Here is a 70,678-nt window from a genome sequence, read left to right on the forward strand (position 1 = left end):
ATATATATAAGAAAGGCTTTTGTATGCAAAATGATTCTGTAAATCTATAACACGTACTGCATGCCAACGTAGAAGACAGTGTTAAGGATTACATATTTATATAGAACACATGTCATATTGCGTGTCAGCGTACTATATACAATGTAAAGGGATGTACACTATGAATGCGCGGATCGCGAAACCGAATACAAACATAATAATATATTCAAATCGAACTTAAATGTTTCTGATTATAGTGTATTTATTTGTCATCTTGCCTACATTTTGGGATTTCCTATCGATTCTCTGTACCATAGTAGTTGTTCAATGATCTGCTAGAAAACTGACATAATTTTTCTTTAGCAGGTCTTAAATTCCATTGTGCCAACTTATGACATCACTTGGTCGAAATGTCTACCATCCAAGTTATCAAAGCTGCGTGTTTATCTTAGTTATGATTTGCTTCAATGCGCTCGGCTACGTATTGACCTATCTGGCCTAAAAAAAAGACGGCCTTGGGCTTAATAGGCTGTGTTCATCTATAGAAGTAACTCATGTTCGCACGAAATCAACTTGTTATATTTTGATAGCACTACATTAATATCTTGGTGCTGACTCCAGGTAGAATTAGATTAGTTCAGACAAAATCAGTGTGGGGCATAACTGAGGGGATGGGGTAATAAGCAAAAAAAAATCGAACAAATGCCGCTGTGCTGAAGATTCTTCTAGGCCACCATGACGGGTCACCCAAGACTATGCGCAATTACAAATTGTCTCAAATCTACAAACCACGTCTATACTATTACGAATTTCCTCAGAGCCTTAGAACTATACATTAGGGCTCAGATTTCCGCTTTATTTTAATCATGTTTCTAGGAATATGTTTAATCTCGATGCTCGGATTATTTACTTCACGCTCATAAGCACAGGTCACGTAACCTAATAGACTTTATCATTATTTTAAATAAAAAAAAAGACAACTTCAGCCTATAAAACTATCATTTAACCAATACATGAATTAGACAATGATTCGTACAACAAAATCAATAATAACTGACTCAACCATTTTGGCAGTAAAGACTCGTTGTTTCAATACCGCAATAGCCTGTATCCATGATATTACTACTATTACTATATCAGCTTGGTGTGTTTATGATTATCCATGCCATGTCTTGCTTATTTTTAGTAAGATGTTTTTATTAGATTTGTAACGTTTTGATGTGCCTATAATCACTAACTGTCTCAATGGTTTTCGTTATTCATGCGAACGATAAATTACGGGTAAAAATGAGGTAGACTGATCATTACACATTTGTTTATCTTCGTTTGGAGTTAAGGGTAAGTTAACAAATTTTGTCGAGTAGAAATTGCTTTTCACTTTATAACTGATTTGCGTGTCGCAACGGGAATTGGTTAGCGGTTTTCGTCTTTTACATGGCTTCAAAATTCGAATACGACCCACAGTTCTGACAATGACTTGTAGTTAACTGGCTTTTTTCGTTGCAGTCCTGTGTGCGTCCTAGCTCCCTTTTTTGTTTGAGAATCACTATCTGTATAATATCGTTGCTCTTAGAAGTTACCATTAAGACAATGACGCTGTTGATTCGTACTGGATACCTTTACCTAGTGAAAATATATCAGACTACATTACCGATCTATCTTCAATATCCGATCTTCGTCACCAACGACGCAAACGATAAATTTCATATATAGTTTATCATTTATTTCTTTTGACATCTTCAACTGACTTCTTTATGTGAACAAGTTCTCAGGATCATCACCTTATATATGGCATTAGGGACTTGCCCCTACTAGGATTTTCTTCGAAGTGGGTTCTGGTGGATCTAGGGCTTTCCCAACAGAATTAAATGGAAACTTCATCTGGAGACTGCAACAGTGTGAAGTATTATTATTATTATTATTAATTATAACAATCATAAATGCAACTATATTTAAAATATATGTAAGAAATTTGCTTACAAAGCAAAACAGTTCGAGGCACATATGATATTCTGTTTGCCCGTGAGGATGTGTTCATGCGTTCGAATTATAGAATAAAAGTTACAATTTTTACTTTGTAATTCAACTTCCATTCAATATATATACACAATTCAATTGCTTATGGAGAGCATGTGTGGGCCCACATAGACCCTCGGACGCCCCACAGTGCTGAAAATGGGATAGTGAGGTATGCATATACCTGCATATCAATCATTGGTTTGCAAATACATGATTACTTGAACATGGTCTTCAGACTAAACGTCGTTTAATGCGAATAAATGTAACTTCCTCAAGAAAAACAGCCAAATAATAAATACAGCCAAAAGTTATTCTTTATTTACTCGACCACGCGTTGGAAGACTTGCCCTTCTTGCAATCAAACTTTTCAATTTCAAGTTACAATTTCCAAAATTATTGATAAACCTAAAGAACAAAAATACATAATCTGGTCCTGTTTTTTTTTTTGTTTTTCGATAGATGTGAATCTTTCTTTTAGTTATAGTAACGTACATTTCGTAGTAACGTAGCTAGAAATCACTGTGGTAATTAAGTTCGACAAATCTGCAAATGCAGAACCGCATAGATTCGCACGTGGCTGGTGGAAGTAGCCACATAGAACTGTGGTTCGTACGCCATTTTGGTCGTAAACAGGGATTCAACGACGATCTAGCTATTTGAGCTGTTGTTGTTAACATGTCCTTTAAGAATTGTTATTGTTATTATTGCTCCAGTTATCGTCTGATCTGATGAGTAAATCCGAGCACACGCTCATCATGTGGACGTCATAAGAAAATTCATGGTTATTGATGTACTGAATATGATGGACTACTATGATAAAAGCACTACTCACTTCTTAGATTGCTTTTGCCAAAGGGAATAAACATTTTGCAAGTTCGTGATTTGACAACGAATACCTTTGCGTTAATTATCACCGAGACAAATAGTAACCAAAATAGAATATCTTTCAATGAACGTAAATCCCTTCACTTAACCTGACCTAAATTTCCTATTTTTTACAAAATAGGTAGGGTAACAATATGCAAGCCTCCGTCTTACATGCTTCAGGCCTTATAAATATAGCAGTTTATTGATATGGTCCAAGATCAATATAGATCGTAAATACATTATGACTATATCTATTTCGACCCTTTAAATCGTTTGATAAGGTTAATCATTCTATACTTATGGGCGGACTTGAAGACACCAAAAAAAAAGCTGGCGATTATTAATGTGATAATACTGCCATTATCCTTAGAAATGCTTATCTTTTGTTCCAGTCCATAGCAATTTTAATAAAACCTGCCTTTTCGTGTCTGGGCTGGTGCGGGAATTATATTTGTCTCTCGTTTGATGTTTGTATTTCTATTCAAAACATAAAAGACCTTACTCGAAAAACAGTATCTCATAAGTTTTATGCCGACGATTTTAAACTACACGGTTCTTCTTGTTACCCTTCGGGTCACATAATAAGCCTATATTAATTGTATATTCATTCCTATACCTCTATCCCGTAGTGACATCATAGATAAAAACTGAACGAGCACTTTTACACTAAAATACTTCAACTTGTTAGACTAATTTATTACACACTGTTTTGCTGTAAAAAAAAATCAGATTCATGTAAACGAGGTTTATGAAACTAGTGCCTATTAGACGGCCGGTTCAACGTGACGCTGGTAACCTACTCCCCATGACCCGTCCGCATTTCTAGGTTTGGTGAACGAAAAATTTCCGACTGAATCTGTACCCCACTGACATACTATACTTACATTTATTTAAAATTTTGCTTCACCGAACCCTTCGTTCGGTAACTAACACTGTTTTGTTTTACGCTTAATAATTGATCAATCAATACGTTTTATCGTTTGTGAAAATTTCGATTTGACAGTTCGTTATCTCGTTTTGCAAATGGCGGGTTGCTGCCTAGCGTGGCTCTTTCCTCAGCCAGCCGTATCGTGCTAGTTGGCCATCATGACTTACCTATGCTACCGCCGACTAACTAATTGTTGGTCAACGGCGAACGACCAAACCAGGAGTAGCAGATAGGAGTCAGTGCGGTCAGACAAAGCACTATTACCTCTTTGTCTGTTCGCGCCCATTAGCGCAGAATATCAATACAACCTTCGAGAGAACCTTTGTTTATCGCCCTGCGTGAACAAGCTTCCGTATAGGCGCGATGGCGGCTTTTGTGCGCAGGCAGTTGAATCAGCTCAAATCGAAGGAGTTTCGAAATTATTTATGCAGGTCAGTGGCTGACAGTGGCAAGACGGATCGTTGCAAATGCAACTTTGCCTGTTCAAGCTTGAACAAGATCTGCGACGTGCTGTTTCATACAACGATCATTCGTTCCGATCGCCCGAGATTATTTTTGGAGACCTTGAACTGTGACGTTATTTTAGACAGAAACCATTATAGTGGTGAATTTAAAAAATTTCGATTGCTTGTAGAAAACAGAAGCGGAATAAAAATCCCGGGCTAAGGGTCAACAGAAGCTATCTGCATAATCAATTGACGTTTTTTGAAAAACGCCCAAACGAATGGTTTACCTCACAAACAAATTGTCCTTTTTACGGAAGGGCATTTCAAAGAGTGGTACAGAACGCAACGGTCGCAAATGACAGTACAAGACATAACGCAAGAGCTTAGAAGGGTCTTATAATGTATTATCATAATACAAAATCAATTATAGTTTAAGATAATAGATAGGTCAATAGAAAACCTAATACGTATGTCAAGTACGTAAATCTAATTACTCTACTAATTCATTAAGCCGAAGTTGTTAATTGTCTACTCGAAGATGTAACAATACTTTTGATAGAGAGAAATAGCGCGGATCAAATGAAGACGTCTGTGTCGTCAAAACATGAACCTACCGAGCAAGTTTTCGCCGTTTATTCGTAATATATATGCTTAGTTTTTTGTCGTTGCCTTTCATGCTTTCATCTGTGTGGGCGTTTCATCGCTTCAAATGGTGCATGATGATAGCACGGTAAGTGAATTACTGTGTGAGTTAACTGTCATTTATGGAGTGTTGTGCTATTAGCATTGACCCCCCTTCCCGCATCTCTTCTTGTCGGCATCGTTTCGTCGATCAACATTTCAGCCTAATCACGTCATTGAGGTGATATGGCAGACGGACTTAGGCCTGCCATTTCCCATCATTATTCCTCCCCTTTAATCCGAATTGTTAGTTAGCAAAACACGTCGTTATGTAAAATTGTAAAACTTAATGAAAGCACTGAAGCGCACAAATATCAGAGAAGAGCCATTATTGTAATGGGTCATCTTGTATGTATTTGGTCTCAAAAAACTTACGTTTTTATATGAGATTAGAAATATACATATATCTAATTACTATAATGTTGGGTTGATTAATAGGCTTTAAGAACTCTATTCACTAGGCTCTAGATCATCAACCTTTACTCTACAAAAACATTTAGTTAATTTCTTGATTTTTCTATTCATGTTCATTCTCATTTGCAGCATTTTTGGGGCCCCGTAGCCAACTGGGGTCTGCCATTAGCAGCTCTCGTCGATATCAAAAAAGACCCGGAGTTCATCAGCGGAAAAATGACCCTTGGTTTGTACCAGTGGTTAGCCACACGCTTAATCATTGTATCTATATTGTGTTGCTCATGGCATGTATCGATCGTTAAATATTTTAAATTTCACGTCTGCTATTGCCATTGCTTCAGACAACTGGCTTCTTCCAACTTTAAACGAATTGTGTCTACGCTTGGATTCGAACTTAAACTCTCTCATGACTTAATGTCATTCAGTTAAGAAAGCAAACGCCTTGCTACTACGTTGTCTTCACGAGGGCACCTATATACTGTTACCTATATACCTATATATTGTTACACAGTTCTCTCATAAAGCATTTTTTTCTGATATTCTTGGAAATAATTCAGGTTTGGCGAATTGTTAATCTACTCAAATCCGCTGCTCCCTTTAGTCCATCAACGTAATTAAACACCGTTTTAATATACAGCTCATTGACATTCGAAGCTCTCCGCTAGACCTATAGAGACAACTGAAATAAAACAAGTAGATTATATTCATGGCCTACTTGATAACAGTTCCGCCAAAAATTACAATGGAGCAAATTGTTTATCATAATCTGCAGTGGCTTGTGTTTCTGGCAGGTCGCTGACTCTCAAAATGGTGAACTTTGAAAAATTGAGAGTCTGACGATAGCGTATCAGGCTGTCATCCCGTAAGAGATGCAGTTACGTTACCCATCGAAACTTCAAGCCCTTCTACACCGTTAATTTCTTTGACAAGAAAGTCTTTGGTACCGCTCATGATGAATAGCGAATGAGCCAGTTAAGTGTTAAGTTAATAACGTTAAGCATTGAATAGGGTATAGAATTCAGACAATATTATTTTAATGACTTTTACGGTTCTTTCCGGCAGTATTATTTTGCTGCAGAACATTTTGCTGACGTTTTCAATTGTTCCACTTACAGCATTGGCCGTATACTCCGCAGTCTTTATGAGGTTCGCGATTAAGGTTGAGCCTAGAAATATGCTCCTATTTGCTTGCCACTTCACCAACGAAGGAGCCCAGCTTACGCAATTTGGCAGGTTTATTAAGTACCACTACTTAGGTGGTTCGGACAAATCGAGAGCCGCAGGTGAATCACCCCCGAAAGCTGCGTAGTAGTAAGCTATGGATAGTTTGCACAGCAAATAGCTAGCTAGGCCACGTGTAATAAAGTAAATGCAAGCGCTAGCTTCTTGCGGAAAATAGTATAGCACAGTTAAGAGGGGAGGTAAAATAGACTACGACGAGTGCACAATGTAAGCTGCCGTATTCTAGTTGAGATTTAATTAGTACATGGAAGAAAACAGACGAGCTTTAGAGATGCAAGGTGGGGCCTGAGCAAATGTCAAGCTCAGCAAAGAAGACGAGCGTATATTTCAGCGATCCTTGCTTTTTGTTATGAGTAACGTAATGAAGGCGCACCATTTCCAGAGAAAATTTCCCTATAAAATTTTAAAAAACAGACTAGCTTGTAACACCGTACAGCAGGAGCAGCAGCAGCATTTTGCCCTTCCGCAGAAGGGCTCATCACATAAACTGGGGCAGGAAAGGGCAACTAGGCCTATCGTTGTGGGATAAGAGAGTTTTCACATAAAATATGAAACCAATTCAAAAGATTATCGATGTTCAAAAAGTTGCAAGTGAAATTCTAGTACATAATATGATGGAATGTAATTTTGCCAATACCAAAGATCTGCTTAGATCTGCTAACACAGATGGCCAGTGCATTTCGTATGATTCCATTTAAAGATTCTATCGAGCACAATGTCAAGTTGTGCAGTTGTTCAATATTCTATCGTAATGTACCACATAAGCACCCGCTGTGTCTGCTGACAACAAAAAGCAAAGAGCTGATAGAATCAAAAAGCGAAGTCTGCCTCATTGAGTCTATGTTTGTTCTTTACTTAATATTAATAGTAATAATTAGCTATACCGTTGCGAATACTAACTAATTTTAATTACCATTCAGGACATTCCCCTAGAACATAATCTCCACACATTTATAGATACGAACATTGTCTTTTGCTATATCAGCAACCCAATTGATAGTGAACAAAATATCTATCCATTGATCGATGTCACATTATCACGAGACTATAGGACGAACTTTACATGTGCGGGTGTCACAATGCAACAATGACATTTCTCTATTGCAACGTACGCATATGTTGCGGATTATACCACACCAGCCTTTCCAATAGTGAACTGCTAACAACATTCGGTAGCATGAGCAACTTTATGATGATGACTTACTTAGAATTTGAAGAGGAGCTGAGATAAAAGGCTTCTGGCGCATCGATACCGCCGAGATTAAATTTTTGATGGTTAAGAATATAGAGATAAGGAAAAATGTTAATCTGTTTTAGGTACCTGATTTAAAATAATTTTTCTGGCTAAAAAGGAAAAGATCATTCTAACTTGGTTTTATGATGAATTATTGTGCAGACTTAATTTTTACAAACAGTTTAAGATATTTTCTGATTATTGTAAGATTAGAAATGCAACTATCACAGGTTCAATTTTCGAGGTATGTGTTGCTCGAATCGTTAACGTTTATCGGACATGTTTATATGACAATGCTTCATTGCCCGAATGCTTAGTTGTCAATTTATAGTTGAAATATATAAAGTGAAATAAATTTTATAGAAACTGAGCACATGGAGTTATAATTTAAGCACAGTTACACTTCGTATTAGGGAGACCATAGCTGGAATGTTTAATGGTTTATCTTCCAGAGAAACCCAATGAATCGAAAGACATCGTTGCTAAGGGATCAATGCATATTCATTCGCATATGCATCGGCATTTTTGCTACTCACAGAGTAACAAAAATGGATTCTTCTGACATTTACAGAATAATTCGAATCAAATTCAGGTACCAAGCAGCAAATTTTTCACAGTTATGTTGTCGTAGTCCATATTGGACACGCGCTATTCAGTGTAGCATCTTTTAACTTCCTAAATTTAGGTCACACGGATATATGCTCAAGTCATTTCTGAAAAGCTAACTACCTTGGTATTAGCCACCTCCAACATCAACGGTTTTTTTGACCAGTTTGCTGTACTCAGCACAGTGCGGAAGAATGGTAAGCACCCACGATACCGCTGTGCCATCTCTGACAATGCAGAATCTCGTTGTAATATAGAACCCGTAGTCCGTCAATTTTGATTTTACAAAATTCAAAATACATCAGTGCTACTGTTAGGTCTTTGCTTGAAGCCACTTTCATCTTGGTGAGGACGGTTAAAGTTACAGCGGCTGTGAGTGCCTGTCCTCAATTTATCATCTGTGATAAAGTCAAGATTCACGTGGCCTATGCACACTGGATATCATCATGTATTTTACATGTATAAAATCAAGAGGAGAGCTGCCGCCCTTTTTACGACCTTTAGAAAAAGGTCGTAACTATCGAGAAATCATAAAGTTCGTTTTTTCGATTGTAATTCTAATTTTAGTTATTACGTACTATATTACACGTTTAGTTAAGACATTTTTTTAAATTATATTAGCATGAAGAACATCTTTAGTGGAATAAAATTAAGTCTTTATTCTTGCAATAAGATTTATTTTCTTGATAAAGCGTTATTGATGTAATCTTTGAGTGTTACCTTGTAATTATATATGTTGTAGCTGACTAATTAAATAAACGGCATTTGGCGACTAAGTACAGCTGCGATTTTTCCACAAACTGCTCAATGATTATAGCTGACTTTTCTGTAACCTTCTCAATCCATCGGGCAACTAAAAATCGTTCATACATATGAAAAAGGTATATTACGCGCGTTTAAGGGGTCTATAACTTCGTTATAAAATGCTTGCGTTTAAGTGAACGGTACGAGAAAATAATAATTTGCTTTGAGAACTGAAATATAAAATTTGAATTTCCCGCAGTAATGCCTCTTTCTCTTTAGGGTGGCTCCCTCTATGTATCATTTGCAGCGCACGTGTGCTAGTCAAAAAATAGAGCGCGAGTAGTGTGGTGGTGTTCTATTGTGTAGAAGCAAATGGCGGACAGTTGCTCGTTCGAAAAGTTGATAGACGAATTGTAAGAGATCTGTTCGGTACGTTTACCAAACTGAAAGTCCCCCTCAAATGATCACAGTTGGTTCAACATGGCGGAAATTGCCCTGCGAAATGTAGAACAAAGTGTAGAAGAACTTGAACAGCTTGAACGCATAGGTCTATTTGATAAGCTGGAAATTAAGTGAGTTGGTCGCCTATGGGTGTTCGTTTGTCTAATCATGTTTTCACTATACTAAAGCTAATAATATACGTAAAATATAACGCTCTGAATTAATGTATCTTAAAACCTAGTACCAATACGTGCAAAAATGACCTAGCCTCGAAACAACTTGATTTAATAAAAATGTCGCATGGATTCCTACATTTATGAAAGCATAACTGAATAATATACAACTAAACTAATAGAACGACCCAGTATCCACAGATCGATAAAGCTAGGGGACACATTATACGGAGCAGCTTCTGCTAACCATTTTTTTATTGCACTTTTCATGGTCTATAATATATAGTAGAGGTTCGTTAACCATTCAGAAGTATTAATTAGTTCAATGTGTTTTTCATTTTATATGAAGTAACAGATTGGTGAAACCGTGATTTTTCGAATCATAGTCTCGAACAGAAGATATTGCCGAGATATCAGTCTCCATATAGGTTGTACATACACGTAGGTAGTTAACATAGTATATTTTTAATGTTGTATATATTTTTTTCGCAGGACAATTGTTAAGCGTCGCAAACACTTCGAGCATCGGCTGCGGCGTTTCGTCAAATCTCGTGCGGACTTCCTTCAATACATTAACTACGAACTGTCGCTTTATCGACTAATTCAAAAGCGCCGTGAACGGATGAAGATTTCCTACAAGAAAAGTGAAATTGACCATTCTATCAGTCGAAGAATCGATCTTCTTTTTCGGGTTTGTTGCAGTACCAAATGTAACTCCAAAAGAAGACATTGCATCGAATAATGACGATGTTCTGCAGCATCGATGGTTTATATGTTTTGATTTTTGTTCTGTAAATTCTATTCTTTTATTAATCCTTTATTTATTCGAACGTTGGGCTAATTTTCCTGGTGCATTTCCTGGAAACCTATAGCATGAACTGTGCCACAAGTAACTTAATAACAACTCGTTACTAAAGATTTTATAGCGGGGAACTGTGTTGAATTATGCTCAGTTCTTACATCGTACCTTAGCAGAATTTGATTTGGTTGAGTTCCAGCCAAGTTTTCGAGGTATAATTGGAGCATGGCTGCACTGCCTTTAAAATTAAATGGACGCAGTGCACCGATCTAGGAAACAAAAAATGCAGGATAGGAATTAATCTCGATAACGTGTTTACCTGGGTAGTTACAGCCTTACACGTTCAAAAATCCTACAGAAAAAACAGTGTCGTTCTAAGATTGAGATATGTCGTTCGCAGACGAATTAGTATTATATATTGGAGCGCATTATAGAGTTCTTCCGTTGTAACCCCTGAGATAATGAAATTGACGGATTGTCGATCAGATGTTATCTTCAAATTAGAAAGCGATCATCCATCATAAAATCCTATTGTACCGCATGAGTTTTGAGAGCCTTCTATTTTGCTAATGACATTGAATAAAAAAGTCATATAAAAAGTAACTTTTGCATCAATGGATTTGAACTACAACGATTAAATTGACATAATGTCCTAAAGGTCATCATTAAAAACACTCATTCATGCCTCAATATGCTCTAGTCTATGGTATCAGAAGATATTTTGGAAACATGCCATTTCTAATATAGTCTATACAATATTCTACAGAAGTTTTTATAATTTTGGTTAGGTTTGTTGTATTCGAATACGAGTATTATTCAATTATTTGATTCGAAACATAATTATGGATTGCGACATACATTACTTAACATTCACTTTTTGGGTGGACGTAAAACCAGCCACAAAACAAGCTCATTCTTAAAGATGAAATTTAAAAATGCCTGATACTTTACAATGTCACTTTAATGAAAATTATCTTGTAGAACTTTTTAAACTTAGAAACTGAAGACTAAGGTTCCCTATATTTTGTAAACCAGGATTTCTGTTTCTGCATTTATCATTACAAGTTTGATATATACACTATCTTGTTCCTCGTAAAACTTCAGATTTCCCATAGTAAACATAAACGTAGATGTAAAGTCCGATAACCATACCGAATACTTAGATGTTACCCCCGCAGTTCTAGTATTTTAGGCTCATGAGGTGATTACCGTGTTGTCTCTTGCCAATATGTTGTCGTAAACTGAAAGCGCGCATTGGTGAAAGTAATGGCAATAATTTGTTTCAGTAACGGAGTTGTATATACGAAAAATTGTATTTGCAAAATTTGAAATGGCTATGGAAGATAAGAGAAATGCAATTATTCTATTTATGATTTAACAGCTTATTTCTATTCGATTAGCAACACGATATTTATAAGGTTAAAGATTATTGAATTAAAGAGATAGTTCTTATTTATATCGATATTATTATATATATATATATACTAGAGGGAAACTCTGTCATTTCATTACGTCAACAAAGTTACGCAGCAACAAATCGTCTAATTTAGGTGCGTTCTTTGTGATTTCAGAAAGCTGAATATAAGTTTATTGGTGATATTTCGCTGTGGTTCTCGCACATCGAGTTCTGCAAGCTCGTGGTGAGTGGCATTTTCAGAGGAAAGCGGGACTACTTTTTGATTATGTATGGATATTGCTTTTATTAGCTTTCAATAACGGAACAGAGGAATAATATGGACGTTCCACAATGTGCCCTCATTGGTAACGGTTCTGGTCAGTTAGGCGAAGATTGTGTGAAAAAGGACCCGGATACCAAGGATTTGGTATCGGCGAACAGTAATCTCTTGACTGAACGTAATCGCGAACTACGGGACGAACAGGAACAGTCATTTATTACTGATAATGAGGTTCGTTCCTCGAGTGAGTGTTTGGCTCAAGGAGACAGTTCAGTAGAAACGATTGGTGAAAACATATGCATGCTAAAACTGTCTATCGAAGAAAAAATGGCCTACATGTACAGTAAGGTACATTTGGCTAAGGAACGTCTAATTAATATGAAAATAGAGTTGGAAAGAATTATTACGACTGTTCAAAATGTGAGGTATACTATTGAATCTCTGGGAAATGCAACTGAAGTCGAAAATGGGAATTCACATGTAGACGAGAAGGATTTGGAAGAGCCTTTAGGCTGATGCCTGAAGGCTAACTGTCGAGGATTTTCTATCAACTGTTTAATGAACGGAAAAGTGCATGCGTCTTTGATAGAATTCTGAAATAGCAATAAAGCTGTACAGTTTTTATTTATTACTGATGCTTGAATAGAGTTCGTATTCATCCGTGGCTATGGGACATTTGCAGATTAGTCGTGTGCAAAAAGTGTATGTGCAAGAAAATTTGCCGTTCGCGTTGCAGTCAGTAGGTACTTTTTTATTGTGGTCGGTTGTCCATATTATGAGGATACGTGCTTCTCAAAATACGCGTTGGAAGATAGTGCGGAATAATAAATTGACTACAATATTTAGCATCTTAGTACACGCTATTACTAAATAGCGTGTACTAAGATGCTAGCTTTAGGTAATACACCCCGGGATGTCTACGACAATCTGGTATCCTAGCTATCTATTTAAACACAAAACATTACAGCATAGCAATTTATCATAGTATTTCTTTTCGATTAACGAGCCATACAGCAGATGAGGAACATTGATCTCCGGTTGACTTTATGTTCTACGCCTTACAATGTCATGATTTTGGTGTCGTTTATGGTTTATTTAATTTCAGAGATGGAAGTCACACGCTGCACAATTATTCACACGTCTGCTGCAGCTCTATCCAAACCGGGTTGAGGCGTGGGTGGCTTGCGCAAAATTCGAATTTGAGGAGCGCGGAGAGGTAGACTCTGCCCGAAAGACGCTTCAACGGGGCCTACGGTTTCTAAAGGATAGTCGTATCCTTTGGGCGGAGTACTTTCGTATGGAGTTGGCTTATTGGGAGAAAATCAACAAGCGCCAAGAGGTTCTCGGTAAGAACCCCTATCATACCTTGCTTTATTTAGGTTAAGTGGGCCTCGGCTATTTCTATCCCAGCATTTTAAGATATCTAGTTTAATGTTGTTATTATGGGGCGAAGAATTAATTGAAAACGAAATGTGTAATAAATTAAATCGAAATAGTTCTTTAATACAGAATTTTTTTTTAATTTAAAAAGAGCTAGACAGTGAGGAAGCACGGGACGCTCTTTTCGATGGAGAGATTCTCTTGATCGTCTTTCGACACGCCATTGAACAAATACCACGAGCTGAATTCGCAATCGAACTTCTACGGATTCTCAAAAGCGTTAAGAATTCCGGTCGCATATACGAAAGAATCTTGCCAATGTGAGTTAAAGGATTCAAACGGCTCAGAATAGAATGACAGTGTCCAAATTCTCATGATGCAGTAATCGAAATGTATTCTAATGTAACACACCTTAAATGTACTTTCTATGTCCATTCTAATGAACGTCTAATTTTATTGTAGTTGTAACTTCAGCGGTAGACATTAAAAATTTATTCGGCTGTCTGTTGGAGATTATGCTGAGCAGCAATATTTATTATATGTACTACGAATTGCAGAATCGAGGAACAATTTTTGAATTCGTCTGTTCTATGGACCTTTAAAGCAACTTCAAGTAAAACTGTCGGTGAAGCGTTTGCAGTTTTCGAGCAAGGTTTAGTCGAATGTGAAGAAAACATTGACCTGTGGACAGAGTATATCCAGTTCGTGCTACAGCGAGCTACCGTCACTAAGCAGCCGAAGTACGTTCAGAAAGCACTGCAGCTCATGGCTCGTGCTGGTAACAATTTGCCTAAAGAGCTTACTTTGGAACGAGTTCGCCTCACGCGTGATGTTGAGCTTTCAAGAATGGCCACAGAGCGATTCTATGACGATCTCGAAGCGTGGACCATTCGATTGCTCCTGGAGTGCATCACACTGGCCCAAAATCAAAATGGTGATACTGCTGCAAACGGTTAGTTGTATAAGTTCGAATATGGCACATACATATTTTGCTCAATGGTCTACATTTAAACTGGGTCTATTCTCATCTCCTTAAGGTTGAACTCATACAACGAAATAAACTACATAGAATGATAAGGTTGTTTGTGAGTGATATAATTGTCATTGTAAGGAATTGAGTTGAATACTTTCGCTTTGTCCTTTGTATGTCTTGTTGATGCATTCCTTAAGTTTCGGGCTCTGATTCAGCTATGCTTATGTAACTGACTTATTAATAATCCTATTATAATTTACATTAATGCTTCAGAGAGGGAGGATGAAATATGGTCAGTGTTCGAAATGGCCGAGCGAGCTTGTCTTTCGCATAAGGATGTCACGAGTTTATGGAAAGTTATTCTCACATTCTACAAGGAAAAAGGACAGTTCACTAGGCTAAAATCCGCACTAGAGGTAAACTAGCAACTGAAAGTACCAAAACGATGTACGCATGTGACGAACATTGAGAATAAAGCAAGACGTATAGCGGAGCTATAATGAAATTGGTAGGCTGACTGCTTCTAAGGAAGTGGAAAGTGTATATAAGCCATGTAATTGATTACAGCGCGGCATCCTCAAGCCAGGAATAACGGGAATTTTCCTAAAGGAGTTTCTAGTTGACGTTACGTTGTCCAACGCAGATTCAACAGCGACACTGAAATTATTCAATCGTCTTATGGCATTAAAGCCACTCAGCATGACAATCTATGATAGGTTTCTGGATACATTTGTTGAAGATGCTACCATGGTTCGCAATGTATTCGAAGAGGCGGTCCGGGAATTCGGAAAAAATAATGAAGGTAAGACAAACCCTTTTACACTTGTTTATCTTTCCTGATTCCTACAAGTATTATATTACAAAATAACAATTATGTTATTATGACTCTTTCGAATGCATAGTTTTCTGGAATCATCTTTCGCTTGAATTTCCAGATTTGTGGTTGAGCTATATCACGTGGGAGCAACAAAACGGATTTGCTGATAATTCGGGCATATTATATCAAAGGGCACTCAACTCGCTGGAAGGCGCCCATGTTAAGGAGTTTGTCTTATTATATGCGCTGCAAACGCAGCTAACTTGATCTCTGATATTAAAATAAAAAAGATTTTCAGTTTCTATGGGCTCTTCCATTGGCGTCGTAAAAAATAGTAAAGACCAGATATAATTCTAGATACACAATGCATCAACTGGTACATTCACCGCTCATCAAACTAGTGTCCAGTCAGCGGCAGCTTTTTGGATTTAGTCATTCGATCTACAAGCTATGAATGCGCTTAGTGGAAAAACAAGCAAGTTTACATCTAATTAATTTAATTTTGCTTGGTTAATACTATCTCATGAGCGTAATACGTCATATAATTATTACAAGAAAATTGTTGTTGCCAACTGATCATTTGTAAGCGATTCGTAGATACTGAATTCAAGATGAAACGGCTGACAGCGTATAACCTGACTGCGGGTTTACACTGATCTAAGAGGAAAAACAACGGATTTGATATATCTGACTGAAACAGATGAATACAGTTGTTCACTGCAGTAATCACTCAATGGTTCAATGGATAATTCAGCAATCTGTAAGATCACACAGGCGATGTGGAAGTATATAGGCAAAAACTTACTAATCATAAAAACAAGCGAAACGAGCAGAGTTCGAAACCGGATGCAGAAAAAACACATCTTTTGTATAGGAAATCAGCCGTATACGGTAATGCTTAGAACAAGGACCGATCATGTAACCAGGTGTTTGCCGAATAACCCGCTATTATTTCTTTCTACGACGTTTAAACATATCGTAATACATGCCGATGTGTATATTCGTCTAACGTGAACCTTTACTAAAATACTGTTTCGATAAAGAAACGTTCGAAATCTTATCTACCATGGAAAAGATTATGTCAATATATTGACAACATTATTATGCCACGCATAACTAAACGGTGGGGCTTACTTGCTAATTACGGATGAACCAGGCCGTACCAGTGAAAATGATGGTTATGATATTTGCCGTTGCCTACTCGTATTAATTAATCTTTTTTTCTATAACTTTGTGATAAGGAATTTTCTCCATAAGCTACGGACAATACATGGCGCAATAGGAAGCAATGATCGTTATGATAGTGCAGAAACAGCATTTTTAGGCCTCACTAAAGCAATACCTAACGGCTTGAGTACCGGGCGCAAAAGCTAAAAAATAACAAATTCAAGTCTTAGTTCAACATTCTCAGGTGTGTATGCAATTTGGTAGAATTGTACAATTATTCTGTAATTATAGATGTCAGTAATTAATAAAAACTGGTTTAAAAACCCAAAAGATAATATTACTGATCTTCAGTGCCGTACTTTATACACCGTACATATATATATGTCTTTTAATATTCCGCTATCGCCACACTGCAGAAACCGATATACGAATGTCTTGCTAGATAACCTATGTTAGAGGAAATTCGTTTGAGAAAGTCCTAGTTAGTGTACTTATTTCATAGCGGTAGGTACCAATGAACCCAATACTTAATTGATTTGTCAAAATATATTCCCATTTACAAACTACAAAATGTGTCAGTGATAGAGGAGTGATTGTTCGAAAAGCGGCTTCCGTTAGCGTACACTGTTTTATTAATGTAGGATTTTTTCGTCGTGCGAAATTGACCATGTGTTTTCTCGTCATTAGGCCTTAGTCAATGCTTATTAGTAGCCAGAAATTAACCTTTCATTTGGCATCTAGCTCGTTGAAAGAGACACAAATATGAAGCAATAGGTCTCGGTTCAGGTGGCGGTGGGTGTTGGTTTTGCTCTGGAAAAGTGGAACATTGCCCCCGGTTTACTAATGCCCCATGGATAATAGCAGCCGTTGTGACACAGAGCATAAAACTCGATGTACCCTTTAAGGTAAAAATGTACTTCACAACTCGCTTGTGTTAGTTAGGTTTACTACGCGGCACGACTTACGACGAATGTAATCGTAATTAAATTTGCCCTTGCTCCACGAAGATTTGCTTGGTCTTAGGTAGCTCTAAGAGCGTTGATAATATGTGGCCATCTCGTCTGTTTTGGCTTTTGACCTAAAGATAATCGTTGTCTTTTTGTCAGCTTGCTTTGTCCGTGTACCTTTCATCATCAGCGGAATTTTTAATCTACAGTTAACCTAACAATCAGTAAATATTTCATTATGTAAACTTGGCTACAGAATAATTAGTAGCAAAAGCTAATGTTTAAAGACCTAACTACTAATTATGTGTCGTCGCTTATAGTTTATGGCCAACAACACTTAGAGCCGGACAATATAACATTATGAAGTGGTTATTTGTGTTGATTGCTTGATAAAAGTTAGGTTAGATGCCTGTTTTGCTTGAATACAAGACAATATTTTTTTCGCTGATTTTTACATCTATTATACTGTTAGCTACATCTATTAATCAACTGTAACTGCATTGTGCCAAGCAACTAAATGGCAGCTTGCTGAAAGGTAAAAAGGGTAGAAAAAGTGATTGCGAGCCCTGTGTGTTTAACATTCGCTATGAATAATGCAATTCAAGATAGACTGCCAAAATTTATTCAGCAAATTACCTAGTTGTCCCATGATATAGGTTTCAATATAATAATAATAATCAATAGTCAATTTACAGTAAGAATTTATACACGTGCTACGAACAGATTATGTAAGTTGTTCCAATACAAAAAAAAAACTATTCAACGTCATCGTAAACACTGACTGCTATGGATGATTCAAGAAAGACATGAGTAAACCGCTTCGTATTTTGTTTCCGTGCTACGCGCCAGCAAGCAATAGCGTAATAGAAACCTGATGGACCATAGCCAGGACGGGAGGGTAAGTTTTTCAATTAGGTATGTATTTGTGCATACGTTATAACGTTACTTTATATATATATGTCACAATATAACGTCATGTTATATCTAATTCAACAATTCGTCGTTTTCAATGTCAAATTTCGTAGGGCTCAGTGCTTGCGGCGTGTTAGGGTTAGTGTTTTCGGATGGCGATGTCGACTAATGTAATAATGGTAATATTAACTGTCGTTAATAACGAATTCAACGGAGCAAATGTTGAGGAAGTTTATTAGAAATAGGGATTTTCTGTCCCTGTGTTAGAGAATAGTGTTATCTATAGGCCTAAAGCCTGAGCCTGATAAAATCTCTAGCGGTAATACCAGACGTAAGACTCGAAACAGAGGCTTAAAACCAATATTATATATATGTCGAATTAATTTGGCCACTGACAGCCCTATGGCTCACTGTGTTTCAATTCAGAACAGCTAACATTGCGATTTTTCCTTCATATTCAAAAGTAAGCTATAAGAACTGGCTGCTTCTTATAGATCTCAATAATCAATCTCATTCATCAACTGACACCGTTATCAGTATATAGCTGTTTGTCCAGTTGCTATCTTGTCTACCAGGCCGCGTTGCTAACGTTCAAATCGAATGCGATTTTTCGTTCGAGATAAATAGCAGATAAATCTGTGGGCTAACTTCGACAGTAGATTACACGAACCTGTAGTTAGCTATTTGAGAAAGATTACGGAATAGGAATAAACGATCAGCGTTGTTACAAGAATAAATTTCAGCTTTTGTGAAGTTCTTCAAGTTTGGATTAGAGTTAGAAAGTATGATGTTGCTGGATCTGTTTACGGTCGTATTCGCTGTGATGCTAATGATGAATGAAAATAATGCGAAGCAGCTCGACTCGTACGTTAATTGCGGTCAGTAAACAGTATTTTTGCAAAACTAGCCGTTTGCGAACAAAGACTAAGTTTAGGATACGCTGTCGCATGTTAGATCTATTCTGAGAACAACCTAATACGAATTGTCTTGCGGAACTCCCTCGTTAGTTACTACATAAGCATCTGTATTGGCGAAAGTTAGTAGTTGACAGTGTATAAAGGAAAGCCCATTGATTCGTTCATTCGCGCCTATCACGAAATCATAGCTATAAATAAAAATTAGTTTTTGTACGGATGTAGAAATAACGTGAGCCTTCATGATAACTGTCCCGTTTTTATGTATCAATTAACTAGAGACAATGTGTTCATAGACGAAGAACCATTGAAAACTAACGTGGTATTTCTCTATGGGCACATGCCATGTGATGAAGTCAATGCCCGACCAAATTAAGAAATGTACTAGCTACTTCTATGTGTGTATTTGAGACATAATCATTCCTAGCAGTGTTTCACCTTCCAGGAGGAACGGGACATATCGAGAATATCACGGTCGTGCCGTGTGAGTCGGAACCCTGCGAATTTGCCAAAGGCAGCAAAGTCAATGTTCATTTCATCGGATCCTTTAGTTAGTATCTTACAAAAAAAATTTTCACCATATACATTTTTTAAAACTATTTTTCAGAAATGGCCAAGTAATACGAGACACTCTTTAATAAAACGTTTTTTTCGGAAAAACTGATCGAAGCTAGGAATCTACATGGTCTCTAGGCTCTTGGTCTCTGCTGATTCTCCACATAGGCATAGACTGACAAACTCGACCATCGTTACCCTTTTTTATGTCAAGGCCACGATGCCAATAGCGTTCGCGTACAACCTTCTGTTATTGTGGATAAAATGAACGTGACGCTGACTGGCGTTGATCAGGAGCTCTGCGGGAAACATGTGCAGTGTCCGATTAAGGCCAATGAACTTCGTGATGCCGAGATAGAGATTCCTATTTTCAACGTATACCCAAACGTATGTTTACTAGGACGACTTTCACTATTTATGACATAATAATTGGATATACAGATCAACGCACTGGTCCTTACTTAGTTAAGCAAATACATCCTAAGCGAATATACAATAACAGGTTTAAGGTGGTATAAAGCGTTTTTTAAATATCTTTTCAGCAAGAGCAAAAATGGGTTCTACGTAAATGACCACCTGATGTAAATTTTGTGCCATTCAATCAGTCAACGATGCGATTTGTTTGGAAAGCAGTTCGTGTTATTATTAATTTGTAACACAGAAGTAATTTATTCGACAATTTCAGATAAAAACGGAAGTGGTTTTTATGATATTTTCCGAGAACGTACTACAATTCTGTGTGAGGACAAAAATCATTATTAGTGATAAAAAGTGATCTACTTCGGACTGCATCCTGGCTGAATCACAAGTGTATTAAACGCAAATATATTGCATAAGTTGATATTGTGTATCGTTCATTTAGCACGCTTAGTATACGCGAATAATAGTGTTCATATAATATAAATATGTTGAAAGAGACGCGGAACGTACATTCTGCTACAATAAATTGTTTTTTACTTTCAGTTCCGAGCAGCTGTAGGTTACCAGCAGTTTTTTTGCGACATTTTTAGTAGCAGTTTGGTGGGGTCGCGGAGGGTGAAACTTAGAGAGTTTGCAGCAAGCCAGATAGGCAAACTGTTTTGATTTGAGCGGTATCCGAGCGATTAGTTGGCTGGAAGGAATAGCGCGTCCAGTGAACCAGCAGTAATCCCGATGCCAAGTTGAGCGCGACAGTTATTACGTAGCCCCGCTTTGGCGTAGTATGGCTTAGAAGTCGTGCTTTAGGCGGTCAGTTGGGATGTTTTCAGGTAAAAACTTCCTCGGAAAAGAACATCATGCGTTATTACTTATGAGCACGCGGGCATTTCGAAGTAACATACCCACGCACGCAACCGTCGGGCGCGACGCCTCACTAGATCGATCCTCCAGCTATCCGATTTACCGGAACTCATGTTCCGTCGAAATTTGAGATGAACATTGAGTTGGAAGGTGTTAGATTAGTGCGCATCTCGTTGGGTACGGGTACTGAGATATGTATGGTGTTTTTATGGCATAGCGACGTGTGGTCTGAAGTTGAAGCTGCAAGTAACCAGTTGAAATCGTTGATGCTCAGCAGCAGCTTCTAACCGTGTTTGAGATAGCTGAAAGTAAAAATATTTGCTGTCGTGTATATTGCTGGTTTTTGTTTTGTCCAATGGAAAAATTGTAAATCGCGTGAAGGGTTTGGGCATCTAATCAAGAAACCGAAGAAGTTTTAGGACACATCTCGTCATTTTTATGATCCCTGTAGACAATCAGCCCTTTTTTTGGTAGACACACATTCAGTGGGTCTGGCCGACGCAACCTGCATCGCGAAGGTAGTACAACAAACGCTGAACGATGGCATAATTAAACATTTTCCTGGCTCTTGGACTTCACCTGTTGTTGAGCCATTATTGTAAATAAGGACGACTTCATTCGGTTTTGTGTAAACTGTTAGAGACTTCCAGTGAATACGATAAGGAATGTCTTCTCTTTGCTGCGAATCGACATTAGGGAAGCCCATATATTGTCTGTTTTTTGGATTTGACAAGCGATTACTGGCAGATCTCCATGGTGCCCGAAGACAGGGTGGGTAGCGTTTTGCACCCCGAACTGCTTGAGTCGATTCAACTGAATACCCCTTGAGCGGGCTAACGCTCTGGCAACATTCTGATTAATGAACCGTGTTCTCGGTAGATTGCGACACCAAATAGCTTTGGTTTACGCAGGTACTGGTACAATATTTCCAAAGGAAATTGAGAATTATCTGCATGACATCCGGCAGATGCTTTCTGTTCTCCGCGTGGCAGTTTAAGACTCTATCTAGGACTGACATGAGGCTATAAACGTGGTTGTCACCGATAAAGCGAGTCGCTTCGTGAACCTGCACGTAGAGCAGTATTTGGTGCGCTCCGAATTTTTGCCATATGAAGACTTTCCTCGCCCACCCATCAAATGAACATCAGGCTGACGAAGGGAGCGATTCGTGCAGTTAAGGGGCGGCTATTTGCGCGTTTGATGCAAGCGCCGAGCTTTTCTGTTCCCACAGCGCTTCCAGAGATCGCACTCTCGGTAGACACTATGGTAAGCAAAACCTTAAATGCAACTACGTTTGAATTGCTTTATGAGTTTATTGCCCGATGAATCTTGAGAGTCGCGGTCAGTCCACGGCCGCCGTGTCTCTTCGTTGAAAAGCGGCCGATGTTTGGCTTCTACGCTAATAACAGGTACCTAAAACAACACATCCCTCACGCCAGTTGCTTGGGACTAAAAGCCCGTTCTTCTACGCCGCTGTTACCGCGGCACATCTCTAAATCTGCTGCCCCAATTCCATTCTGGATATGGCCCCGAGAAATCAAGTCGCGCTATACACCAATTAGTTATAACGGTCACGGCAACAGCGTGCAATTATCAGTCTACCAGATATCAGGAAAGACTGGTCGCGGGATGAAGGCATCCCGGCCTGTAACGTGGAAGAGTGATACGGATCTATAAAATACGTATAACTACAATAAATGTAGCTTTCGTTCCGGTTGGCAGTGGATATGTAATGCCTTCCAGTTAATCGGCAGTAACCAGCGACTGAACCTCACTGATGCAAAATGAATCTGTTACTCATAATATACCATCACGCTAAAGCTAACAATTCCAGGATAGATTAGTTAAACACGAGAACAAGAATATGTCGAAGCGAGTTGATATTGTCCTAGAAAACTAAAAAAGTAATGCTTCAGTTTATAAAAAGTTATGCGCAATCGGTACGTTTTGTCGTCCGACATTTGGCGTCATCTCTTCACTCGAAATGACGGTGACCGGTTTGATAATACTCTCATTGACTGATGTGTATTAGTAGCAAGGTGGTGTATATCTGAATAACATTAAAAGATTTAGGACTAATTTAAATTCATCATAGGATAAATACGCACGCTTCTTTGCTAGAAAACATTAAAAAGATGGGACTCAGAATTGAGTTTCGAAAATAATAGAGAGCCAGGTGCTTATTTTGCGCAAGTAAAATCAAGTTGGTTCCTCCTTTCGTATTGTTCACGTAGCCCCTTTGGAACACTCCAAAAAATGTTACTGTACACTTTGGTATGGTAATTAATAATTAATAATAAGAAAAGATTGAACATTTATAGTGACGAAATGTTTGACCTCAAGCTAGTAGAAAGTCATATGGGCATTAAGTCTGCAACTGAAACTGCGCTGTCGCCGATAAACTTAGATCACTCAAAAATTAGCCCCGACGATAGTGAGCTAAAAGCTCCCAATGGCACATCAGGATGAAGTATGGCAGAAGGATACGATTTTACGCACGTACATGTGCCTCTGCCTATTTAAAAAGGAGTAGAGAGTGAGTGTGCGCCTTTATTGCATAATCTCAAATATCTTGCAACCCCGAGTTCCATAAATAGTATCCCGGGAAACTATCTTTCCGCCAATCTACATCAAAGTCTGGAGCGATTTTTGTGATATGACCTTCGCACACAGTTTGTAGAACTTACGCTAGTAAATGATCAATTAATGTATGTTGTCTTTTATTGGGGATGTTGACTATTGAACCTCGTTTGGGTAACTTAACTAGATAGGGGCCTATATATCTTGCATATATGTGTTTTATAAAAAATGAATGTTTTCGCATTCACATTCTATTGTGACTATAGAAAAATGATTGCAGCATCCTGAACACGCCTTTGAAACAGATCTTTTGCGCCTGACACTCATCAGTTTGGAAACTCAAGGCCGTGTACAGAATTCTATTCCGTCGTGCTCGAATCCTGTTTTCAGCCAGCCGTTAAGGGGACCTCTCCGATTTACACTTGAGTACTCCCCTCGAGCTCATAGCTTTGTTGGGTAGACAGAAAATCGAGTATATATCGTATTCGTGTAGAAAAATGCTTAATTTGCATGTACGGTAACGTTAATGGGGTTTTACTAAATGTACAATGGTTTCATAATTGTCTTTCACAACCTTTTTTTATAACATGCTTATTTCTATACCTATACCGATAGGGTAAATCTAATGTTTATAGAAGACTTATATATTGAGGTAGACTGAAAAACCCACAATTCCAACTGGATTATCTTTCTAGTGTTAGCCGTGGTCAAAGTGACTTAAGATGCATTTCTGATCGCATAATTTTTTTGTGCAATTTTATCACTTTTTCTTCAGCGACGGAAACAAGGCAATTGTACAAACGAGGTATATGGAACTGGAAACGAAACGTGTACAATTGTAAAAATGTTTGGAACAGTTTTGGTAAAAAAAAAAATATAATTACAAGGTATATGGAACTGGAAACGAAACGTGTGCAATTGCAGAAGTATTTGGAACTGTTTTGGTAAAAAAATATATATATAATTTCTGTTTCTTCCATCAAGCGACTTTCTGTACAAATGATTAAGGAACAGGTCGACTTAAAAGTTTCTTGAACATCTTTTACCTTCTTACTTAAGTTTTGTTATAACAACCGCCTATCTTGGTAGATATGTGGACAGTTTAAGGCTATCAACCTAAATATCTAAAAATTAAAACTCAGGAATCTATTTTAAAAAGTCAGCTTTTAATGAACTCCTAGATCGCCTGTACCATTGACTCATAAATGAGATTGTACTCATGTATAAACCGATTATATTGAAGGTAAAGGTATATATTTGTATTAAGAGCAACAAATAGAGTAATCAATTAGCTGCTGTGGTAAAATGACCACTTCATCTAAGATTGCTAAAAAATATTCTTATTACAGAATTAGTTACACTCTTGGCGGGATTCAACGCAAGCATACGATTATCGCTAAATTTGCCTAACATTATTGTTATTGGTCACTCAATAATTTTTCTTGGAAGCTTAAGCTCCTTAGGAACCTCCCATGTGAATTCGCTTTGGCCGAAATGTCCGTAAGTTGACGTTTTTTGATAGATGGGTGTAGAAAGCTTGAGGTCGCGTATGAGAATGCCCGGACGAAGGTCGAAATTATCACGGACGATCTGAAGAAGCTCCTTTTGTGAATATCTAGAGGTGCCATACGGAAGAACTGTGATTGAAAGAGGTTCCGCGATTCCGATAGCGTAGGAGACCTGCACAAGGCAACGGCTAACGACTCCGGCTTTGACAAGTGACTTCGCTACCCATCGAGCAGCGTAAGCTGCCGACCGGTCTACTTTGGTTGGGTCTTTACCGGAAAACGCTCCACCGCCATGAGCTCCCCAACCTCCATAGGTGTCCACGATGATTTTACGGCCTGTCAGCCCAGCGTCACCCATTGGGCCTCCCTGCTCAAATCGTCCACAAGGGTTGATATGGACGATAGTGTTGTTGTCGATCATGTGCGGTGAAATAACAGCTTTAATAACCTTTTCATAAACCTGTTTCCGTAAATCTTCAAGCGAGATCGATGCGTTGTGTTGTGTCGAAACGACGACTGTGTGCACACGTTGAGGCACGGTGCGTCCAGCCTTAAAACGGTATTCGCAGGTCACTTGTGTCTTTGTATCCGGTCGAGCCCAAGGGAACGTTCCATTTCGACGAAGTTCCGAAAGCCGTTGATTAAGTCGATGAGCTAGTACAGCGGTGAGGGGCATGCACTCCTCCGTCTCATCGGTAGCGTAACTGGAAAAAAGCGAGCCAAATGAAAGCTCCGATAAACGTACTCAGTGATGTAGCAAATATGCCAAATTCTGCAGAGTTTGTTCAATATAACGAAAAAGTAAATAAGATTTTTTTAGGTTTCTATCTTCTTACGTACAGGGTATTCGAAAAGGACAGCTTTTTCGTCGACAGGTTTATGTAAACAAAAATGTAGACAGAAAAATGTTTTCCCTTGCGACGTTTTTGTTACTTTTTACTGTAACTACCGGCGTTACGAAAATCTAAATAGAGCTTTAGTTAATCTCAGTACGATTCACCACGCGATGTTTATTCATCGAGACAAGAATTATAGTGGAATATTCACTCTGCAAATGAGTACCAATATTTCCAACACGTGTCGGAAATATTGCAAATACTTACCCGAACATAAGGCCTTGGTCGCCGGCGCCAATATCTTCTATTCTTCTTTCTTTATGGACCCCTTGTGCAATTTCTGGGCTTTGTTCTTCAATGGCAACGAGAACATTGCACGTGGCATAATCGAATCCTTTTTCGGACGAGTCGTAGCCAATTTCCTTGACCGTGTTGCGCACGATTTTCTGATAGTCGATTTGAGCTTTGGATGAAATTTCGCCGAACACCATGATCATTCCTATAGTACAGAATGATAAGCCAGATCCTCCTCATATACGTGGTGCAGTATAGGTTTAAGCAGTAGAAATCTGACAATATTACAAAACCTGCCTTGGGTACTATGGTGGACAGAAAAGTGTACCGCCTACTGACCTGTTTTCGTGATTGTCTCGCAAGCCACTTTTGCGTAAGGATCTTGTTCAAGATGAGCATCGAGGATAGCATCAGAGATTTGGTCACACATCTTGTCAGGATGTCCTTCGCCCACTGATTCCGACGTGAACAGTACCGTGTCGTCTTCGGATGTGTGCAACACGTCAAATGAATTCATCTAAAATATATTAAAGCATTTAGTTTAACTGAAACTTTAGCAAAGATTCTTCGGTTTTTGAAGCTCCACCAAATTTTTGCGAGGCCAAAAGTGTGTAAAGCGCGTCATTTGAGGACTTCAAATGCAAGTACCTCGTTTGAGACCTTATGAACCCAGCAGTAGGCCTGCAAGCTGAAATGCGCATATTGCTGTAGTTCGCTAAATGAAAAACGCTAGAGTCTATGTCTAGGTTGAATAATATGAAAACTCTTACCGAAGGTTGTAGAAGGGACTGGTCAACCCGGAGTTGGGCCGTTTCGGAGGTGGGTGGCATCCTGGCGTCTGGGCTGTTCTTATTTATTATTACAAGCTTATTTGAATATAACTTTGGTCATATAGTTAGCTGATTTAAGCGATCAAATGTCGATTAGGGCTCCTTGGGCAACCTGCAGTGAGTAAAATTAATTAAAAAACCGTTAGCAGTATGTAGCCTCTAAGTTAACAATTTTAAATAAACTCTTATACCGTTAAGGGACAACTTAATGTGTATTTAGTATGACCATATCTGAAGGTCGGAGCTTTTGAAGTGCCTTTATAATAGTCAATGGATACGTGGACTTTGATGTTTTATGGTGCTGATTCCAAAGCTCATCGTATGACTGTTACCGAAACGGTATCAGTAATTTGAGCCTTACATTCAAAGCGATTGAACTTGATCCAAGAAGTCTTTGGCGTAAGATTTCAGTTATTTAAGAAAATCCAAGACCATAATGCAATTCAGCCTAAAATAGTTTGCGATAGTGCTTTGAAAACTGCTTCAATTGGGTTCAACTTCACGAACTTAAAAAATCCATAAGTAAATAAACATAATCAAAAATGAGCGGCCTCTATGTACATTACTCAAGTGGAACAATTTCAAACTGGAAAATAGTTGTAAGATTTTAATAAAGGTTCGTCCTGGGTATCAGTCAGACCCCGTTTACACGTGAATCGCAGTCTATAAATCGCAGCAGAGTTTTATGTACTTTGCACACCTGGCCTGTAATGCTTGCCTTACTATTTTTTATTTATTTTAGTTATCCAAATACAGAAAAGTAACCGTTTGATTTTTAAACACAGATCGTCGTATTGTCCGGGTAGCCCTATTATCTCAGATGGCTGTTCGAACTTATGTAATAACTGCTTACTTTCTGATTTCAACTTATGTTCAATCTCCCATAATAAATACGAGTTATTCTAAATAATTAGTTGTTTTCTTTAACGTTTGTGGGTGTTAATACAATATTTTAACGTCGTTATCTACCGTTGCCTGCATCAATAATAGGTAGAGCAGTGGACGACGAAAATTTTTTTTGGCAGGAATAAAGGGAATCCAGTTACCGCGGCTCATAGTGCACGACACCCATGAAGAATTTCCATTTTCTAAATGTATAATTCATGTTTATTAGATTAAAAATGATTATTCATCATTTGTCGCAAAAAGGTTTTTGAAAATCTCGAAGTCATAGTCCGCATTTTTCCAGTCATCAGAGGTCAGTCAGTCAAGCATTCTCTTTACAAAATTCTGTTGCAAATTAGAAAATCGTTCAAGAAAAATAGGCATACTGTGTGTGCTATCAAAAAAAAATGGCAACATTTTTTATGCTTTTTTGAGCCACTAACGTAGGTTCGGTGCATCTCTGCAGGTTGCTGTAGTCAATCTTGGTTCTAACATCATTCTATTGCTTATATGACCGTAAGTTGGTTTTGCTAGCACATTAGTAAATGGAAAGGTCGGATAAATGACATTTTCGAAATTACCAACCACAACATCTAACATTGAACTCTTCATGAATGTAACCGGAATTTACAAGAACGTCTAAGTTTTTGCACTCATTTAACTTTGTTAATCAGCTTATTAATATATAACGCAATAAAAAGATATGATGAATTCGGCTAAAATTGGTTGAAAGTAAGTTGAATGAGCACATTTCATATGAGAATGATTCAAGCCAATGCTGCAAAATGCACAGAACAATATTAATAGCATTGACTCATTAACCAAGAACGCTCACTAACGGCAACAGCAAACACGACATAATACAGTATAAATTGTAACCTCTATAATTTCCTGCACAACTTGTAAAATTTCAATTATAGAAAATTGAACTACTGTTTTGTGCAGAACACACTCTGTTTAGCACGGGCACGCAACGCATAAGACTAGACGCTAACCTAAAATTTATTGAATGACTGAAAATATATACTCAGCTGTCAGCTGTGTGGTTCGCGCCCTTTGACGGTATGCCGGTCCCATCATTACGGCTGTCACAATCTTCATAAATGTTACTCGACAGCTAAGATGTCCCTCATGTCTGCACCTTGAAAATTTACACCTGTTCTATTTGGAGCGTATGCTCAATTCTCCAGAAGACTGTTGCTTTTATTTTCTGTTTAATGAAGCGGCGGCTACAGAGACTCTTTAGAATTGTCGACGGACTAAAATGCTTAAATAAAGGCCTCTTTTTATAATCTCTCCATCTAAATGCTCGCCATCTAAATGCTAACATTGAACTGTGACCATTTTAAAAGTATAATTCCTACTGAAATTCGTCTCCGACGAAGATGTCTCATCTGCCGGTGAGCATCATGGCGGAGCTCAGCGATGAGCAACAGCAGCACGTGGTGCTAAAATGCGCACAGGCCGTTAGCGATCTTTGCTCAACACACGTTGTGCAGGTTCTTAAAAACTGCCCTCACCGCAATCTTTGCCCGCTCTATGCTAACTGTAGGTTGTTCACGTGGCGCTAAGGCAACTATACCAGCTGTCACAAACAATTCATCGATTGGACAGAACGACTATATCAACAAAATATATATGGTGAGCGTTCGAATCAGCAACATTGAAGCTAACTTACTGTACATGAATTGTAAATAAGACCACAATAGAATATAGAAACAATAATGGCCTTCGGCGGTACGTACCCTAGACAGCCTATTCCTCCTGATGGCTTTGAACTCCGATTGGCGCTGGTATCGGTTAAAGCGATGGCTTGACGACACGGTCCATGTGGTATTGCCCTTCCTATTGGGGCTGTCTCTCACGACTCTCGCCTAACGCATCTCGCCTACCGAGAGTAGAGCGAAACACGGACTCATTGCTGACGCGGACCAGCGCGGTTTCTAACAGCGCCCTCTTGTGTGAGCGCCCAAGAGCCACAGTGGGACTACTAAGAAATCAGCAGTGAGTCCCATCGACGCTAATAAGTCCGACGTACCGGCTTATCGTTTCAAAACTGCCCACATGAATACGAATCAGTTAAGCAGAACAACTATGCATACAGCGGAAAATCTGCGGATTTTCGAATCGAGAGACGGCTTTGTAGATAGTGCTTCTTTGATTGGATTTAAACTAGCAAGTCCTTTTGCGCATCTAGGTACATAATTCATGAAAACGCCGTTTTAATTTAGTGTATTTCTCAAACTTATCATAACCTTACGAGTACTTTCGCTCTGGAAGAGCCTATAGGAGAGAGAGAATGATGCACGGCCATTTGGAGCGCTACGAGATGGCTTCATGCCAACACCGTATGTTCATTAGTAAAAGCCACAGGTTAACCGCTTATGGCACCTGACAACAAAGTTTGATTTCCCAGTTTTGATTAATCTCACGGTCATTACTTTATTCATTGCCATTCATCTGCCTTATTCTGTGTTGACGTAACGCATTCATAGTATTTGCCATATTTCTCTTGTTTGTATTGGGTCTTGTTGTCGCTCAGCGCACGGTAGTGATTGGTCTAAACTGATACGCCCTGACCCATATGACCCACAGGATTGTCATTATGTCTCTAAAGAATATTCTACTATAAAAATAACGACAATTTGCTTCGTGAAGTTATTTTCATCTTGTTTCGTTGATAACGACCGAGAGCGGACTAGGTGAAATAATACATTTTCAATTCATGTTTTTGTGATTTCTATTTACGACTTCCTTTGTGAAATAAACATCAACATAAAATATATGCATTATATAATTAACAACGATATAATGAAGTATACAAAAACCACTTGCGAAGCACCGTGTAACGCGCCAAACATATGTTGTCCACAGGAGCATGACTATAAAGAACATGTATATACAGGGGACCTTCAAAAGGATATGAGTCATGTATGTTTCTGCACAAGCGAATTTTGCTTTTCGCATACTCGATTTTACCTTTTTATGTTTGCGTCTCAAGGCTCATGTTCGTGCCGTTAGGCGTCAGTTGTTATGAAGCCATCAACGTCGCAATGTCACACATAGGTTGTGCCTAGAAAAATTGGAGTGGTGACCTATTGAGCCAAGCCAAGGACAGCCAATAACCACACAAAAACCGCGACTTTGACAGACTGCTATATACAAGCGCAATGAAATATAGATCCAGATACCACTTCAATACAAGTCATTCGATATATCGTATGCACTTTACCTCTTGAACTAACTGTGAACATATCAAAAGTCATGGTAACATTCAATTGAATACATCCCAGAAATCGACAGCAGGTAACCACTGGGCTCCCAATATGCAACCCAGAAAAGCGTAGATCGAACGCGAAGCATGTTTTTCAAGCCATAATTCTAGTGTCTCCAAGTAGTGGTGGTAAACATATGAGAAGTTCTCAAAAATCAATTGAAATTGCTCTTAGTCCTCTGTTAAGCTATTACCGCTCTAATATTTAATTAAAAAAAAAAAAAGCATAGACCTCATACAAATTGTATTTATTCATATTACTGTCAAGCTATTGAATCTTACGGATTATACCTCCAAACATACAAGGGGATACATGTCAAAACATTTTAAGTATCGGGTTAAGCTGAAATCATGTTGGTCAACGTGGCTTTGTCATTCTAAAAGTTTCCGCCAACAAGCGGCTTACAGCCCTCGTAATATTTATATGATGATGAGGGGCTCACTTAGGAGACTTAGCTTACTTACTCAATGTATAGATTTACGTGTGATAAAAAGTAGTAACGTAGAAATACTATGAAACGCTGATTATATAATTCATTCGTCAGCTATAGAGTGTTTCTTGGCTACCTCATGTACATTGGGCACTCGGCATTTGTGATGGCCATGTCTTACGCCGTTGCGTTCCCACATTGTTCACTACTAGCTTGCAAGAAAATATTTAAGCATTTAACTAACATTCGTCTTCAACAATCTAAAGATAGTCATTTGTCCCAAGGCTGTTTCGGGGCCTTTATTTGGTTCCAATGCTCGAAACTGTTCACTGCGAAATCACTTCAGATAGAGCGGGCCCTACCGACGGCAGATGGCGCAATTTCGACACCGAAATGTCGCAAAGTGATGGAGAGATACAATCGGTGAGCATTAAGTGTTGAGAATGAACCTGTTATATGTTAAGAGGAACCTGGGCCGTTATACGAGATCAGTGCCCCAGCAACATATGATAAATCGATTACCATATCTTAGCAGAAACATAGCGGCCAACATAAAATGAGAGGCAGTCGTTCTTCGGTTTTTCCCAGAATGCCGAACTCCAACAGCTGCATTAATGTTTTTAATGTAGTAGTCTCTTTCCAATATAGTGATAAATAAATGTAAGTATTTTGATAGTATTATAAAAACTAATTTGCAACGGAACATTTTCTTCTTTTTGAGCATAACGTTCCATTGTGCAGAACTATCTTGCGCTTTGACCGCTTCAAAACTATGATTTCGAAGCGAATCACTATCTGTACACACAATATTAACTCTTAATGCAGAATACCCTAAACAGGCTTCTCCCGAGGATTGAACTGCCACCGATGATGTTTAACTAAGGCTTTCTTGACGCCCAGCTCAAAAAGGCCATAAACGTTTCTCAACATCTAATTTTTGCGATGTCCGTAGACAAACTGACGCAAAGTTATATCGAAAGGCACAGTAGCAACAGATTGTAATCGAAGGTAATAAAAACTGCTGTGTTTACGTATACTCGCAGTTTTGTCGGCTTGCAGGGGCCAAGTTTACAACGAGTGCATCTTGAATAATCCCAAAAAATTTCATGAAATCCCATTCACTAGAACGCGAAGTACGACACAGTAGCATCGGTATGCTGAAAGCGCTATACACAGCAATTTGGAGGAATTTTCGGGGGGAGAGGGGGAGGGGGGATATACCTTAGAAAACTCCGAACTCAACTACTCGATACATGCTCGCCATTGAGACACGCATTCTTAGCTCCTTGGATGCCACCGGTTACGATTATTCCAGCTGATCCCTGACAAACACACAGCTCCCAGCTATTATGTACTACTATATCAAATAAAACGTGCGTGGCTTGGTCGAGCATTTTAGAAAGAGGGATCTTTGCACAGTCTCGTTTATGAAGAGCTTCTTTCTATGAAGGTTTTAAGCATCTATAAGTTCCTGTGCCATCTGCATGCCGCTCCGAGATATATGCTTCCTTGCTCCACCTATCAGTCGCCTGACAGACCAGATGTCTTTCTTTCGCGTACACAGCTATTGTGTTCTCCTAGCTTGTTGAATTTTTGGCGCCCTTTCTACCGTTGGCTCCTGTAGAGACCAGCCGCATCGAGGCGCCGCCGCCGCCGCCACCACCACCGCCATCAGCGAGACTACGCGTGCCGAAGATTAGCTCTTACATTACGGTTAGTGGTAGTGGGGGCCGAACTTCGGCGCTAAACCCGAGACTGTCGCTAGCGTAACGGGGTACCAACGACGTTACCTAGGCAGGAGGTAAGTGAGTTTATTAGACTTTACACTGAATAGTCCGCTCCGTTGCTAAATGGGTTATCAGCTTGGGCTGAGGAGGCTCAGAGTTCTCTCTGGGTCTGACTGACTCATTCCGACCCTGATGAATTTTCGCTCACTCGGCCAGCCTCGGTCCCGCAGTGAGCCCCATCGTTCTTTTCCTACTGTGAGGCACACTGACGCACATACACAGATCAGTACGCAACTATAAAGTGAGAGAGAGAGAGTGAGTTACCAGCCTGAGCTGCGCTCTGTGGACTCCAAGCGGCAAGGCTGTTGAGGGCAACGTACAAACTAGTAGCCAATTACATGGCTCCGTGTCGAAAAATTGACGTGATGCTGTGAGTAATCACTTAATGGGTATCTCCGACGAAATCAAGTTTTACATCGAAGCTGGTTCAATTCATCTCCTCAAGTGGAGAAGACACGCGCTAACTGAATATGCTCTAGCGATGCCTGTGTCCGTCGGCGATAGATCAGCTGTTACTGCATAACTGCTGATTGACTGACAGTATGATGGTAGGGCAATCTAGTAGTTGGTTTTGCGTCTGAACAAGCGTCATTTGTATATATCTCGAAAAAAATCGTGTATATATATATACATATGTATCGTCACGACACTGCGGGTTCGTCGCTCTAGCTTACCCATTTGACAAAACCACATAAAGGTGGAGGAAAAATTGAGAAAAACGTCAAACAAGGACTGATTGGATGTGATGGAAACAGTGGCCGTTGGGTTTCGCGCGACCTAACTTGTACCCAATGGTCGCCGATCTGTTAGTGCCAAGCCTGACCTTTTAGCATTAATGATTCGATTCCGTAACATGGACTCTGTGTGCATTCTCACATTTCTGTAGATTCGTGTATACTACAACATTTGCAAATAACTTCTTGTCGGCTATGTCGATACACTCCTGCCAATTGATGAATCAAAATACTCTCTATGAACGTAATAATCGGCCTCGGAATCGTCTTACGTCGACCTGCCAGCTTCGCGAAGAACGCCAGCTGTGGATAGTAGAGCTATGTGTGAAGTTAAGTAGCGCAGTTTCGCTATTGCTTCCATTGTTTTTTTTTGGTGCATTGTGTCTTTGTAAGTGCCTGATTGTTTAAGTGTGGATGTATCTGTTCCGTCCAGTTTTTTTCGGACGATAACGAGTTCGAACGACGCTCGATCGGCCGGCTGCGCGTTTAGTACGTTGCCCTCTACTTTTTATAGATGCTCAGTTGTTGATGTTGTTCTACTAATGAATGTATTCGTTCATGTTCAATGTGCAGTTTAGCGAACGTATCCGCAATCGCGTCTGTGTACATACGGCGCATTCTCTACCGCAGTTGGTGTCACATTGTGCGCGAATTTCTCAGACTTGCCGGGCCCCTATATTACTGTCACTATTTCCGGAAAGTGCTGATGTCGTATGCGGTACGCCGTGCAAAAGGCAGGTCTCTGAGACGTTCTAGTTTGCCTACCAATGGCGCCACGATGCTCATCTAGTGATTCTAAGTGGCGAGTATTTGGGTTGTGTTGCTAGCACGTGGGATTGTCGTTTGCCGCTTGTGGCAAACCGTCGTCGCTGCTTGCCACTGCCACAGTGCAGTGTGACGAAAGATACTATTTAGCTGATACGTTTGCTTGCCTCAGTACGACGAACCGCTGGCGGCGGCGGCGGCCGCGCAGACTGGTCACGGCGGAGAGTGTGGCTGGAGCAGCCACTCGAGTCGTCGTTCGAACGTAAGGATAAAAGAAGCTGGCTAAATGAGATACTAACCGCAAGGTTTTAGCCAGGCTATAACAAGTGAAGGGGCTAGCAAACGAAGGCAGCAACACGAGTCGTTTTGCCGTTGTAACAGGTTCGCCACCGTCTGCCTGCCAAGCAACGAACTAACGAGCGAATGAACAACCGCCCGACTGACTCTTCTACTGTACGCCAGACCACATTGAGACGCGGCGCCGACAGCGGGACGGTAGCGGCATCGTTGCCGTACAAACACGGAACGCTACCGCAGAAGAGTGCAGACCGACCACGGAGAAGGCGAGGAGGCCGCACGAGTGCTGAGGTTGAGAGACAAGAAAAAGTTGATTAGCAGTATAGAATGGCCAATATTGGGGCAGCGATCGTCGATGAAACAGCCGCCATTGTCCTAGCATCGCGCAGAATAGCACAATCATAGGGGATGGTCTGTACAGTTTATAAAGCTAGTTGGAGATTGAACATAGAGAATCCGCCGATGATGACGTCGACGACGATGCAACGGTGAAACTGCGGTCGGTTCGCCAGGTTGTCGGCTTGTCAGGATGTCGGTGCGTCGGCGACGAATATTGGCGTCAGTCGCGCGAACTCAATCTGATCGCTGGGGCCAGCCTGGCTGTCGGCAACGATGACCATGATGAAAGCAGTGAATTAGACTATCGTCAAGTAGGAGTAACAAGACTGTAAAACAACCGAAAAAAATAACGAAACAGACGCGTGAAAAGTAATAGTAGTAATACTTAAAAAGCTTCGTATTGATACTGAAACCACAGACTAGTGATTCGTAATTATTTAACTCCTGTTTAAAAGTCGAAAGCTATTGTATCAGTACTGCGAATGTTCGGTCGCAATTGTGGTTGTGGCAGCCATCCCATGAGAACGTCGTTCGTCAAAATTTCAAAAAATCTATCAATTTAATCCGGGATGTTTCGATTCGCCTTTAATGGCATGACCTTGCTATGACGCTATTTCTGTGAGTTCTAGAGAGAGCTCAGAAGAGTTAGGAATAAATAAGCCAAGTACAGTTTCCCCGGCCAGGATTCTGCTAAGTGGATTTCTTCAAAATGGTTACATTGGTCTTTTGGCTATGGTAGTATAAGCCATTACGACTACTGATATACGGATTACTAGTTATAATTTTATAAAACTCATAATATGTACTAAAGTACTGGTCTATCATTAATTTGTATAATCCGGATAACAAAGGTCTAGGCAAGCTGACAAGAAGCTATGCACTAAAATTTGTCACGCGTGCTTCTGAAAGCCTATTTTGCCGATACTCTTTTCACAAATCAACTTGACCAAATCATCTGATTTTGAACCTTAATTTCGATTTCGTTCTATCTATGAATCTACTTGTCTTGTTCTATCCTGTGAGATGTCTCCGTGACGTCTCCGTGACAACGCACGTGTTCGCATGATAAACTTCAGGACAAGTGGTGATCTAGGTTTCGATTCCGGGCGTAGACATACTTTGTTTGGTGCTGAGCGCTAGCCGTCTGAAATTATGCTTAATGGTGTAAGTACAAAACGTAAACACGAAAAACATCATGTGAGGCTAATAAAAGGGTAGAACAAAAGTTACTTGACAGTTTGAGAGTCTTCCTTTCACATCTGTACAATACATAGTCATACAATATGTATATATATGTTTACAATGTATATATATGCCAGGATATGTTGCACTGGACCTCCGAATCGACTTTTTCCGTCAGTAAGTGTTCGTACAAAACCTTCGTTATATTCAACCTATTTTAACTGGTAGGTTATTTGTCTACATTTGTTCATGCCATTCAGTACCATCAATTGGCGAGTCCTTTTGGTAGCCACTAAGGCAACTTGTTCCGATCTTTCAAAATTTTTTTGGGATCGCCCTATTATTTCCAAGCCACTGTTCTTAAATATCGTATTAATCGCTTCACTTCAGAGCGCTGCCTGACGAGCATCTTCAAATGAGTGAATTTCGTCGGTTACCATCGCAGGTGTCTTCATTGAAATCCAGCCGGGCTATTCGATAGTACTGGTTACATTTATTATCTTATCAGATTGATAAAGATCATTTTCGCAACGACATAGAAAAAAAATGCACTATAAATGACTGCGAGTATTGTTTTTTCGCAGGTTTCAATTGTATATTTTGTTTGCGTACCGTTCGAGTAACTTCAGTTTTGTCTATCAATTAGTTAGGGCTCTATGACGAGCAAGTCTTTCGGGAGACCATTGTGGGAGAACCTTAAAGAACTTTTTTTTACACTTTTTATACTTTGACTTGTTTTAAATTTGCATTATCGATTAACTAATTAACTTAGTTTAGGTAACATACTACTATAATGATTGCATTAGCGCGCATTTTGACAAGGACGTTAAGGTCGGACGCTACACAACGTAATAATCCTCAGATCCGTTGAAAACCGCCCTTGAACAATATGGGACTTCGTATTTCTTCGATAGTACCATGTATTGTTGTGTTTCTTTTGGTAGCAAGTACTGGACTATTCGCTCATAGGTTTGGCTCTTATTCAGAACAGTGTTTTGCAGTTTTTTTTGGATATTTCCTGTCGCTATTTTAGGCTTTTCTGTACCCACTTATGTGCCTTAAGCATCCCCATCGAATGTTTAACACTTGATAAAGTGAGACAATTATTTAATCACACATGTAATGCGGTAGCTAGAACGACTGTAATACTCAGACTAACATCGTCGTTAGACTTCATCAAACCAAAGACAGTCTATTGCCTTTGTTATAGACCACGAGCAGAATTCTATTACCCTATTAGCCTTCTTTTTCGCTGTATTTGTTATTTCAAGCACGCATATTTGATTCCATACATGCTTCAAATCATAAAATTTAAGTTTGTTCACGCTGGTCGTTCTTATACTCAACCGACAATTTACTCGTTCTTAGAAACATTTGTCCATTTAACCTTCGTGAGACGTATCATCATTGTAATAAAGCAGCTTAATATTCTAGCTACATTATTGGCTCAACATAGTTGGCAGCTGAGCTTGCTTACATAGCGACCGTTACTTCCTACTAATTCGATTAAATCTCGTTCGTGCATTCGTAGGTATTTTCGAATTAGAATGTTTACCTTTTACCATCTTTCTGAACACATATGTACAGGATAAGGCATTTAAATTGGGGCGAACTTTGGCGGGCTGTTTGTCATAACGGACACGGGTTTATTCGCTACGCTTGCTACCAGAAGCAGTTTTCGCAATTTGAGCAAAGTTTAACTGTTGTCACATCTTTTTTTACTCATGTCAGAGTGTCAATGAGAATGAGAACTTTTTTGTACTCGAAATCGACAGTCGATGTTATTACCACTGCTCATGCGATTTCTCATGCGAAACCCGAGGAAGACTTTCATGAGGCAAATCGGAAAATCGGAAATAATTGTTTTAAAAAAAAATTTATCAAAAACACTTGAAAGGACATTTTTAATACACTTGGACAGTATAATATCAATTGCTCATTGAATTGTCGAGTTTAGCTTCAACGGTCAGTTTTGTAACACTTTTTGCATCTTTTTGCGCCTGCATTTGTGTGACCTTCGAATAGCTATCAAGAAAAATAACAATCACACTTTTTTTATATGACGTAGTTACTTCCACGAGTTTGCGCCTATTAATATCGTTTGACGCACGGATACCTTAACTATTTGCGATTGACGGAGCAATATTTTGAAAATGAGTAGTCTGAGACACGACTAGAAGGCCTAACGGCAGTGAATGGTGCTTATATTGAATAAATATGGTTGCTTAATGGCACTTACAGAATATAAAAAAAAAATCGTTGAATTTCTGTTCGTAAACAGATTCTTAAGAGAATACCAAGAAGGTGTCCGGATTTAGATGCCCCATCCTCTTAATGATTCCTAGATTGATTAAATCAAGATGTTACTTGTACTATAACGAAATTAGGTATGTTAAGGTGCCTTGTGCTCGTTATGATAGCTTGGATCTGTATTTTCACTGTGGTGATCCTAATGTAGGTATTCGATGCGCCTTGTACATAAAAATCGATTTCTTTCGTTTTCGGTACTGTTGTAACATCAATTGTTGTCTGCTGTCGACAGCTATGTCTGCTTCGTATAAATCTGCTTCAATACCGGCGATTACAGGTCTAGCAGTACGGCAGCAACGACAAACCTTGAACTAAATCCAATCCTTAAATTTTTTAGAATATTTGACTTAGAAAAAGGACATCTAACTAAAATGTTGAATACGTTACTACGGTACAATTCATGCAGTTGTTGTTGTTAATGTTTATATACAATTACTGTAGTATACAACTTCTAAGCTTGCAGTTTATCAACACATCTACACTAACCTTCAAGCTCAGCCGCCGCCCGATTAAGCTTGTCTAAGATACCGCTTTTGTAAGTATGTTTCTGTAGAGCTCCTGCATATATAGTTGATAAGATGGCAAATCTATCCCGGTCAGCCGGTTGTCCTATCATAAGACGAAATAAGGCATCATCGAGTTCTTTTTGTGTGCAGATTTACTTTTGATCGCACCTAAAACCCTTTTCCAGCCGACGGCCGAATGACACGTGGACGTGTCATTAGGTAGTCGATTATTTATAATATAAAGACATGTTCGATGCAACTATATATATGCAGATGATACGATGTGATTCAATTATAATCATTATACTGATGCTTAGCACAGGCTGTGGCATAATGCCACATTCTGTGCTTTACAGAATGATCTATTATTCTGCTTAAATCGAAAGCGAACAGCAAACAGCATTTTCTTTGGTTCAAACAGCACTAATGATCGCCAACTTGCATTCAAGAGATGACGCCGCTCATCCCTCCCTCTCCCCCGTTTTATTCGCCGGAAAAATCCATGACAAAATGGTTTCTTTGTCGTATAGTTTTTCGCCAACGCTAAAGTGACCAGCTGGTAAGTAACGATCGCCTGAGCAGTCGTTAGTTACCGCAGGTTTGCATGAAAAAACTATATTCTCATTACTTGTTTTCATCTCTTGGGTTGCATTCTCTCTCTAACTACATCATTTACCTGTAATTATTTAGGACCCTTAACATTGCCGTCTATATTCCCGGAAATAATTTGAATCGCCAGCGTTAGAGAAATCCTCACAGCTGAATCAACCGCCTTTTCATAGTTGAAATTTTAGTTAAAAAATCTAATTGACATGAGCTCAAATGTAGGCTTCTGATATGGCTTTTGGCAAATGTAGGATACAGACTGCAAAAACCCAATGAGGGCTCAAATTAACAGCATGTAATGGTTTAGGCTCGACACCAGGCGTAAACATTTCATTTCGTGCTGATCACCAGCCCACAGGCGCAATGCTTATATACATAAAACTGAAAATCTTTCATATCTAGTCTGTAGCGGCTTACTGATTTTGATGTCGAGGTCACGCTTTTTGGGTAAATAGCCGCGTCCATCTAAGCTCAGAAATACTGGTATCCTTGAAACCTTGTCCGGCTGTTATAAAAGCTGGTCATGCTTTTCACGTTAAAGTCCCAAAGTGGCTTTCATGCCACGGGTTGAAGGCTGCAATTAAGGAAATCGTACGATAGGAAATTTTATTTTTTACTTCAGGGTGTACTCATTTCGACATAATTTGCCTTTCAACATTTAAAAGGAGGGCTTCTGCATAGCTACCGGCACGTAGCCTATATGACTTAACCAGAGTAAAAAAACAAAGAACTGGTTCAAGACTTGACTAACCTCGCATACTAACCGCGGCTAAATGTTGTTTCTTGGCTTCCACCCAGCTACGACGGCTGACATACAGCATCTATCCATACGATATCGAACCTGGAATTTAGTAGCATCGTCTTGCAACTGCCGTCCATGACTTATGTTAATGTGGAGTCTTCCGCTATAGTATATATCAGCGAACTTATTAGTGATCCCCGGAAGTGTCGAAGCGGAAAATAGTTTTTTGAGGAAAACCACAATTAGTGTTACTTGGTCTATTCACTATCAAGATAACAACGCCCCACTACAACGGTTGATCTAGCAGAACTTTTGCCATCTTATCCTAAGCCTGATTAAGGACGGAGAGTTTTAACTTGCACCTAGTCTTATAAATAGATTTAACTGCACGTGCTAAAGTCGACCCTCCTAAGCATGACGTATCTAATTATCGTACACCATGATTGAGATTACAATACAATTGGAGTATTCGGTTAGTTAATGAAGTCTACTGGGCTATATGTTGCATATGAGCATGTGTGCTCTTTTGTGGTCTAGGTAAACCTATTGATATTGCTACAGTTTCACTACGTTCCGCTACCATTTTGGTGTTACCTTTTCGACATAGCCAGCGGTCGCAAGCGCAACTCTCGTTGCGCAAAGCCTTTTTAAAAGTATTTCTTTATCAAGTTATGCTGTCCAAGTAATCAAGCGCACTTGTAGTTGGCCGTCTTCTCTTTGGCGTGTATAATGGTATGCAAAGTGTCACGTCTTCCTGGCGACGTGAGCGTATTTTTTCTACGTTAACGCGCGTCACCATACGAACACGAATGGGCAATGGCCGATGCTGTTGAAGTGGTCCTAGGTAAATGGGTAGCTTTACCTTATACAGGAGAGCCTTTGCATCCCTTTTTGTGGCTAACTTTGCCAAGTAATCTCGGTTTGACTGCATCCCCACCGGCGAGTGGCTCTTGTCCTTTTAAGTGTAAGAAACTTATTTTCACACAGATAGGCTATTGAGCTGTGCAACATGAGTGTAGTGACACGCAGATCGAATTCGAGGTGCATTGATAACCTCTAATGGATATCACCGCGTGTATCAAGCGCACAGGTCCAGCCTATGAATTGTATCAATCTAGATGACGAGGACGAACGTAGTTTCTCGAATGTAATACGAGGATTGGTTGAGCACTCGCCACTCTGAACAACAAAATGGACAACTGTCGCCTAACCATTGGTCAGCCAGTTACACGCAACTCATCCTGGCTTTGAGGTGGGTGCCGTATTCTCCCTTACGGTCTCTAATTGTCGTCGAAAATTTGAGTTTGCACGGTGTTAAATTACTGACATTTCATTCTGTGATCCCTGCCGTTTGTATCGCAGATTTTTCGGCGCTCTCAACTTAACACTGTGGTTTTCCTTATCGAAGGGCTTTTTGATTATAATGTGCCATAAGGTGGTATAATGAAAAAGTACGTAGTGCCTATTTTTCGGCATTTTGACCAACACTTTTACTGTTGGTTACGGCAAAATCGAACGCCTGTGCACCGTTGTTTCCATTTTTGCATCGTAGTCATGTGTTCGTTGTTTTAGTTGATCAATTAGTTTTCGATGACTTTTCTACTCCCTGTGGGTGATTGCGCCTATCTATCTAATCATTCATTCATTTTGTTGACGACTCGAAATACCATATAAACACTTTTCCGTACATGAATCACTCATTGCAATGCAGTTTCTTAAGCCTACCGTAGATCACATGAAGTTTTCTTCGACTGAACTGTATCTTGTATATCACAACGTCATTTTTATCTTCATGCCGTTTCGCTATCGTGTTATGCCGAGCCTGCATGACGTATAGTCTTTGCGGCTCATGGCTCGTAACGCAAGATCGGATCTGTCTTAGGATAAACCTCGGGAGTACCGTAATTTAGACAAACTTTAAGATTATATGAGTACGATACCCTGCGTGACGCAGGTGGACCAGTACGGGAAAAGGAGACCGTAGGATTGTTCTTTTTACGATTGAGACCTATGCTTCTATGGTTTAGATCATCAACCAGAGAAAGGATTCGAGGAACAAGAGCGTAATAATAAGTTAGAAAAGTAACTAGTGATAGCAACATGCAGTTTAAAGGAAGTTCCACGAATATCCAGGTAGTGTTTGATAAAAGAAAACGATCTTCCATTCAACGAGGTCCCTCCTCCTCCAGAACTTCGTTATCGGTTTCATTTAGTGAACGATCGGCCTCCTTCTTGTATCTTACCGTATTTCGAATTGCAACTATTTTATTTACTTGACTAAGTCAAAGGGTACTCCTTGCTAAGTATTACGCGTGTGGTGTTTTTAAATGACACATCAAATGTTTTATTATAAATGGAATATTCAAGTAACCTATGTAATTGGACGAGTGAGAAATTTGAATCGCGCGCGGCGTGTTGTCAGACCAAAGAGACGTCATCCGATCTCTTCAGTAAATGATAAATCCTCTTTAGTGCTAATTGACACGTTAATAGACTAACCTGAGCCAGTGTTTTTCTTGTATATCCGCCGATAGACGGACGAGGGCCTACTGGATTTGGCATGTCATAGAAGATCTCTGTGATAGCTGACCTTCGCGTTCAAGGAAAGGCCACCGGCTAAGACTGTACCAACAAAGGAAGCAAAAAAATCTCAGTAGGGTGCCGATCGGATTGGTTCGACAGCGGTACGACAAGATAAGCGCCATGAGTTCGCATTACGCCAACGGCAACAATGGGGTAAGAGGACAATGCAGTTTAGCGTAGGTACAAGATTGACGTAACATAGGTTCAGGCCGATTCATTGTTTTCAGTCTACGGTCGTGTCCTGCCAAGGAACGATTACTATAGTCACAAGTGAACTAACGATTGCCAAAACAGTAAAATTAGTGTCATTTAACGTCGCGCATTTATAAGGTGGAAGATCGTAGCTCTAAACAATCTTCTGGAGATTTAACTGCAGGAAGTTAATAATAAAAGCTACTTTTTATATTACTTAGTTTCTAAGTTTCTAATATAGCTGTTTATGTGCCAGAACGGTGTAGCAATTATCATTGTTTTTATAACATACGCTTCATTAAAGTTTTGTAGAAACTTGTAGGCCACACCCGAGCTTAAAATGTCACGAAATGTATGCTCCGGCAGACCTGACGTGTAATCCGACGCAATGCGTAACAGCGGTTTCCGAACACAAAAGTCAAAGCATTCAGACCATAGGTGTAAACTAAGCTTCTGTTACACCCGTTATTTAAGTTTTCTTAGGTCATTTTGCGTCCTCTCAAGGGCGCTCACGCGATCTCTAGTTTCGCCATATTATGTAGGTAGCCTTGCAGTCGTATGCGCAAAGTAATCTGATAGATTCTATTTACCTATGGGTCGATATAGGATTCTGCCAACGGCATCACAAACGGAGTTATGCCCCCATCATCACAACAGACTGTTCACCCAGTTTTTGATACGGAAGAAATGAACGATGATTCGGTGGAGACGTTCCTGTTCAGTTCGGAGTCAGTCGGTGAAGGACACCCCGACAAGATGTGTGACCAGATTTCTGATGCTATTCTTGACGCTCACCTCCAGCAGGACCCCCAAGCTAAGGTCGCCTGCGAGACTGCGACCAAGACAGGTGAGAAACGGTATAAATATATCCAGGACTAACGTGAATTGGGCCAGTCAAGTAATTGTTCTAAAAATAATGTATAAATTTTGTTTTTGCCGCTCTAACAACTCTTAAGCCAAGTAATGGAAGACCATTTACTAGTACTTAACAACGTACTTGATATTTTACCATGAGTCTTTAGAACATGATTAAATGACCCGAACGAAAGAAACTGTGTGGAAGGTAATTTTCTGGAACTGTTAGTGATCTTGCGTCAAACTTTAAGGGTTAATTATCTTCAACGCCGCAATCGTAAAGTGGATGTGTAGTATCAACGTTGCGGTACAATTCATATATAATAGTCATGCATGGAAATAATCTTGACCCCCCCCCTATACGAATGAATATAGTCATTTAGATTGTTGATTTTTCGAATCCAAACAAGTGTTTAAAATCAAGCAGACTGTTCTTAACCTATCATTTTGCACTGTCTCGTTGGGGTGTATTAAGATAATACCAAAACATATCTTATCCCTTTATAGGCATGATTATGATTTTCGGCGAGATTACTTCGAAGGCTATCGTTGACTACCAGAAAGTCGTTCGCGAAACCGTAAAGAAGATTGGTTATGATTCTTCAGAAAAGGGTTTCGACTACCGCACTTGTAACGTGCTAGTAGCTATTGAACAGCAAAGTCCCGAAATTGCAGCCGGAGTTCACGTCGAAAAAAGCGAGGAGGACATCGGTGCTGGGGATCAAGGTCTTATGTTTGGGTAAGAGTATAAAATTATATGATATTATAATTATTAATGAGAGTCATTCCAGGTCGAATACAAAATCGTTTAATTTTTATATTATTTACATTCTCAATCAATGTTCTGCTCTCATTTTAATTGTTTGGTAGATATGCTACCGATGAAACAGAGGAATGCATGCCCCTCACGGTAGTTTTGGCCCACAAGCTGAATTTCCGATTAGCCGAGCTGCGACGAGATGGAACCTTCCCTTGGGCAGGACCAGACACTAAGACGCAGGTCACGTGTGAGTACTACTTCGATCATGGACGCGCTATCCCTCAGCGAGTGCACACGGTTGTCGTGTCGACTCAACATTCAGACTCAATCTCGCTTGAGGAACTTCGATACAATGTACTCGAGAAGGTAGTTAGGCACTGTATCCCCAACAAGCTTATGGACCGTCGAACAGTCGTACACATCAATCCGTGCGGCAAGTTCGTACAGGGTGGCCCGATGGGTGACGCTGGCCTCACGGGTCGTAAAATTATCGTCGACACGTACGGTGGATGGGGAGCTCACGGTGGAGGAGCGTTTTCTGGTAAGGATCCCACCAAAGTGGATCGCTCAGCTGCTTATGCTGCTCGTTGGGTAGCAAAGTCACTTGTTAAAGCTGGCGTCGTTAAACGCTGCCTCGTCCAAGTCTCTTACGCGATCGGTATTGCCGAGCCCCTATCGATCACAGTTCTGCCATACGGAACATCTAAGTACTCGCAGAAAGAACTACTTCAGATCATCCGCGACAATTTCGACCTTCGTCCCGGTATCATCATGCGCGACCTGAAGCTGACGACGCCATTCTACCAAAAGACATCAGTATATGGCCATTTCGGACGCGACAACTTCCCGTGGGAAGTTCCAAAGCAGTTGGTCATCCGAAAGGAGTTCCAATAGCGGAACCAACAGCGGGGGAGTTCACTTCCCTGTTTAGCAGTTGATGGCAGTACAGCTGGCAACGGCAACGGTTTCGAGCAGGATGCCAAACAGCAAAGTGGCCGGAACAGCGCGTCAAACAGCCTGACGACAGGTTCGGCAAGCTCGAAACAACAACAACAACAACAACAACAAGCGACGATGAAGGATGTACTAATGAGGGGTCGACCGGACAGCTGATATTGAACTGCGGGACATTTATCGCTACTAGTAAAACACATACAAACAAACAAAGAACGAGTGGAAACTTCAGAAAAGGTTAACCGTGTCGTGGAATATACCTGGCTCGAGTGGACAATTATTTAGGTTTGCTTTGCTAGTAGACATCATCGAGGTGATGCTTCAAGGTAGCTTCAAGAAGCCAATTCTCTAATTGGGGTCAAGATATATGTCAGTGAAACATGTGAACGTCTGGATAACATTGTAAGTTGTACGGGTCGACCTTATACAGATACAGCAAGGAATAACAGCAGAACAGTATAAATGCGCTGATGCACGACAACAACGCGGGTGATGACGATGTTATGGTTTTATGATGATAATGGTTATGAATAACACAGACGAATGGAAAGCTCTTATATAACTAGCTGGGGTGAAAAGAAGGATGAACCAATTACACCTAGTTAGAAAATATCGAATCTTAGTATGAAAATAATTAAACAGATTGGAGAGCTAGAAGGAACACGACATTAACAAACGTACATATATATTAATAATGACTATCTCGCAATGCATATTTTGGTTCAATTTTGCCGCACATAGCAAATGTATCAGTGTAGACTATGATTTGTGCTGTTTGGCCTCTTGGAAGACGATGTATTTGCATGCGGATCTAATACAGACAGTCAAGCAGCCGGAACATCGACAGAATGCGAGAAAAGGAAAAATAACAAAGACCGAATGATGTGCCGGCATGCGTATAGCAGTACATGTTAGCGAGTTCGTTTAAATTCGAAAAATATAAGTTTATTATTATTTAATAGACAGGGACAGACGGAATGGAAGAGGGAGTTAGGCATGGAATAACGGAGTCGCCAGCTCTTGGCATTGGTTGTAGTTGAGTCGTCGGATTGTCTGCGTACTTACGTAGGTAAAAAAGCCCCTAGAGAACATGCGGCGTGACGCTGTTGAGAATAGAAGAAACGGAAGTCTAGAGGAACGTGAGAAGGGGGGGGGGGTAAATGTAAGAAAAACGGAGAAACGGAAGAAGAACATGGGGGCAACAGTGGATAGTTTAAAACAAGTCGTATTGAATCCACACAACGTGTCCCGGAGCAAAGAAACGTTTCTTGCGTGTGTGGTCCTTGTGGTTATTATGCGAATTGCTCTGATTTACCTATCTGTATATGTATATAAGGAATATATAACGAAAGCTGTAACAGATACTAATAAATATTCAAATTAAACTGCATTACTGACGTAATTTTTCTAGTAGCAAGAAATACCATTAATATTTGAAAATTAGTTCTTAAAAATAGCTCTTTAATAATTAAACATTTGACACGATGTAAAATGAATTTTGACTTTTAGAAACCTAATTATAGGAGGAACGAATATGATAAACCATAAACACTTGGATTCAATTCTTGAGTAAGGAAGAGGCTGAGCTATCCTTTGCCGCCTAAGCCATACCACTAAGTGAAGAAGCTTTGGACTTCGCATAGGGAAGTGTTGGTTAGAGAGTTACAAAGACGACGTAAGAGGTAGAAAGGAAATAATTTTGTCAAAAAAGGTTAACCATCGGTCAGACAGGATCATTTGAGTTTATGCTGTAGTAGTGAAAGAATAATTTGATCTATAGTAGCCTATGTGGTTATCCTATTTCAGGATCTATGCATTCATAATTCATTTGAAGTGCCTAAAAGACAAGGTAACATTTCTGCGTATATTGTGTTGTCTGCTTACAAGGAAGCTATTGCATTCTTGTTATCATACCCTGATGATCCAACGATGCTTGTCTAGTAAGTCGTAATCGTGGCATAGATTAATTAGGCGTAGGACTTCCTTAATAAGTAAGTGCTGAATGTTGTTTAGTGTGTTTAGCGCTCTTCTTGGTTGGGTCCACGTTTTTCTTTCCTTCTCTGTTGTCGCTGGCTGAGGACAGATTAACACGTTAGCGCGATTGCTTGTATCTCGGTAGACTAGCAGGAAATCGCCAACGATAAGTCGACAGCAACAGCATATATCTTCTCCTGCAACTTTCCATTGGCTTCCTGTTATTCGATGACATTTTAACAGTGTGTGCTTAGTACGGTGATTCACAGTGCACAATTGTGAATTACCAATGTAGGAACTTGCTTGTGAAACCATGTTGTCAGACAATACTGTCAGTAGACTCGTTATCTTGAGCATATTATTCTTGATTTTGTGGCCCTATTCGACTTTAGGGGCTCATTTGTGTTCCGACTATAGTGGGCAATCTTTTACACCCCTCAGTTTTCTAGTTGGCACATGCAGCGTCAAAGAGAAGGTTCGTGCCAAATGTGTGTCGGTTACGATTGTTTAATTTTGGATACTGATTTAGAAAAATATGCCAGACTAAAAGGAGCCTACAAAGTGTTTGTTCTTTTTTAATGTTTAGTTCTTTAGAAAAGAGCATATAGTTTATGTAGCATACGTGGGAACGAGACACGATTTGGTAACAGCAAACACCAGAATAAAACCAACTTGCAAAATATTTGGTTGCTTTTCGTAAGCACCAGATTTTCTGTTTAATACATTTATGGGGTAGTATATAAAAAAAAGAAAAAAAACGTTTATCGTTAGCATAGAATTGATATTTAAGCGTAGATTAATAAATGTAGTGTATGTGAAAAATTCAGAAATAGACGTTAGACAACTACACATTATGTATTCTTACGTAACTAATCTAAATCAGTCGTTTATGTAAAAACACAAGATTAACCTAACGTATATCTGCACAAGGTATTGCACAAATCTTGTACACTCGATCGACAAATAATTGCACTCGAAAATTAACCTCGAAAAAGTGCTCTTACGAGCTCCAAACACAAGTTTTCGTTCGTCTGGGTTTATAGTTACCGTCGACGTTACAAGAACGCTTTTAACGTATGTATCTAACAAATAGTTAAATGATGTGTCCAATTATTGTATTATTTATTTATTTTATTATTTATTATATTTATTATACAAAGATTGAAAAATATATTTATTTATTAATGGATAAGTTGGAATGCATTTCTACCATCCGTCGTGAAATAGGTGTCTTTAGGTCCCATATGTTTCTCCACTACTTAAAAACCAACAAACTTGTAAAGTTATGGTCAGGAAGATTTAAGCCTAACACGATTTGTTGCGAACGACAATTCCGGTTCAAAACGACTGAGTCGAGGATACCCAGTTGGGTCATTGACCATAACTCTCTATAGAGATATTAATACGAAAAAACTAACAGAAAAGTCTGAGAGAAACTGAAGTCGAATGTAACATATTTTACGTAAAATGTAACAGAAACATCTCGATTTGCTTTTGTTTTAACATAATTCGTGTAAGTTATTCAGTTTATTTTTACTTTTTCAACAATGATATATCGAGTCATCAGCTATATGGTAACGATATAGAAATATTGCCAAAGCTACAGTAGCATGAAATTTGACCAACTATGACCAAGCTACAATACCGAAATTTGATCAAGGGTAAAATGTCTCTGGAAGATGATGCTGTCTATCGTAGAGCAGTCTTGAAGTAGTTATTATCTTTTACCGTGCCCACAAGCATACTTTGTTGTACTATACGTTGTGCTTACCTGATAGTAAAGCGGTTTCGATACATGGTCATATTGCTAGCTGCATGTAAGTGTTATTATGGTTTCTTACTGCGAAGTATTTTGCAGCTTGTACCCTACTTAGATCTTCTGACTGATAACTTCTTAACGGCTAATAACTCAAAAGAAGTTTACCCGATCCTCGAGGAATATCGACACCGCATTCAAGTTCTGGCAAGCGGCAGTTTCTGCTCGGATCTTCAAAAGGGTATCGGCTACAATCGTTGGGAAGAGCTGAACTCGGCAAAGTTCACCCCCGATGATTTTTTCAACGTAAGCATAGCTTTTCTCGACAGTTTTACACAATAATCGATTGATGTTTTCAAAAAAAAAAAGTCACACATTTTCTATACCGACGTATGATAAGTTCTAGTTACTCCGACACATATAGCCGAACCTGAAATATTAGAATTGTCAAAAGATTACCGTTCTATTAAATCCTCTTCAGATTAGTTGGTAACAGACAGGCCTTGCTAGCTGATAGTAACGCTGCTAGTGTATTCCATGCAGTATTAATCATGACAGCCAACATGTTTATCATATATAAACCTGCGTCCATCAGGCTAAATAGTGCTCCGAATTCTAGCAACTACTATGTTATCGAACACTGATCCGTTTATTCGTCGAAGTCGATTCTTCTCCACAAGAACTTCACGCCGTCTCTACTAAATCTATGGCTGCCCTTCGGTGGATTGTGGACCAATCTGGGCGACTCCAAACAGCGATCTATCATGAGTATCGCGCAATGCGCGAAGGACATTCAGAGCCTTAATGATCAATGCATAATCTATCTCATATGTAACATATCAACTGTACTCGACAAAAAACTCGGCAAAACATGAATACCTAATGCTCAAAATGTATTTGAGAAGTTAAGATTGGAAGTGTCCGAGACAAAGTTGATTTGTTCAATAAAATACATTAATAATAATAATAAAATAAATTCGTACAAAATGGCGGTTCGTCGCGATTTTTTTTTCTAAAAAAGGCAATAAAAATTTAAAACACGTACGCTAGTACAATGGACAAGGCTAGACCTGTCGTCATCATAAAAAATCGTTTCATATTCTAAATTACGAGCAGAGAATTCTGGGGCTTTCTCAACGTTTGCAATCATTACTTCAATTTTACTGGTTTTATCAGCAAATGAATAACCAACAAAGGAGACAATAAATGTACGTTTTTCGTAAATATTCTAATATAAACTGCTATGTAAGATTCAAAAGGTGAAGCTGTGTGTTCTTTAGACAAGCTTTTCTGTGCGTGACGGCTGTAATTTTTCAATACCAGCGCCCTAGCTGGACAGCCTGTAATCAATTATAAAAACAGAAACAAGAAACACACAAATGCGGTCCCGGAACAGCAATTCAATATAAACCTGAGCTTCATTAATCACGTTATTAATGACACACCTCATAAGTAAGCTTCAAATTATCGTTACCGTTTAAAACATTACCGTTAAAAAACAGTTATCCTTAGAAATTCGTTTGCCTTGACATTTCTCGATAGTTTTCGTGCTATAAGATTCTGTAGTAAACTAGCCCAATTTAATTTTAAAATATCGCTTATGTATTCTTTGTTGGCAAATCTTTAGTAGATATTATTTTCTAAGTCTGTTTGCTCTGTTAACGTTTCTACAACCTGCAAGGATACTTGTTCTACTCTGTCACACGAAAACTATGAAATTCATAATCGGTGCCAAGCACAGCATAATGAACTCAGCGCATCACTCGTTGATTCTCATAACGTGCGAACAGCTCGGGCGAGCCCTTCAAGTACCGAACATATACAAACCGTGACACAAATGGCTGGAGTTCTCATAACAAAAACATTTTCTGTTTCTTGCCTATATACTAAAGTGTATTCAAAGACGACTGTGAGAGAATGACCGCTGACAATATACACAATTGAAATTTTGTCCTAATCATCCCTGGTGGAGTCATACAATTTGATGTCCTTTTTAATTTTTTCATTTAACTAGAGCTATTTAATATTTATAATTGACAAATGAAGCAAGCGTCAGCATTGAGGGAAAATAGCACTCTGAGCATTTCACTTAACATTAAGATTAATGGAAAGCGTAACGTTTACGTATAATATAAATGTCGCCACTTATAATATTAGATTGTACAGGCGATACATTTTGAGACTCACTCGATACGATAGACTGGCTGATTATGGCTGGTACGGTTATCTCGTGAGTCGTCTATTGCTTCAGTGTTAAACTACGGGAAAATTCTCAACTCACTTATAAAGCAGAAACATTGTAGCAGTTAGACATGAATGTAGTGACTCGAGACGCGTAGTTTATATATATATATATATATATATATATATATATATATAAAATTAGAATAATTATAGGCTCTATAATAATGCCGCGAGTTTATCCAGGTGGCTAGCCAATTTATGTTAACTGTTATCGATGGTGTATAGACAAAGCCTTCTACGCGATTTGCCGGTGTATTCCTTACAGAAAGGATACTAAAAACCCATTATTGGCCCATATCATTAGACCTAGTTGAACTGTATTTGTAGCTGCATTTCCGTCAACTACTCGCGACATGATTGACTAATCGTGTACAGTTTATTATAATTGCTGAGCCGTCGGTTATCTAGAGGTAGGAATCAGTTAAAATAAACGCCGTTCATACCGTAAACGATTTCTCGGTGTCCACACGAAGAACACGCGTTAGGTTATTAGGAAAACATCGCCTGCGTTACGTGGAATACATTTGATTTTAACTATAATGGAATGAATCAACAACACTCTCTCAAGAGTAAGCACGGATAGAAAACTAGGAGGGACAGGAAAATTCCTGTTGCTAAAAGCAAATTAAATTTACCGACTACTATATAAACCGTTTGGTCTCTCTCTGTGGTATCATTCTGCGATGCGATGACACGACGTCCACATCTGGAGGAGCGAAAACATTCTTAGAGACAACATTGTTTAAGTAAATTCTACTAATAAGTCAATATATCGATTTACAGCCCTTGTTTCACCCAACATGAAACTGGCTGATATTTTTTTTTAGGGCCTCTATTATGTCTCTCTCACCTGCTGGTGTAGGTGCTTCTACTGAAGATGCACGTACTTTTTTGTAAGCTTCACTTCAAAAAACTAATCTACGGTGGCCATGAGTTTACAATAGGCACTTCTAATACTGTAATGTATTAATATCCTATGATCATTTCTGATCCTACACATCGGCCCCTAAATACGTAAGCCAAAATCGAATAGAATCGCTACAGTTACTCGCATAGTGGTGATCTTTAGATTTTTTCTTTCTGAAATGAATGCTTACTTCAGCTCATTGTCTATATGTCTTATACTTCTACATAATAGAGCTAAAGAATGAAAAGAAGCTCTACAGGGGATAGTAACCCACAAAGGGCGTGATGACGCTTTGTTGGAACAAACATTGCGTTCTTTGTGCTAAAATTCCACTCGTAGCTATACTTTATGGCTTAATTCTTAACGTCATATATTGATAACTATTCGAGTTTACGAACCTTCGAAATACAAACAAATCTACAGGCAACGAAAAAGTTTGATTGCGTGTATTACTCAATTTATACTAAGTATTTAATTGATTCAGGCTTAAGTTGTCCATCTACTCAAGACGGCATTTATATTAAGTGGGTATCAGCGCAAAGCCCCGCGTGAAGGTGAAGTCGTTGGAAAGTGCTACTGGAGTATGACAGACTTGCAGCAACATCAAGGTGCATTCAATTTTTGGGGCTATTCGTGACTAAATTCGTGACAGGAGCACATACGACCTTAGGCACGTGATCTGGCTCAGGCTGTATCGAAACGGGGAAGCGAAGTAAGCTGAATGTTTCCAGACGCTAGTAATATTCGAGTTTTGTCAACTATATTATCATTTGATAGATCTATTTTAGGATTTCTGTTTGAGGGAATGACCAGTTCAATGATAATTATAGGTAGATACGCCTGGACTTCATATTTTTTTTCTAAACTGTCTTCCGGATGTGCAACCGAAATACTTTTGTATGTAATCTTAATTTCAAACTATTACTTAAATTTTGCTTTGGAATTATCATAGGAATGTAATGAATGATGCTTAACCTTCCACCATTCAAACTTGTTCAGTTTCGGCAAGTAGAACTTCGAATATATATGTATATCTATATTCACAGAGATGTGCGTATCTAAAAGTAAATGATCCTGTCGGCAACAATTATAAAAATATATTTCATGTTAACGAAAATAGAAAAAATTAATTCATAGATGGATTCCACTGACGATATTTTCTCTGAGCAGCTCTGTACAAATATAGCTCTGATATTTCTGTGTTCTACTTAGTTGAACCTGTTACAGACTGTAAGTTGGAATAATTCTGTTTCCTTTAATTATATTTCATTATGTATTAGATATTCAAACAAATTTTAAGAAAACAAACAATCTTGCTTACTCACAATTTTTTTAGATCTCTACTCGGAAGCTAATTAAGTAATGAATACTTTATCTTTACGGCCAAAGGTACACGCATTTACTAGTTATTTAATGACGTTATCATGCTATTTCAGAACTCGTTTTTCAGCGAAAATAATTAATCGTACGGTGCCCATGGTCCTCAATACGAGCTACGTATCTTGCAATCATGTCGCGACATCAGATCGAATGCTGAAAGAAAGACATGCCTGGCTAGATTAGTTTGCTACCAAAGGTAGATAATAGGCGGTTGCCTAGATAGACAGAATAAACTGAGGCGTTCGAAAGATCGCAGAAGCCTCTAAATAATAGTGCTATGGCTTTCTTTACTAGTGATCTCTATTACTCTGTTTTATCGAAGGTCAATCATCGTCATTAAATCGGCAATCTTTCATGCCAATGATTACAGAATAGCTACGACAGTCATAAGATTTGTATCTCTTTTTTGGAAGTAAAGTATTCAGTAATTCAGATACAATGGATAATATCTTGACCTACGAATGTCGCAAAAATCACGTGGTGCCAGCTTATGCTGTAAAAGTGTTCTACTTAAACGAATAATTATCGTAGACGGGACTAGGTCATCAATGCTATTCCCATAAGCGAGATTCCAGGCTATTTCGAACCATATCCACTAAGTACTTCAGTTACTACATGGTACGTGATTTTTCTTATTGCGTTTTTGCTTTGTTTCTTATGTTTCCAGAATCGAAACGGCCAACAGTTTGATCTCTGTTTGTCTATATGATCATGAAGTTTTTAATTCTGTTTCTAGCATTATTTGGTCTTCTGAGTCTCAGCTCGATTCCGTACGTGTTTCGGTCCTTATTACATTGACCGTGTTCGACTCAACGATAGTTCAATTTATCGTGATGCTGCTTTGCGGAAGGTTTTCCACCATGTTTTATTATTGTCACTGAATGAAGAACAACATCGGATGTAGCAATTATCACGGCTGTTGGCAGTACGCACTTCCATTAAAATCATCTTTGGCATGATTGGTATCACCTTCGAGACCACGACAAAGTTGTAACTCCACCATGTACAGCGATGCGCTTAGTGTATCGAGCCACTATTTAAAACTCTAATTCTACAAGAACATCTCTATGTTTCGAGCTTAACGTCTGGTAAAACATAGAACTTGCACTCCCCATCTGCTCTACGGTTTTTAGTACGGTAATATGATTTTTATGTAATCCGGTGCTACACTGTATGATGGTAATTAATATATGTATATCTGTAAGTCATTGAGGATTGGGAAGCTTTGACGTTTTTTGTCTTTTACTCCCAATCAAAATTCGTGCAAACTTCCAACGTCTTATCCAAACCTATTATCTTTACCAGTATCGCATAATTTCAGTGAAAATATTATCTTTAGTCGTACATTCTATTTGTAAACAACAGAAATATAACGCTACCGAATATATACGTTATTTTTTTGTGCATGTTCCCAATCAGTCAGTGTGCGCTTTGCCTTCGGTCGTTGTATTATTATATATATTGCTTGCCATTGCTAACGGTCAACTTCATGTGTACTCGGCCTCAAAGTTGGTTCACCTTTTAGATGATCGCGATTGCGTTGCCCCTAATGGTTCTTTTAGGGATTTTCACGACGTTCTGCACCAGGGGGCACAGTTTCATATGTTGGGGCCCCCAGCCTCGACGATGCAGGACAACAGAAAAGGTGTCCTTAAACTATAAATTAATGGTTATATAGGAAACAAGCTGTTTTGTTTATTTTAAGGCACTGTATGCCTGTCTAGGAATGAATAACAATGTAGAAAACTGCTGTTACATGTAAATACTTGTCTAAATAAAAACACCATCAATACATAGTATGTCAGCAGTTAATGCAGTGATCGTGAATTTGGCTCTCCCATAAATTTGACTCATCGTCGGATTTTATTTAGAAAATAGGATCGTATATGACCTGCAGGCAACGGATGGACGCAGAGGCATAGTAAGCAGTAAACAAAATATATATTTTTTTTCAAAATAGACGCATCCCAATGCACCTCTCTTTCGTGTACCCTTCTACGTAACTAGAGCTTTAGTGCGACAGGTTGCTGATACCCAGAGTAGCATAACTAATTGTGCAAAACTAATCATTTCAAAGAATGGTTTTTTTTTTCTGTAATTTATATTGGCCGTATTCAAAAACCCGTGAACAGAAATTAATCAAAGTCAAATCGGCATGAAACGTGTATACAATGATTTCGTCCCTCAACAATGAATTAAATGCTGCGTTATGTTGACGCGATGCATATTATCCTTAAATGAAACAATCGAATAGTGAAATAAAGTACAAATGAGTAATTCGAACGAAATCAACGAGGCTGGTCCGCTGAATAAGTAAATGTTCACGCGCAAAATTTTCAATTGCGTGTACAATGAACATTCCTCAAATATGCCACGGTATCAATTAAAGCAGAATATATTCTACGAAGTTATAAAAATATATAAAATAAAATATGTTTCAACGAATTCTATGGGAGTAGCAAAGTTACGATCGAGGTACTGTTTTGGTGACACTTGAAAACGGTTCTCGTCTATTGTGTATCTTCCATTCAGAAAATCAAGCAGATCGCCAACGCGCACCTGTTGCAATCTGTCTCGCCGGCTTTGGCGGAAAGCCGAGTGAGGGCCGAGTGTTCTGAAATTGTTAGAAAAATGTGTATCAAAAAGTGGAGTTTACTATTTTTCTATGAACTCGTATTGTTCGGTTTGATCGTAACTAAATAGTGAAATCTTTCCCATGCCCTAATGTTACTCGTTTTCATTAATATATGTAGTGTTATATATATATTACTTAATGCCACTGGGTTCAATTTTCACAAGTTTACATGCTTTCACGGACAGAAAAGACGCTAAAGCGAGCGGAAAAATGGCGAGATCCGTTTTATAAAAGAAACGAATGTTCGTGGTAAACCTCGGACCAAGTACTGCGCAATGAATATATATGACAAATAAAGAAAGCGTCAAATTATGAGCATAGCATCAAGTACCGGAGGAGACAATCTCGGATGCTCGTCAACTTTGGACGCCAGAAAGCATCTAAAACGTAACGGTATATCAATTACCCTAGAAACATAATCCATACGAATTGTAGCTTGTTTTTCGCTGCCGCTGGATAAATTGTTATTCAATGTATACCTAGCACTGGTGGGAAAAGAATGCTAAGAGGCGCACGATCTCAATATTCGCAGCCGTTCTCACACACAAGTCAAATAGCCCGCGACACGTTACGTCAAACGGGTGTCTATGCCATACCTTTTCACAGATGTGCATCCAGTAGTTGTATAATGGCTGTTCTTCATCTACCTCATGCAATTTCTACGAACAGACATGACAACAAGATGTAATCGACGGTGACTGTCTAGGCGATAGCGTTGTCATATAATGTTTGATTTTTGCTGAAGCTGAAATTCGGAGACGACTACGTTGGTTAATGTTTGACATCGGAGCAACTTCAGTTACACGATGTTTGGGTCCAGATTTGCATAGGACACCTAATGACAATGGCGCAAATCCTACTATGTTTCATCGCGCAATATATTCTATTAATTTTACTGACACGACTGTTTTTTAATACAACTACTTCGTAAAAAGGGTAAGGATACTTTAAGGGACACCGACCAAACATGCAGACTGGAAATTCATAAGCGTATAGCAGCCGGCGTTTATTTGAGAATTCTTATTACGATGTCACAAAGGAATCGATCTGCCCCATCGACTTTCGCGAAATCTGTATCACGAGGCAGCATCACTGCAAAGCATATTTTTTTTCGGCTGATGACAAATATTAATCACAGGATTTGTTTAACCTTCTTCTATTATTATTATTATTTAGAGGACATTGGCGCCATCCAATGGTATTTGGGCTCATCGGGACTTGCTCAATTGAAGATACTTTTTTCATTTACTTTGTTTTCTTTTTAAAAAGTAGTAGAGGTAGTTAACTGATGAGTAAAATCCTCCGAGACAGCTACATGGTACAGAGGGAAAAATTAAAACTACTGATTAATACGTTCCCCGTGACTAACATCTCACTAGATAAAATGTCTATCAAGCTATTTTTTACGTTCCCGAATTTAAGGCTGAAAGTAATCGAATAGTTATATAACTAGCCACTGAATTTGAAAAATGAGCCAAATTAAGCTCACGTTTCTTTATATAACTTTCAGGCGGGGTCGCGTCGAACGCATACATAATGCCATTCGATGATTGAGAATCAAAAGGACACAGACATGCGTTTACTGAGATCTACAAAAGTAAATAACTGGATTAATGAAAATTTCAATTCTAGCAATAGATGTGTTGATTTTACTGTGATAAATACAGGACGGCATGACAATAAAAGTGAAAACTGTATTGAATCAAGTAATACTCAAAACATACAATAACTTTTAGCGACACCAGAGCTTCGTCCCAAAATTGATCGCTTTCTGTCGAGTTAACTATAAACAAAGAGAATTTTCCCAGAACCAATGGTATGCTTTTCCTTTGAGTATCGCTAATGAGCTTTTCTAGTAGCGTAGCTCCATAGCCCACGATACGTTAGGTCGATTGGTTCTGAAGACGCGTCCTACGTGTATCTAGTCTATGATTTCAGTTTCAATTATAGGTCACCTGTCGCGTTAACTTATCACACACATAACGTGAACAGGACCTAAGTTAGCAGCCTGTTTGAAATAAGGCTTAGTCTAAGTTTTACATTACAAGTTAGCAATACAAATATTCTATGTGTAACGTGCCTAATATTTAGGATGCCGATCATGTTCCCAAAAAAAATCTGTCAGCCAAATGCATTTTTAATAGAAAGCGAAATAATGTTTTTGTTGTATTGATTTACAATATTACCTCAAACAAAACAGTAAGCAACTCAATAGACAGTCTGCAAGTCGGCATGAACCCCTTCCTGTATACTTACTGCCTAATATCTTAACTAGATGCATTTCGGGGAGGGTTATTTCAAAACTTTTCTGAACGCAATTTGTCTACACTCGATTAAAAAATTCACCATTTGCGCACCACTATATAAAAACTTGGTCGATTTGGTCTTTTAACGTTAATCTTAACTTCAGAACCCGTATTCTAGACTATTCAAAGGAAACATTACGACTGAGTAATTTAAGATTACGAATTTTGGTTATGCATTAATTGCACTTAAATGGCTGTATTAAAACAAATATAGTCTCATTTTACTATAAAGATAAATATGCCACATAACCAGCTCAAGACCATTTTTTCAAAACACACAGCATGAAAATGTGATGACCCCTTTAGTTTACTGTATTGCGAAATATTGTTCAGTAAAACTAATTGCGGATACCCCATAAATTCTGCTCCCTGAACAAACAACTTTTCAAGTATCAGAAAAGTCTTAAATTAATTTAATGCTATGCCCACTGTTGTTCTAAAAGTAGCCACTGCTAACACTATTTATTATCTGTTCTTATAGCGGTTTGTCGGATAAAAACAAGAAGCATCTATCTTGTGGAAATACATTAAGTCCTTGAACAAAGAAGATTTTGCATTATATTGTGAAGATAGGCATCTGAAAAGTTTTCAGGTAAATACACAGCTTCACAGCGATAAGTCATAAGACAAGATAAGATAAGACACACAATGGTGATTAAGTACTGAGATGTTTTGGCTGGCTGGAATGACCCCAGCTTGCAAAAAAGGAGTTTTGCACGTTTAGGTAGGTATTGACTTCGAATAGTCATGTTATAAAGCATTTAAAAATAAAGTCAATGTCCATAGAGTGAATAATGTGCGTTATTCTTAGCCATATTGTCCACCAAGATCAGAGGAACGCGTCATAATAAAATTTATCGCTCCACATCCGCTGTTTGACGTATGCATGAGCGCATACGCTACGATTGCCCACTTCGAGGCTGAAAACATTTCATTCCAGCAAAAAGCCATTTTTTCCCAAATAGGTAAAAGGACCAACAAAATGGACACAGCAGTTCATGTGATGGATGGGCGCATTTTAATGATCGTTTCTAGTGTGTCCTGACCCACTTTGAGAAACTCTGTGTCAGAAAAAAGAGTGTACTTGTAATGTTTTTCTTCTCTGTATATATATATATATAGAATATTTCCAGGCTATATTTTCCACTACTTTATATGTCTATTACCTCGTCTTGCGACCAACTGATTTTGCAAACTGCAGTTCGCTACCTGCTGCGTGAGACCTTTCTATTATCGAGTGTCGCCTATTCGCAGTCTCTTCGTGAGAGCATTATTTCGTACCGACTTTCAAATATGACGAGACCGTCAGCATGTCAGTAATCATTTGGGACGTCATCTCAACATTTGTAATAACTTTTATCAGGGCTTGATTTTGGCTGAAGGTGCCGAACAAACCTATTGGAAAGCGCTAATAAGACTATGAAAATGAGGGCGGAGCTTTGAAAATACGTTAGACTTTCAGTAACTTATAGTTGATTTTTCAACTTTACACGTTGACCTCTGACAGCATCGGCGGATCGCTGCGGAAGCGTTTTTTCACTGACGTGTAGATGTATAACGATATGCTTTTACGTTCAAACAATATATTTACTTCTTGTACCAACATCGCTTACGACCATGTTTCGATGTTATTATTATTATAATAAAATATTTAGTTGGTGGATAATTTTAATTCCAAGTGGCATTGGTGAAATTTTGTGAGTATTAAATAGCAATAATAGCAAGTTAAATTATATGAAATTATTAGTAAGCTACCTAAATTATTAAGAAACGTCAGCGACTATATTTCGTCTCGTAACACTATGAAAGAGTGTGATGACACGGCCCAATACATTTTTGCCGGTTTCGTACTTTTTTTAGTTTTTGCGAAATTGATTTCATCGGATGTCAAAGGAAATATAGATATAAATTTACGGTAATATAATTGGAAGATCTAGTTAGTCTTTTATATTTACCATACTTCGGACAAAATCTAGTAAAGCTCAATAGATTTTCTAAACTGGATTTAAGGTCAAAAATCTTAATCCTAACTGGATTCTCAAAGTACATGTCTTTATCCCTTATGATTAGAAATGCCCGTAGCTTTAAATTACACCGAACACACAAACTGAAGCTATTTGTTGTCGAAACCTACTTATTATAAAAGTAATATAATGAATATATTATAAATTAATACACTCTACTGGTATACATCGATAAAATTAATTGCTTGGCGCTATGTTGGCAATGTGGTACTATAAATATATAATTAATTTTTTTTTCTCAATCTAAAAACAATGCCTATCTTTTCAACGAACTCTCAATTCCTTAGAAAAAAGGTAGTTAGCTAAAAATGCAAAACATTTTATGACTATTCACATCTCGTCCAAAAAATATTTAGAGCGTTGTTGGCCAGTGTTACCGTATTATTTCTTTACGTAACTCCTTAACTGTGATATTAAAGCAAACGACTGCCATTCTAGTGATGACCCGTTGAACGACAATATCGTAAGGACTTTTAGGGTATCCTAAAATATGGCTCAGCTATTTTAAACAGACTATTCTAGATGGTTCAAGCGAAGTAGATGATCCGAATTAACCATTATACGTTACGGACGCTTCAAAAAACGTTTTCAAAGGAAAGAAATATTCTAGTTTAATTGTTAACTGTCTTGCAAAAGGCAGATTGCATTATTGTTAATACTAATACTTATCAGAAAAAAAGATATAAACATGGAATGGATCAAAATGGACCCCCAACAGCGTAGTCTCAAGTTATTGGACAAAATACCGACATAGGAAAAGTGCGTTACCAAAATCATTATATATAGGTACTAGTCTGTGACGAAATTCCATGAAGTGACAGATTCAGTAAGCGATTTGTTAGTGTGATAACTCCTGACGTTTTTTCGTGGCTCTGTGACCTAAGCCGTGACACGCATCATAATTTCAAGACGCATTCCTGCAGCGGAAACAAGCCAGGTCAGGTGAACGAGTTTTAAACCGGACACGGTTTCTGTCAACGCCCGTTCGCTCGGTCCCACACACGCAAATAAGACACGCGTACAAATGATTATATCTTGCTAGATATTGCTGTTTATCAAGCTATCGCGTTGGATATATTGGCTCTGCGACCTAAGAACGAACGCTTTAGGTCATATATATTAACACTCTTCTACTAGGATGAAATAACGGAACTTAGCTCAAAGCTGTTTGATAATTTTTCTTCCATAAGGATGCTAAATCAGCTACCTAGGTACTTCGAGCTTTAATGTTACATGTAAAATTAATAATGGCGGCAATAGCATTTCATATGCTTATGTTTTCAATGTTACGTGAGTTAATAGAACTTCCACTGCTAACTACATATTTTTCATGTGTGCAGCACACCGTAACAACGTAAATAGAAGCCTACACATGGGAAGTTAACCATATTTCAATAGGTGAGGCTATATGGAAGCACTAAGTAATTTTCCACATTTAATTCAACGTTTGCTGAGCGATAAAAACATATTATAATCAGCTCGTTTTTCTGCAACGGTGTCGTTAGTCCTAAAGCTATATTCTCAAAGGCAAACTGAAAGAAAGCCGGCTACCGAGTCCTTAGGTTACGTTACACGACGATCTTGAGGAACTATGTGAGCCAGTGTGAAGTAAGGTAATATGAAATAGCGTGCTGTCAATGTGAACCTTAAACACAAATTTAAAAGAACTAGATGGCCTTGGAGTGCGGCTCAGTGTAGGAGCAATGTGACGATATAGTTCACATATGTGTCACATTAGGAATAAGCACGATCATGGATCAGAATTATTATGAATAATTGTTTACAAATCACGCACAATCACATATGGTCAAGTTGATTTTGGGAAACGATGTGCATGTTATTATTGTTTTTTTTAAACTCTTATACATGCTAGTAGTCGAGCCATTCTAAGCTACGTAGCAGAATCTCATGTGGATCTATGATAGACAAGTCATAACCCTTGACCCGCTTAATTGTCAGTAAGTGACTATAAGGCATGGTCGTTCCATACCATACTCATAGTTCTTATTAGGAAGAAAAACAATTTCTTTTTAATTGTGTAGAATGAATGGCTTCTTCGCATGAAATCATTAGTGACCCGTATAATCCCAGCTTTGGCCAATGTAAGCAGAACCTAGGAGTCTATATAGATTAACGACATCGAGGTGTCTTCCACCGATATTTTCTCAAAGTTGTATAATATGTAATAAGTCCATTCACTCTACACAGTGAAGGAATCTTAGTGAAAATACAAATATTTTTCTTTTGGGCCAGCTTATTTTCAACAATATATATATATATATATATATATATATATATATATATATATATATGACCACTAAGTGGAAAAAAGGTTTCAAGGACAGAGCAAACAATTCGAGCCCTTAGTATAGCTTATGCTCATTGCTAGAACCACGATCAGATCATCGTATCAATAATCGGGTAATACATGCCAATTTAGTTTAATAAAATAGGTCCATTCATTTATCGGATGCTTATTTAATAGTTGGTTAAATTCCAGCTGAAAGGCTCTTGGTTTCGCGGATCAGCTTCGTCGAAAGCCCCATGGAGCGAATGCGAGAACTGACGTCCTATTTTCTTGTTATAACCTTTTAGAGATTGAACCGTATATTAAGAAAGTGTATATCTATCTTAATTTTCTCGAACGTTTACGAAGTGTATCAGTAAATAGTCATTCAAATTTTATAGGACTGGTCCGTTTCTTTTCGTCAAGTTAAACCCTTATGGTCTTGTTTTTTACAAAAATACATTGTGGCACGCATTGCGAAGCTCATTCGACAAGATTTCCTAATATATCGTAACATGTTTCTGCAGCGCGTGTATTCGCATAGAGTTACAAAAGACAATTCCAGCGTTAGCAGTGCAAAACGTCAGCCTAAAGGTCGTCCATTATATCAAACGCCACCATCATATTGTTTAACCTAAATGTAGCGTTACTTACATCTATGTATGTTTACGAAGATCAGTAGCAAATCAAGTGCGCCAGGATCGACGTATGGCCGAGATTGTCATAATTACAGTTATCTCGAGATCATAGGTGCGATCGTGGACGTCATGCAGTGCGTGTCCTGGTTTTCAACCGGACGCAGCTTTGCAGACAAACAACGGCAGTTGGTCTAATTCATACGCGGAAACGATCATTACTTTTCACGTTTATTCTGGTAGAGTTGCAATTAACTATGAAACTATGAAATTCACTATGAAAAGTTAACTGTAGGGAAGGAGTTGACCTACTAGGGTCAATATTCTCATTGTAACTTCGTTATGGTTTGTCTGGAGTATAATTTTTAAACAATATAGAACATTTATGAACTATTTATTTATATAGCGAGTTGTGCGAGCAGGATTAGGATTCTGAAAGCGAACTAACGTTTGAAATTATTGACGAGAAATTCATCAGTTGGTATCCACCAATGGTAACTGCTGTATGCAACAGTGTCTCTATAGAGCTGCCATTAGTGCCATTGTTTTCCTGTTGACCGTATTAGAACAGCGAAACTGGATTGAAATAGTGCCTTAGCCCGCCACTGTTAGATCAGCCGTACCGTCAAATAGACTCGGATGCCAGGAAGGCCGTGTATCAAATTTTAAGGCAACAGGCCGACGGACTCCCTTCATCCTACACTAGCCTCTGCAGTAGTCTGACAATGGTTTGGAAAAAAGATCTACTACCAGTTCTAAGTGCAATAACGTATTTTTATTCACATCATTCGATATCCATCTATGTCAAAGTTTACTAATAATGCTTCTGAGGAAAACAACCATACTGTAGTTAACAATCACATTTTAAAGCTTATAAATATAGACGTAAAGCATATATGTTACCTATATGTGCTCTGAGGGATTTAAACCAGGACTCTTAAGGTAGCTTAACGCCTATGCTGTCTAAATAGCTACATCAACAATGTTCACTTACTCTACGTTACTATTAGCCATAATTGTCAAAGAAACATGTGTTAGCCGTTGAAAAACCACAGGAAATGAAAAAAAAAACTACAAATATTTAACAGAAAAATGCCATAGGTACTGGAATCTTCAGGTGCGTTTAGCTAAGGCCATAGTCTTTCTAATAACGTACGCATCTGAAAAGGATTGGGCAGTCTCTCAAATGTCTCGCAGGAGTTTGCTGCCGATGCCGAGCTCTCTGTATATAATATACATATGTTATGAATGAGGAAATGCCACGCTATTAAAAAGTCGTCATTGCCGACGGCCAACGGATGAAGGTTCTGGTGTTGTCGAATATCTTCTCAAGTCATAGTTTTGAGTTCGAATCCTACGAAGTATATCAATATTTGAATTTATACTGTCATCTTTTCGTCAGGTATACGCCCGGGAGTTCCACTGCATATTTGAAATTGAACCTGATTAACTCCGTAAACGCCTCCTACTCACTAGGCACGCCAATGCTCAATAGTAGGTGACTTCAATATATTGATTCCATACGGAGCTGCATCAGGGGCGCTTCGGCTGAGCTGGCGATGCTGATTTGAACATATCGAAATAACAGTTCCGCATATGAATCTATTAGCTTATCCTGTCAGGTCAGACTAGAATCTTATATGAAGTAGTTGTTTGAGTAGGAATGGTAGCTGTCATCACTATACAAAAATACGTTAGCATGCAGACGTGATTGTACGAACAGAATATAAATAAAAATATTCAAGGTTGTTGTGCTACAGTCGTCTACACTAAACATAAATCCGCCAAATATCAGAGTTACTAACTATAGGCCTGCTAACAGACAGTTTATCTGAATCGTCTAGAGCACTAACTTCTTTAATCGCAAAACATATGTTAACTGTGATTCTTCACAGATGTTTTCTCATTGAGAAGCGTGGTACTCCTGGGGATAGTTGTAATATCTTTTACCTGCAGGGTGCGCGAAGTACTCGGCAGGGCAGTATCTGATTTCTTTTTAACACCGCTTATGTGGCCAGACAACAAAGAAAAACCCAAAATCGAAAATCAAAGAGATCGTGGCTTGTTATCTAACCAGCAAACGTCACCTCACTAACCTCATTTCTAAGTTAAGTTATTTCACCATTTCATTCTGACGCTCGGATTCGTGTATGCTGAACGCAATGAATTCTATTTAGTCATTCATCATTTTCTACGATCAAATCAAGAATTCCCTAATTTAACCATGTGATACCAAACATCAATGTAACGTGTAACTGAAGCACGAATAAATTCGAAACGGCATTGAAGACACCAAGTCGTACACCCTGACTCTTGAAATGTATTTGTACGTGAGAAAAAGACACCATCAACATTTCTACCCTGTGCTGCCTAAATCTTCCTTTAGGCATAGTAGATCTGTCTTAGCGTTTTTGAGCCGTTGTAAATGTTAAAGATTTGCGATTATTTGAAGCCCGATGACTCTACCAATGCTTATGTACATATATATGTACTTATATATATGTGTAGGTTGTAGAGTTGTCATACTTATCTTAAAACGCATGTATATAATTTTTAAGTCAATATTTATATGTCGTTCAGAGCAGCAAGGGTCTTATCGCAAGTATCAATGAAATCGACTAGTGTGTGTATCAAAACCTGTGTTCGTCTTTCTTGTAGGCAGTGCATGATAAGTAATCGTATGCTAGCGTTAACCGTCGGATTCTGTTTGAGTCAGTGCTTCACAAGTAACTAAAGTCGCCCAAAATACAAAAGATCTAAGGATCGTTCAAAAGTAACAGTGATTATTCTGTTATTGTCGTAGCCCAAAAACATACTTCATTAGTCGCCATCTCTGCAAATGCAATAAAGTGTGTTCCGGACGAACAGAGGTAATTTTTGACGGAACAAACGTGCATTCTCCTATATTAAGATTGCAGATTCATTATGACGCAGCCAGAAGATTTGTTTCGAGGGACTGCTTAATCTTTTCACATCGTACGAACCCCCACCCAGGTTACAAGCATCCTTGATTACTCAAAGTCGACAGTCGACATCGTTGCCGGTCCTGCAAAGAATACGAAGACTTTTATGAGGCAAAGCTAGATCTACAATATAAATTCAAATTCAGAAGGCTTGAAAAACCGGTAAAAGAGTAATAAGCAATTTCTGATGATTTTGAAACTGTGACGCAGATATTGGCGGTTCCTTATGGAGCAATGTACTTATCCGTGATCAGGTCATCTACATAAGGCATATGGACTAGCTTTTTTTTAAACTTTTAGCAGCTCTCTACACTATTTTTACTCTGAAATGTCCAGGACATTTGACTTACTGCTTCGCGTGTAACACATTTGAATGATACTCAGCGTACTAATTTATTTCACTTATAATTTCTATTAAAAATCTTTACGAACTAAGAAATAAATATTCGATAATGATTCGGCCCTTATAATTACACCCGTAATCGAACCGACTAGTTAGACAGACAGTTCTAATGAAGGCGTCTCTGTCCACAAATGCAAAAAGATGCAATAAAAGGTTCGTCTTACTTTGAATATAACTTAAGTAACAGCTATTGTACCCTAACTTATTCCGGACACTTCGTAATAGTCCTCTTTTGTTCTCCGTTTAAAAATTAAGTCTTAAAGGGCTACGACGCAGTTTATAGATAAGTGCGCTGTCATCTCGCTGAAACATAGAATTCCGAGGGAAAACAGTCTCGAGAAACTATGTTATGACAAGATCAAACTTGCATGTCCTTCAGCATAGGTTGTCCAATCGGCGTACCTAAAAGGTAAGTGCCTATTATTATTAAATTGGCAAGGCAATTTTCATATGACATGTAGGTTGTTATCCAGATCCGACAAGTGGTCTTGGCCACCTATTGTTCAATCGTACTGACTCATACTTCGACTTCTAGGGTAGAACTTGTAATAGTTCGTCATTTTTCTCTTCACAAAGGGCGTTGGATAAATGCGGTAGTATATGCAACATAGGGGTACACACGCAGATATACGTTCTTCTTCAAGGCTCCTCTTTGATAATGAACTATGTCAAGAATTGCGAATTTTCGAATTTAATCGAGACGGGCTTTTGTCCTATGGTGATGCCGAATACAAATGCAGAAGGGTATTTGTATCGGCTTGCCTACATCACGGACTACGCTGCCCGTTACCGTTCACTGAAGCTATTTGTACCTACTTCGATACCTTCGAAATATGTAGTACATTTGACGCTACACAATTAGGACAATGGCCATATTACTCCGGAACCAAAGAACAAAAGTTTCAACCACAGCGTAGAATTGAGCGTAGAGTGAAGTTACTACTAGGAACATCCCCTTCGACTAGATTCAGATCTTTGTTTGTTAGCTAAGTTAACTAAGGCTGCGAGACCATTTTAAGCAAATATCTTTTGTATAGATAACATGTTTATACTAATTGCTTACGACTGAGATATTTATACTCAGTATTAATGATTGTCTTGTGACATCGAAATGAGCGACATGTAGAAATGAGCAATTGGACTGACATTGCCGAAACTTCACACGAAAGACTACACGAAAGTTGACTCATTCATGTTGCTTCTATGCGCCCTTGATCTGCGTAGCGAACAGAGTTTCATTATCCCTGATATTCTTAAGACCGCAGCACAATCACCTCGGGGTTTGGTATCCACGAAGGCTGCTTTTCAAACAACTCTATATAATACACGATGCATAGGTCGCTTATACTGGCAGATCTCACACGCAGAACGATAAATGTAGTTGCGCAGTTATGTTTCTCAGGCTGTACAAACGTACCGACGTCCCAGAGATCAACGATGCCACACAATGGAACTTTCGTTGTTGAGTAAAGTGAAATCCATTTTAACAAACTTCCACCTCATTGAATTGTCAGGACAATGTCCGAGCTTACTACGGTATTGCTTATTACCGAGTAATCAGCGACATGCAATTATTATTACTGTTATTTTTTGCCTCGTCATTCGTTTACGAGAAAAGGAACACTTGAAATAGTCTCGTCATTTTCCTTGCTCTATGGCTTCGAGAAACACTAATAATAACATTGAAAAAAGTGCTTATTCCTATGTGCGTCGTACACATCTCAACTAGAAGAGTCCTAGAAAACAGCTTTCAACCATCAGATTTTTAATCGAAGTAGGCAAAAATGAAGACACCAGCTGCGAAGTAGAAGGTCTGCACTGACGAATGTAATTTCAGTGGGGTTATAAGCATTGCATTGCAACTAACACTATTACAACAATGAATTGTATGACACCTCTGAGTGTCGGAGTGATATACGCAAGCTTGCACTACCCTGAAATGAAGTCTTTTCTACATATCAGGGACGAGAACATGTACCCTTCTCACTTCTTCAGACGATAATACTTACCGGACGGTAAATGCACCGTTCTAAATCTCGCATGTAAGTCTCGATAGACGAACTGGTCGTATAGTTTAATGACAATATCGAATCTCTCGAATTATGATTATTTCAATTTGACTCTGGGTTGCAACCGCACAATCAAGGTGGTTTTCGTTTCACTGGCAGGACAAGTAGATATCAATTGTTCTCCTGTTAAACAGAGGTCGTGTACCCAGTCCTATTCTCAGTTTTAGTTCTGCTTGGAAATAGTCATGACTGAAAAAGATTGTCAGTATGGAAAGTTCTTTAGAACAAAATGCTGGCGGCCATTAAGGTTTAGCTTTTTCAAAATTTGCTTCCTACACGTTTATTTAGACACACATTATAATAATCTACGAAAAATATATGTAAGTATATCGTCTTTTACTTTTCCGTTTTTCATTCACATTATTAACGTCTGTTATATCATAAATATTTGTTCGTGCCTAACGAGCCTGCAAAAAATTAGTACTAAGAAAACGAAACCATCATTAAGACCTAAATTGTTGGTATCATACTTTAAGAATAAGAGATGCTACCTCTACTTATGATCTCTAGTTTTTATGATTATGAACAGGGGAGGTCTCATTATTTAGCCTGCGTAAGTTTTGCGACGCCCTTCGTGAAGGTACAAAGAAACGAGTATGTATTAATATTTTTCCAAGTTTTTAAGTTTTCCTGCATAAGTCCGTGTTTTAATT

The 70,678-nt window shown here is 38.7% G+C and overlaps 6 protein-coding genes and 1 long non-coding RNA gene across 17 annotated transcripts; 5 read left to right on the plus strand and 2 right to left on the minus strand.

Moving 5' to 3' along the window:
- The first annotated feature begins 3,975 nt into the window (after positions 1 to 3,975).
- On the plus strand, positions 3,976 to 8,180 carry Mpc1 (mitochondrial pyruvate carrier). Its single transcript, XM_022835676.2, has 3 exons — positions 3,976 to 4,224; positions 5,464 to 5,560; positions 6,450 to 8,180. The coding sequence occupies exons 1-3, from the start codon at positions 4,219 to 4,221 to the stop codon at positions 6,641 to 6,643; spliced, it is 297 nt and encodes a 98-aa protein (XP_022691411.1). The 5' UTR covers positions 3,976 to 4,218; the 3' UTR covers positions 6,644 to 8,180.
- A 1,308-nt stretch (positions 8,181 to 9,488) lies between these two features.
- Positions 9,489 to 16,921, plus strand: LOC111261853 (U3 small nucleolar RNA-associated protein 6 homolog). 3 transcript variants are annotated; one of them, XM_022835677.2, is made up of 9 exons: positions 9,489 to 9,732; positions 10,267 to 10,465; positions 12,145 to 12,213; positions 13,355 to 13,595; positions 13,781 to 13,949; positions 14,187 to 14,581; positions 14,876 to 15,018; positions 15,170 to 15,404; positions 15,538 to 16,921. In XM_022835677.2, the coding sequence occupies exons 1-9, from the start codon at positions 9,641 to 9,643 to the stop codon at positions 15,684 to 15,686; spliced, it is 1,692 nt and encodes a 563-aa protein (XP_022691412.1). In that variant the 5' UTR covers positions 9,489 to 9,640; the 3' UTR covers positions 15,687 to 16,921. The 3 variants fall into 3 exon arrangements, with proteins under 3 accessions (XP_022691412.1, XP_022691413.1, XP_086824987.1); XM_022835678.2 differs by having other exon boundaries at positions 9,500 to 9,589; XM_086968861.1 differs by having other exon boundaries at positions 9,507 to 9,589; positions 10,267 to 10,540.
- A 2,155-nt stretch (positions 16,922 to 19,076) lies between these two features.
- Positions 19,077 to 20,755, plus strand: LOC111261854 (mite group 2 allergen-like Ixo r 2). The gene is made up of 4 exons (XM_022835679.2): positions 19,077 to 19,323; positions 19,805 to 19,909; positions 20,129 to 20,301; positions 20,600 to 20,755. Exons 1-4 carry the CDS (start codon positions 19,230 to 19,232, stop codon positions 20,687 to 20,689), a joined length of 462 nt encoding a protein of 153 aa, XP_022691414.1. The 5' UTR covers positions 19,077 to 19,229; the 3' UTR covers positions 20,690 to 20,755.
- Positions 20,756 to 24,917: 4,162 nt separating this feature from the next.
- Positions 24,918 to 30,002, minus strand: LOC111261855 (uncharacterized). 3 transcript variants are annotated; one of them, XM_022835680.2, is made up of 5 exons: positions 29,871 to 30,002; positions 27,181 to 27,352; positions 26,750 to 26,927; positions 26,384 to 26,615; positions 24,918 to 25,984 (listed from the first exon to the last, which is right to left on the minus strand). In XM_022835680.2, exons 2-5 carry the CDS (start codon positions 27,238 to 27,240, stop codon positions 25,198 to 25,200), a joined length of 1,257 nt encoding a protein of 418 aa, XP_022691415.1. In that variant the 5' UTR covers positions 27,241 to 27,352; positions 29,871 to 30,002; the 3' UTR covers positions 24,918 to 25,197. The 3 variants fall into 3 exon arrangements, with proteins under 3 accessions (XP_022691415.1, XP_086824988.1, XP_022691416.1); XM_086968862.1 differs by lacking the exon at positions 29,871 to 30,002 and adding an exon at positions 29,158 to 29,573; XM_022835681.2 differs by lacking the exon at positions 29,871 to 30,002 and adding an exon at positions 29,153 to 29,573.
- A 1,633-nt stretch (positions 30,003 to 31,635) lies between these two features.
- Positions 31,636 to 47,832, plus strand: LOC111261840 (S-adenosylmethionine synthase). Of its 3 annotated transcripts, none has more exons than XM_022835655.2 (5): positions 31,636 to 33,631; positions 43,633 to 43,834; positions 44,480 to 44,720; positions 45,236 to 45,467; positions 45,599 to 47,832. In XM_022835655.2, the coding sequence occupies exons 2-5, from the start codon at positions 43,802 to 43,804 to the stop codon at positions 46,380 to 46,382; spliced, it is 1,290 nt and encodes a 429-aa protein (XP_022691390.1). In that variant the 5' UTR covers positions 31,636 to 33,631; positions 43,633 to 43,801; the 3' UTR covers positions 46,383 to 47,832. The 3 variants fall into 3 exon arrangements, with proteins under 3 accessions (XP_022691390.1, XP_022691391.1, XP_022691392.1); XM_022835656.2 differs by lacking the exon at positions 31,636 to 33,631 and adding an exon at positions 42,242 to 42,350; XM_022835657.2 differs by lacking the exon at positions 31,636 to 33,631 and adding an exon at positions 42,399 to 42,549.
- Positions 40,194 to 42,132, minus strand: LOC147753273 (uncharacterized). The gene is made up of 3 exons (XR_015311691.1): positions 41,693 to 42,132; positions 41,121 to 41,281; positions 40,194 to 40,930 (listed from the first exon to the last, which is right to left on the minus strand). It is a non-coding gene; the product is annotated as an uncharacterized LOC147753273 (long non-coding RNA).
- A 444-nt stretch (positions 47,833 to 48,276) lies between the features above and the next one.
- Positions 48,277 to 51,163, plus strand: LOC111261856 (uncharacterized). 5 transcript variants are annotated; one of them, XR_002681249.2, is made up of 3 exons: positions 48,277 to 48,291; positions 50,265 to 50,478; positions 50,792 to 51,163. XR_002681249.2 is itself a non-coding variant. In XM_022835683.2 (3 exons), exons 1-3 carry the CDS (start codon positions 48,372 to 48,374, stop codon positions 50,975 to 50,977), a joined length of 411 nt encoding a protein of 136 aa, XP_022691418.1. In that variant the 5' UTR covers positions 48,357 to 48,371; the 3' UTR covers positions 50,978 to 51,163. The 5 variants fall into 5 exon arrangements, 2 of the variants coding, with proteins under 2 accessions (XP_022691418.1, XP_022691417.1); XM_022835683.2 differs by lacking the exon at positions 48,277 to 48,291 and adding an exon at positions 48,357 to 48,382; XR_002681248.2 differs by lacking the exon at positions 48,277 to 48,291 and adding an exon at positions 48,508 to 48,891.
- Positions 51,164 to 70,678: the final 19,515 nt, after the last annotated feature.

The sequence above is a fragment of the Varroa jacobsoni genome, unplaced genomic scaffold (assembly GCF_002532875.2).
Source record: "Varroa jacobsoni isolate VJ856 unplaced genomic scaffold, vjacob_1.0 scaffold_601, whole genome shotgun sequence".
NCBI lineage: Eukaryota > Metazoa > Arthropoda > Arachnida > Mesostigmata > Varroidae > Varroa > Varroa jacobsoni.

Bases quoted from the DNA above. Each gene is read 5' to 3' on its own strand.
- LOC111261840 (XM_022835655.2), top strand. From the start codon at position 43,802: ATGAGTTCGCATTACGCCAACGGCAACAATGGG. The intron at 44,721-45,235 runs GTGAGAAACGGT...ATCCCTTTATAG, and splicing joins CGAGACTGCGACCAAGACAG to GCATGATTATGATTTTCGGC. The intron at 45,468-45,598 runs GTAAGAGTATAA...ATTGTTTGGTAG, and splicing joins GATCAAGGTCTTATGTTTGG to ATATGCTACCGATGAAACAG.
- LOC111261855 (XM_022835680.2), bottom strand. From the start codon at position 27,240: ATGCCACCCACCTCCGAAACGGCCCAACTCCGGGTTGACCAGTCCCTT. The intron at 26,928-27,180 runs GTAAGAGTTTTC...AATATATTTTAG, and splicing joins AGTCCCTTCTACAACCTTCG to ATGAATTCATTTGACGTGTT. The intron at 26,616-26,749 runs GTCAGTAGGCGG...TCTGTACTATAG, and splicing joins CGAGACAATCACGAAAACAG to GAATGATCATGGTGTTCGGC.
- Mpc1 (XM_022835676.2), top strand. The intron at 5,561-6,449 runs GTTTGTACCAGT...TTCCACTTACAG, and splicing joins CAGCGGAAAAATGACCCTTG to CATTGGCCGTATACTCCGCA.
- LOC111261856 (XM_022835682.2), top strand. From the start codon at position 48,730: ATGTTGTCAGACAATACTGTCAGTAGACTCGTTATCTTGAGCATATTA. The intron at 48,892-50,274 runs GTTCGTGCCAAA...AGTATTTTGCAG, and splicing joins CATGCAGCGTCAAAGAGAAG to CTTGTACCCTACTTAGATCT. The intron at 50,479-50,791 runs GTAAGCATAGCT...TCCGAATTCTAG, and splicing joins CCCCCGATGATTTTTTCAAC to CAACTACTATGTTATCGAAC.
- LOC111261854 (XM_022835679.2), top strand. From the start codon at position 19,230: ATGATGTTGCTGGATCTGTTTACGGTCGTATTCGCTGTGATGCTAATG. The intron at 19,910-20,128 runs GTTAGTATCTTA...TTTTATGTCAAG, and splicing joins TCATTTCATCGGATCCTTTA to GCCACGATGCCAATAGCGTT. The intron at 20,302-20,599 runs GTATGTTTACTA...CGACAATTTCAG, and splicing joins TTTTCAACGTATACCCAAAC to ATAAAAACGGAAGTGGTTTT.
- LOC111261853 (XM_022835677.2), top strand. From the start codon at position 9,641: ATGGCGGAAATTGCCCTGCGAAATGTAGAACAAAGTGTAGAAGAACTT. The intron at 9,733-10,266 runs GTGAGTTGGTCG...TTTTTTTCGCAG, and splicing joins TTTGATAAGCTGGAAATTAA to GACAATTGTTAAGCGTCGCA. The intron at 13,950-14,186 runs GTGAGTTAAAGG...TACGAATTGCAG, and splicing joins TACGAAAGAATCTTGCCAAT to AATCGAGGAACAATTTTTGA.